Source organism: Desmodus rotundus, chromosome 2, assembly GCF_022682495.2.
Source record: "Desmodus rotundus isolate HL8 chromosome 2, HLdesRot8A.1, whole genome shotgun sequence".
NCBI lineage: Eukaryota > Metazoa > Chordata > Mammalia > Chiroptera > Phyllostomidae > Desmodus > Desmodus rotundus.
This window is the reverse complement of record NC_071388.1, coordinates 19,335,558-19,407,646: the sequence shown is the minus strand read 5'-3', so window position 1 is coordinate 19,407,646 and position 72,089 is coordinate 19,335,558. Positions and strand designations below refer to the sequence as shown.

Genomic DNA, 72,089 nt, shown 5'->3' with positions numbered 1-72,089 from the left:
AATGGTAATAATTTTAATAGGTTCTCATGACTCAGATATCCTTGTAAGTTTGAATAATTATTGAAGTTGCACATCAAGAGGGAAAGATCTGAAAGACAGGAAAGAATGGTCAGAGAGTGGAATATCACAAACTGAGTTTATAAATAAAACACCATTATTGGCAATGATAAAGTCTAGGTCATAGCCTACCACAGGAATGAGAGGCTGAGATTTGGTGTAGAAAACAACATTGTAAGGGAGGAAAACAAAAAACCTGAGCTGAAAGACTATTGCAAGGATCACCTAGATGGATATTGCAATATCCGCTCTGACTGGACTGCATGGATTGAAGCACCAGTAACCCATGAGCTGTAATCTCCGAGGAAAAATGGGTAATGGCTCAGAAATCTATAGGTGACAACGGCAAGGGGGGAAAGTTAGTGGTTGGAGTTTGGAAGCAGGAGCTTCCATGCTGAGGATTTTAAAGAAGAAGGGGGAGAGTGGCCTGAGAGAGACAATGAAGAGATACTAAGAAACCCCTCCAATTATCTCTCCTCACAGGGACTTGGGTGTGAGGAAGCATTGACTGCAAGGACTGAAGGAAAATCAGCCCTTGGCGAGAGGTTCTAGTTTGAGCAAGAAAATGCATTTTTAGGGTAGAGTTTGAGGTTTGTGGTAAAGAGATTTTGCTAGTGATCAGCTATGATTCCTGGAGAAAACAGTAGAAACATTCAGGAAGAAGAAGGTAGGCAACAGGGTAAGATGGGGGAATACTTAGAGCTCCGCGTGGATGACAGTCTGAAGTGCGTGTAGTGTTTGGAGTCCTGAGAGTCCCAAGGTGATTGCACAAGTGGTGATGAATGAGTTGTGTTAACCAGTAAAAGGTGAGTGAGGATTGAAGGGAACTGGGCTTTCTGTCTAGAGAGACCAAAACAGCAGTGAGAATTCATATGTTAAAATCTTAACCTTTAAGATCTCAGCATGTGTCTGTCTTTGATGATAGGCTCTTTAAAGAGGGAATTAAGTTAAATGAGGTTTTTTTAGGGTAGGCCCCAATCCAGTATGACTGTTGCTCTTACAGAAAGAAAAGATTAGAACACACACACACACACACACACACACACACGCATACAAAGGGGAGACGTTCTGAAAACACAAACAATAGACAACCATCCACAAGACAAAAAGAGAAGCTGCAGAAGAAACCACACTTGCCAATACTTTAATCTCAGATGTCTAGACTTTTTAACTGTGAGACAATAAATTGTGCTGTGGAAGCCACGCAGCCTGCAGCACCTCGTGCAGCCCTACCACACGAATATATCTCGCCCTCCAGCCCTTTGTGTTGCTTGCTTCCCTTGTAATTCCTTTCATTCAGATCTGGAAACTTCTGAATCAATCTTCGAGTTACCTTATCTTTTATCTCCTGTTCTCTACTTGTCTTTTTTACTCTATCTACATTTGTGAGATTCATGTGCCTTTATATTTCAATATTTCTACTGAATATTTTATGTGTACTACCATATATTTTTTTTACCATCTTTTCCCTTGTTTTCTGTTCTTTTTAGCCAATTCTTGTTTTATTGATGTTAGTTTTTTTGTAATAATAAATATATTGATAATGGGTTGGAAAACTTTTTCTTGCCTTATGCCTTATCTCTCAATTTTGATTTTCTCCTTTTGTATATTATTCTGTTTTTCTTTTTGAAAAACTTCCTCAATTGTCAAATTACCTTTTTTTTTCTGATTATTTTAATTGTAATGCACTGTAGAACAAATAGATCTGCTTGTCAAGTGATGGGCTTCACTGTTCAGTGTGATCAGGCAGTGGCCAAGTCACCTAGGGGAGATGAGTACCTATTAGCTTCGGCATTATCATTTCATAATACAGTAACGTTAGAACAACTGCACCATATGAAATAACAACAAAGAACATGGGCTCTGGAGTTGGTAAATCTGGGACTGAGTCTTAAATTTGCTGAGATGGGTTTTTCTGTCCTTAGCAGCTGACGATTCTTCATTAGTAAAGTAAGGCAGCTGGGAGGGTCAGATCAGTTGGTGCCTGACGCTTGAAATGCTTTTAGACCACCAGATACTATAACATCATTCTCATTACTGCAGTGTGACTGTATCTAATCAAATAATGCTTTGACTAACATTGAAAACTGGAGCATATTAAAAGAATTATTAAAACTACAAATACAAAGATATTGTGGCAAAAAGTCAGAACAGAGGCTGCTTTCTGTGGCCACAGCCCTGGGATTTACTAGAATAAGATCATGAGAGAGAGAAATTTTTGGGAGTGATGGTAATGTTCTGTGTCCTGATAGGGAAGGGATTTTGGTTGTCCAGGTTTGTGCATTTGTCTGAACTCCATGGACAATATATTTAAGATTTGTGCATTTTATTGTATGCAAATTTTACCTCAAAGGAAGCAAAACCAAAAATAACTACTATGTTCTAGTTAGTGAAATGCATGCTAAAATGGTTAGGGCTAAAATATAGTATCTACAAGTTTGAAATGCATCGAAAAGTAAGTTGGACTGATGAATCAATAGAGAATGTGTAGATGAATAGAGTGCTAATGAAGCAAATATAATGAGATGTTTATTGTCAAGTCTAAGTGGTGTGTATATGAATATTGACTATAAAATATTTCTGTTTGAAATTTGTCATATTTAATGTTGGCAAAGAAACAACAAACAACTGGAAATAAAAACATAACCTTTCTCAGAAGGTATGACTGTCACTTCCTTAAGGGATGACGTATTGACCTAAATGTGTACATTTGGGAAGCAGGCAAAACTCAAATACTGCCATTAAGTCTTCAGCTAAAGAGCATAGTAGGAACTGAGAAAGGGGAAATACTGAAAGAGCAGAAGTATACAAAATCGAAAGCAAATAAAATCAAATTATCTGAATTTCCGAATAGACAAAAATATCAGCCTAATCCATGAAAAACAAGATATGATGTGTTATTAAATAAAATAAAAACTAGAAAAACATTATACACTAAACAGTTGAAATACATGTTTAAATAATGCATATTTTTATTTCCAACTGGAAATCAAATCCAACCAAAAAATACAGAATAGGAAGAATAATGTCAACTGGAGAACATAGCAGGGACAAGAAAAGAGGAATTCATAGGAAAAAGGAAATAACTTTAAAAAGAACTGCATGGAATTTTTCAAAATTTTCTACTGATGGATGATTTTTATGTTACAAATATTTCCCCCACATAGAACAAACAGCTGACTGCCTGCTCTCTTTTACCAAGAGTAAGAGTGGTCTGTCTTCCACTCTTGATCAGAGCAAAATAGGAAGAGAAAGGATCAGACCAAGTGTATTATGAAGATAGAGACACAGAGCTAAAATAAAACTTTAGGAAATAGTTTGAAAAATGTTTAAATAAAGTGTTAAAAATATCTTAGAGAATGGAATTTAGTCCACATTCTGAGTCTATGATCTGCTAAAAATTTTACTTAGAGAGTGACATAGGAAAAAATAGATTGTAAGTCAACATTTTATTTGAAAAAACTATAGGTAATATTAGGTTCTACCTCCGAATATGCAAAGAAGGCTTTGGATAATACTCTTATCTACCTCAGCAAATACAAGCTTTTGGAAAGAAATGTACAGGAGACCTTGCTCGCACTTAAGAGATCCTGTTGGCCCTGAGGCCCTGCTGCGCAAGTAAGGTCCTGCTAGGAATGCTGTTGAGGGGCAGCCACTCCTGGTTGGCAATGGCCTCGTTTGGAAAAGTAAGCCCAACAGTAGGATTCCTCTTTGAAAAATTTGGGTGACTGAGAAAATGAGGCAGCATCAAGAGGAGAAGCTGAAGCATGGGATGGTGTTTTCTATGAAGTGAATGAAGGGTCTTGCCATGTCATTCATTCAGTTTTAAACCAGAGTCCAGAGGAAGGAAGAGGAAGCCTCCTTTGGGAGAAAGAAACCTGGGTTCCCAGGCACGGTAACCTTTGGTATTTCCATGAGCTCTCATGAACTCTCACTCTACACGGTTCCTGCCCTTGGCTTTCTATGAGCCATTCTTGGTATTTTAATCATCCCGCTCCCGCATTCCTTCTCCTCTAATGGCTTTATTATTTAGCTGGATGTAATGTGTTCCTTTTACTTGAAACCAAAATATCCTCAACTAAACAGGATGAACAAAAAAAAAATGTAATCATTATATACTTGAAGTGTCTGACTCACAAGGACAGAGTATTTGCTGAATAAATTATAAACTAGGACATGTGCAATTAATTAAAATTCCAATGTGGAAATAATTCACCACTTCAAACTTTTTAAAACAATAAAAATATGGAGAATGATTAACTTTGATTCATGTCTTAGTAATAAATAATAGCTAGGTAAAAGAATAAATATTTTAAGAGTTTGCTAGTTCTGCTTTAATGAAACTCTAAAGGCTTTAGTCTCTGCATCTGAGTGTAACTGCTTATTAGGTGATGAAGTTATGATAGTTTTAAGTTATAAAAAGATAAATATTTGGTGAAGTAAATTATACATGTGTTGATATACATTCTATTAAATGAAATTAAGATAAAAGTATATTTTTTTCATTCTACTTTGGAAGAGGGAGCTACCTTTGTATACAGAACACTGTCCTGTATACAAAAATTTACACACTGTATTTTAAAATACAAAGTTAACTTCTTAAATATCATATTTTCAAGACTCATTTTCATTAGCAATTGACTATATTTTTTCGCAAGAAATGATATTTTATTTTAAAAAATCAACATATTATTTTTGAAGACTGTAATAGAGACTTGTTTGAATATAATCACTTTCTATTTATTTGTTCCCTAAACTGATTCAGGAAGTACTTATTTAGTTTTTAAGTACAAAACTCTGTGATAAGCATCAGCGAGGGAAAAGAAGTGAAAAATAGGTGAGTTACTACCAATAGAAAAAGGGGACAAAATTAATTGTCATTTACGCATAATTTATTTTGTCATTTTTATCATTTGTTTCTAGACATGGGATTGCAAGTTGCTCAATGGCAGACATTGGAGGCAAACAAAAATAGACTTTAAACAGGTTATGATTGATAACACTGAGGAGAAAGCAAAATAAACACAATTCTGATGTTAGCCTAATATTGGAGGTAAGTAAACTTGGGAACAGAAAATTTCAAATTTCACATCTTTGCCAAATCTTACTGATGGGTTTCATTTATACGCTTAAGTTGTTCTGCCTCTTGTATGACAGCTAGTGTACGTTAACAGCAATTAACTGAGGAAGTGAACTTGGTGAGAGAACCGCACATCGTGAGAGGAATCTTCAGGGCAGATGCGGAGCACCCAGTCTTTGTAGCAGGAAACCTGTTATGCCCCGTGTCCCGAGTACTGAGAGTACCGAACATACTACCTCCCGCCAATTTGGGGAGGCCCAATAGACTAAGTTGAGTCATCTTGGAGCTTGAGAAATATATGAAATTCATATTATTTTTTGTGTAAAATGTCTAGAATGTTAACAGAGTCTGAACCATCATCACTCTTGGCCTTGTTATGCCGGGCTCTCACCTTGCATTTTCCAAGCACAGTCCTCTGACTGATGACCAGACACCAGATGATTCTAGGGGATACTGTGACATCCACTCGTATCCTGGGGAATGTATAAATTAGCTTTTAACTTTTTTGAATACACCAAGAATTTTGACTATCCCATTGATAATCAAGAGTGTTCAGATAGCATTTATTGGCATCCTGTGTATATTACATTTATGGCGTGTGATACTGGTTTCCTATTTATGATATAATGTGAAATCTATTTTTAAGAATAAATATATTTAATTTTAAAATAGTTGCTAAAAAAATAAAATGAATAGTAAGAAGTAGCACACAGATATGGCAAAATCACAAAACTGTTACATAAATTAGTGAAGTGTTGAGACATGGGCCTGAGCTGAGGGAGAATATGCAAGGACATGCTATAGATTTAACAGGACTCGGGCGGATGGAAGTCCCAGCCCAGAAATGATAAGCTTTTCTCTCCATATACCTTCAAATCAGTGCATGAAAAAGCTGTAAGTCAATGTTAGGCAATCGTGTTCGTGATCGATGGCTTCAGGAAGGCAAAGCCAGCTGTTGCTTTAATCCTGTGTACTGTGAGAGCAAAGCAGTGAGAGAAATGTTTGCTTTCTTTTTTGTTTGTGTTAACATCATATTAAAATATGGCCTGTTCTGCTCTTTGTCTTTGAACTCTAGGTCAATTGCATTTTTCCTGCAAAGTTGGTTAAGCTGGTTATTTTCCCATTAGTGGTAACTGAGGAGGAACAGATACAACCTAGATGTGCAGTTTTTGTTTTTATCTGGATTTTTGTTTTTATTTTTATTTTGACTGTGTTTGATCAGGAATGAACATAGAGGGCCGTAAAGTCTTTATTATTTAAAAATTCTTTTTCTAAAGAAATACTGTTTTGTTTTTTTTTTAAGTCCCTTTTTCATTATTAATTAGAAGTACAGCCCTGGCTGGTATAGCTCAGTGGATTGAGTACCAGCCTGTGAACCAAAAGGTTGCTGATTGGATTCCCAGTCAGGCCACGTGCCTGGGTTACAGGCCAGGTCCTCAATAGGGGGCGTGTGAGAGGCAACCACACATTGATGTTTCTCTCCCTCTCTTTCTCTTTCCCTTCCCCTCTCTCTAAAAATAAATAAATAAAAACTTTAAAAACAAAGCAGTACATCTCCTCTGTAGATGCTATGTACAGAAATAAAACATGTAAATTAGAAAGAAATCAACTGTAGAATATCTCTTTTAAAATCAAATGCTTATTCAGTTATGGATTTTTAATTCATTATAATTGTTTAATGAAACATTTTAACCATTATACATTTTGGAAACAGATTCATGATTGTGTTATCTCATCAAATTAAATTAAACTAAAAAAATCAGATCAGGAAAGCAACATTAATATAGCAATTAAATACTCTTGTAGCTAGTTATATTGGCTTAAAAATAATAAATACTGTATTTGACAATCTTTAATACTGCTCTTCTTGGTGATCTTAACAACTTTGTAGATCCATTAACTATTTTTTAATGGAGAAAGAGTTTGGACCTCTTATTTTTATTAGTAGATTATCTTAGTTGAAAACAAACACATGTCACAAGACCAATGGATATCAGTCTTTGCATTTACCTCTTATTTCCTTGTCAGTAGTTACTACACTGATTAGTCCAAATATCTGAGTAATCTTCTCCTTTGGAATATATTCCTTCTAAACCTGTTCAGCTACCAATTGTTTTTTTAATCCTTTGCTCTAATTGCTCAGGCCATCTGTTTATATAACTCATTTTGCATAAGCTTGATTATTTCGAAGTCTTACTGAAAAGACTTTGTGTGCTTGTGGAGTGTATTTTTTTGAATCTCTTAACATTCTTCTCTTCAATACCATTGGTGTTGTAAATATCTTTTATTTTTGGCTTATGTTTTTCTCAGAGTTCGCGACATCCATGCACCCTCTCAAGGAGCCCTCCAGATTACCATCATGATGCTAGGAATTTCAGCAAGCATTTCCTGGAGGGTGTCCGTTTCATTTCACAAATATTATTGCAGCTCTGCTTTAGACATCACATAACTTGCACTCTTCTAAACTGGTTTGCTTTGTTTGAAATGCTTAGAGGAGCTGAGAACACAGAAATAAGAGAGAAAAATTCTTTCTTTTGGGATGGTCTGCCCTCTGCTGGCAGCTTCACCTAAAGCAAGTGAATATTTTTTGTTTGTTTGACTTTTTTTTTTAAAATTTTTATTGTTATTCAATTACAGTTGTATGCCTTTTCTCCCCATCCCTCCACCCCACCCCAGCTGAACCCACCTCCCTCCCCCACCTCAACCCTCCCCCTTGATTTTGTCCATGTGTCCTTCATAGTAGCTCCTGTAATCCCCTCTTCCCACTGTCCCCTCCCCACTCCCCCCTGGCTATTGTTAGATTGTTCTTAACTTCAATGTCTCTGAAGCAAGTGAATATTTTAACATACATATGAAATGCTGACAGGAATTTAAGAAATGTTTCTCAAATTTAAACACTTGTGCACAATCGAGAATACCCTTCAGCACTACAAAGATTTTTGGAAATTTTTTTTACAAATTGAAAGCTTCTGATTTAGGTTTTGGCTTCATGGCCATGCCCAGTTATAAGGTGGTCATCTAGGTTACCACAATTTGAAGGTATGGTCAGATGATCACAATTGTGAAAACAAAACACTTAAAAATTCTCCTGGGGGACTTATGGACACTTAGAAATACATTCATAAATCTCACTTTGAAAAGTACTGTCCAGTTTCTATACTTATTTACAAGTGGGAAGGCTAAATCCCGAAAGGTGAAGGGGCCTTGTCTAGGGTCACCAAGAGTTAGCAGCAGAATCCTTGGTAAAAATTGTGTGTGTGTGCGTGCATGTGAGTGTAACATAGATTGTGTCCGCTTGGTTTTCCTTTGCTTTTAATCGTGAAACAATGTAATGTACTTTACTTAAAGGTTATGGCCATATTGAAACCTGGGACACCACTTGGAAAAATAGCATTGCAATTACAGTGTTTGTGTTTATTCTTTCCCTTTTTCATTTCATTTAAGAATCCACTCACCCATCTAAATATGGAAAGCTAGAAACCAATTGCCCCACTAAAAAGGAAAACAGAACAAAAACAAATCCTTTAACTCATGGGAAAACTGTGTGTCATGTATAAGTTAAAATGAACAGTATAGAATAAGTAATAAAAATGAAATCAATTATAATGTTGATGAATCATATCATAGTTTAAAGATTACCTGTTTAAATACTCAAAATTTAAGATCTTGTAGTACAACCTAAATATCAACCTATTAGTTATAAAAGTATGTCAGGAGTTAGTTATCATTGGACACGTTGTACAACTTACAAACACTAGCATTTAATGTTTAAGCAAACTGAGGAATGACCACAGTATCAGCAATGGAGTCCACGTCTGCTTGCCATATCTCCACCAGCACACTTTCTAAGGACAGCAAGCCAGAGTACTCGTTAGTATGCCTCTTACTCTTACAGTTAATAATAACCCAGTATATATAGTAAGGAAGTGAAAAAGAAATGCTTTCAAAATCTATTCATGGGACATTGAATGAATGCAGAAAACAATTCAGCCAAATTGTTTAATGTAGTAATTTTTCACAATTTCCTCAGAGATCTAACTTCTATAAAGTTCCTAAAAATAGAAATACATGCAGATTCTTTTAAAAAACTTTTAAGAAGCATTTTTATTTATTGATTTATTTTTAGAGAGAAGGGAAGGGAGGGAGAAAGAGAGGGAAATATCAGTGTGTGGTTGTCTCTTACACACCCCCTAATGGGGACCTGGCATGTAACCCAGGCATGTGCCCTGAATGGGAATTGAAACAGTGACCGACCCTCTGATTTGGAGGCTGGTGTTCAATCCACTGTGCCACACTAGCCAGGGCTAAATTCTTAAAATATTTATAGTGTATATAGCATTTTTCATTCTTAAAGAGAATTTGAAGAATTAAGGGAAATATCTTCCTTCAATATGTTCAATGATATAGCTTCTGAGGCATTTATTTCCAGTTTTAAATATTTTTTTTTGCTCAATTGAAGCAGGCTTTTTAAAACCACTTTAAAATAGATACTAAAACTTGATTTTATTGGAAATTTATGATAATATTATTATATAATTTTGTCATTTTAGCTTTTTGGAGACCACAGTGGATTAGACTAAGAACAAACAAAACAAAGTAATTCTCAATCTGTAGCCTCTTTTATTCTGGTAAAAAAAAAAGTTACATTTAAAGAAGGGATGTAATGTAAAAAATACAATAAAAATAAATAAGTAAATACATTAAATAAATAAATAAAATATGGAAAAATAAATGAAATGAATGAATGGTTTTATTTATTTTGTTTTTATTGAATTTTATCTTGTTTTCTCCTGCTTGTGAAAGCAATTTAATTTTCTTTGCACAATATTGGAAAATTGAGCACTGAACATCTAAACTCATTTGACAATCTTACCTTTTATTTTCTTTTAAGAGACAGAATAATTGTTGAAGTCATACATTATTCTGAAGACATAAAATTTCAATTTCTACTTCATTATTTTCCACTAATTACTTCTCCTTTTAATAGTTTGTTTATTTTCAAAAGAAAATTAAAATGATACTGATCATATCTAATGTCTTATTTGTTTTCATACCAATTATATTCATCAGTATTTTAACAGTAAAAAGCTTGAGTGCTCTTTTATTTCTTTTATTCTTATTATGACCTCATAGTTTGATTGAAACTTTTAAACATCTCTATTTACTTGACAATTTGATTAGTGGGGAAAACATTTTCTAACAATAGCTATTTTTCAGGGAAGTATTCTTCTTGTGTGTTCTCATTTATCTAGAAATGATAACTATTGAGTAACAATGTGGGACTAAACCACTGAAAACCATTCTTTGTCAGAGAAGGAAAGAGTCACATTTGCATTAATTCTTAACAGTTAAAGAAATGTTCAAAAAAGATCTTCGTTGAAGATAACTCAAATTTTGGCAATATATTATTAATCTATATTATTTCTAATCTTAACTAGATTTAAAAGTTGAAGTTCTCTAACAGCCTACATACTCAAATATATATAAATCAGGTTTTTTACTGAAATTATTATAGGTAAAGTATGAATCTTCCAATTCACCTACCCCATCTCCAATTTGAAAATATTGATTGATTTCTAACACAGATATAATATCTCCTACACTCCAAGTAGTCACAGTTTAATCTCGCTGCCAATTCTTCTGTTTGAGATGTTTAAAAATACATATATATGGTATTTAATTCATAGAATAAAGCTTAAAAGTTATAAAATTGTAGTTAGATCTCTAAACAAACACTGTGCATCTAAACCTAGGGCTAAAGAAAATGAAAGAGCAGATGTTTACTGAAATTTAAACTGTTCATAGCAGAAAGACCAACTCACATGTCATCTAGCTGAACTGATCCCATGCCTGCCAAGTTAGGGAGAAGGGTTTGAAAAGGAAGAAATACACTCTCTTACCTTCAGGTTTTAAGGGCATAGAATTTTAAAGCTCAAGACAAAAGCTGACAAATAACGATCATTGTGTAGGATGGCCCCTTTGGGGGGAAAAGGAGGAATTTAATTACCAATCATCATAATTCTGCCAGAAACAGAGGAATGTAACTAAGCTTTAGTAGTTTAGAGTTAAAAATAATATTCAGTTTCATTTGGGATGACATGAATTCATACAGTATGCTTGGTTCATCCTGAAGTAGTTGGAACATGCCTCTCCAGGTCTTGGAACTAGGAGAAACCACAGTTTTGCTGGGTCCTCTCATTGACATAAGACTGGGGTGGGGCTCAGGAGAGAGTGAGTCACCTTCTGAGGACTCATGAGAGGGGAAGGCCTTTGGAGAATCTGAGACCCCAGCTTGGAAGAGAAGATATTGAGTCATCAAGAGACAAAAGGGAGTGTATGTTTGTTGATAGAGTCAGTTATTTAGGGCTTTACTTGCAAAAAGGATCAGATACACCCTCCAATGGAGACAGCAGATGTTTACTGAGAGAAAACTGCACTAGAATAAAACAGTTATTCCCCTCATGCAGATACCTCTTCTGCTTCAGGGCCTTAAATGTACACAAACAAAAAACTCCTGTTTTCAGGGAACTGACAAATGAGTGAGAAGCCCACCCTCAGCCTCCTTTCAGAATTCTACTATATTTTTAAAGTATTTGAGTATTAAGGGAACTTAGGCTTTCCAAAAAGGGTTATATTTTTATTTTATAATGATGTTCTAGCCTAGAGTCTAGTGAAAAGAAGAGCTGAGAATTTTAGAAATACCATTAGAAATAACTTCAGTCCTAACCAAAAGAAAGAAGTACATGCCAGTTCTGGGAGGACATCTCTATCCAGAGAATGCTTATCAAGATTAGACTCCACTTTAAATAGTAATATATATTTTAAAAAACTTGAAAAGATATGCCCAAATATGGAAAAATTGAAAGATTCGAAGTTAGTTATAAATCATGTGACCCAATCAACAATACTAGATGATTTCCTGGCATTTGGTAGCAAAGAACTACCGTGACTGAGCTAAAATATTTTAAGTTTGCCAGACACCACTGTGTGGTTTACTTCCCACTATTTCCCCTAGCTTGCTAGGCAGATTCTCCTCGAGTTACAGTTGAAATACTCAGAGCATAAAGGAAATCCAAATCTTTCCTTCTGGCCCCTGGCTCTGGCTCCTGTGCCTTATGCCCCTCTGGAGTCCGGTGAGTTTCGAATACATGAGCACCTACTTCAGACATTGGGTATTTGTGCAGCCTGAACACGCTCTGGTGCTTCCCCCACACGTTCACTCAGGGCAAGAATCTGAGCCTAGTTGGTAGATTAGGAAGAACACATACTATAATCTGTGGTGGTTATTTTGCGGAGTGTTAAATGTTGCTTACACTGTTGAGGTCCATTAGAAGTACGTTCTGGGTGAAGGTGTTAGTTGGTTACATGGTGAACAACTAAGCCTAATTAACTTCTAATGGTCTACACGATGTGCTATCCGCAATGATCTGTGGAGCTTTAGGGCAGGTCCAGGATCCTGAGGTTACTTAGATAATGAACGGTTTTCTACTCATCCCTCCTCTCCCCATCGCCCTCCCTAAGGAAGGAAAGAGTAGCTTCCACTATCATGAAGTCATTGAGAGTACAGACTTTGAAGCTGGCCTTTCTGGGGTTTAATTTCCCACTTAGCCACATTTAGCTATGTGATCTCGGGAACCCACATATCCTATGTCCATGTTTTATTTCTCTGAAAAACATAAATTAATATTACTATATACCTCATAAAGTTGTGAGAAAAACGTATATGCATTCACACACACTTATGTGCACTCATACGTGTTATATATTTACATGCATATATTCACTTAATTCTATGATATGCGTGTGAAAACTCAGATCTATGTCTCCTAAAATAATGTCTGACACATTTTAAGCACTCTGTAAGTGCAACTTAATTATCACTGGGAAATCGAACTCATTTAACTAGTGTTGGAGCTCTGTCTGTTAACAAGGAATATTCTTCACTCTCTAAGGCAGTGTTTCCTAATTCTATTTTTCTCTAACAAAATAGAATAAATTTTCTTGTTCTTTCCAAAATGTTAGAGTGAATAACTGCACTAAGGGAGTAGTATGTGACCTTACATCCCCTACATAAAGCTTTATTATTTAGAAATGCCCATGCTTGCTCTTTTGGAATAGATAAGAGAACTAATGGGCACAGGTTTCCCAGGAATTGAGACCACAATACCAGAGTACACTGAGACCACCAGAGTTCCATTTCCAATATTATCTCAACCTTTGACATTAAAAAAAATCCTTTACCCAGGACACATCCATTGATTTTAAAGAGAGAGGAAGTGGGGCAGGGGGGAAGGAGAGACAGAGCAAAAGAGAAACATTGATGTGGGAGAGAAACATTGGGTGGCTGCCTCCCATAGGTGCCCAGATCAGGTCTGCGGCTCAGGTATGTGCCCTGACTGGGATTCCAACCTGTGACATTTTGGTGCACAGGAAGATGCTCCAACCAACCAAGCCACACCAGCCAGGACAAATTGACATTATTATAGTTACAATTTAGTCACTATTTAAAATTTTCCCATTATTATTGTGGTCCATTTGTGTAAGAAATCTGAAGGAAATTTCTGGCAATGATATCTTTATTGATAATTTTTGTCTGTTTGTTAGTTGAATTATTTGTTGGATGTGCTCAGTTGGAAATGAGAACATTGATGAGAAAAGGTAGAGTAACTAATAGAGCTGGCATTCTATTTTTAGATACAGATTAAAGAAGAATAGATTAAACTATGTGTTAGTTATTCTTTTACAAAGAAATGCCAAAGTGTACAAATAATAAAAACCCGTGACAGTAATCTGAGTGAATGAAGGGACAAGATAATCTCAGAAAGTAATAAATGTCATGAAGCTATCAGACACGTGGGGTTAAGTTTGACCTGTTTGAAGAAAGGAACGGGTCAGACACTGCAGTAGGCACAGGACAGGAAGAATGTAATTTTCAGTAGAGTGATGATGAAAGGCCTTTCTGAGAAAATGATCTTTGAGGAGGTAAATATCTGAGAGAAACAGGAGGGTTCTTGAAGACAAAGAAAGCAAAGTCCCGGAGGCTGGAATTTGAAAAACAGCCAAGAGTTCAGAGCAGTGGGAATGTAGAAAGCAGACGTACTATGAACTGAAGGTAGAGATAAATACTGGCCTGGATAATGTGTGTGACGCAGCGGGCCACTGTAAGAACTAGCGGACAGTCACTGTAAGGATTTCCCTACAATCTGCCTGAGATGACAAGCCTCTGGGTGATTTTGAGCAAAAGAGTGACATGTTCTGTCTTCCATTTTTAAAAAAGATCTTGTTGTTTTGTGTGTTAAACATAGCATCTAAGGGGGCAGGATAAAGCCAGAGAGAACAATTAGGGTGCTATGGGAATAACAAAAGTGAAAAATGATGGTGTATCATACAGGGCACTAACAGTGGAGGTGTTAAAAATGGTTGAATTCTCCAAAACTGTGAAGGTACAACCAAAAGGATTTGACAACGCGTTGACATATAACAGAAAGAAAGCAGTTTGACTTTACTATTCTTTTTGACTTGTGCCAACAGGAGAAATTTTGGAGTTTCCATTTACTAAAATGAGATAACCTATGATTAGTGATTGTTTGATGTAAAAAATTCAGAAGTTTAAATTTCAGATGCCCCTTTACATCCAAATGTTGTCAAGTAGGCCGTTGTATACATATATTCATCTGGAATTGAGACAATGCAGGCCAGAGATGGGAGCTGAGGTTGTCAGCATACAGACCATGGAAAGCCTTAATACTGGGAGCCATACCAGAGGAGTGAGTGCAGACAGAGAGAAGGTCAAGTCCGGAGACTGACAGCACTCCACTGAGGAGAGTTCAAAGGTAGACAAATGCAACCTGTGATTTAGGACAAGCTGCCCAAGAAGTAAATATTTTATGTATAAACCATTCTTAGTTCAGCGTTGTACAAAAACAGGCAAAAAAAGGGAATTGGTCCAGGATTCTTTGATGACCTGGAGCCGAGTTAGGAAATTATTTTAAGGAAGAGAGAATGACTGATTGAATTTAACAATGTAGATATCATTATTAACCTTGACAAGACAATATTGGTAACTGATGACAAATCAGGACTAACTGGAGTAAATATAAAGGAAAATGGAATGAAAGGAAATAGAGACAGAAGCACTGAACACTCTAGTGAGTGAGCTGAAAGAAATGTGATGCCAAGAAAGTTTTATTGCCTTTTGTTTGCTATTTGTTTTTTAACGTGTATGAAAAGAAATGTATTTGTATGTTCATGGGAATGATCCAGTAGAGAAGGAGAAGTTGATGATGCAGGACTGAAAGGTGAGAACTCCTGGAGTCAAGGCCTTGAGAATCCAGAACAAGATGGAACCAAGTGCATAGAGAGAGGGAAACAGTATTTGCAAAGGAGTGAAGTCCTTAGTTCATCTATTGTAACAAGAAGAGAGAAAGACTGTATGGGTGAGGATACCATACTTGACTCAACACGGGCCGAGAACTTGTGGAAATTTGCTAGACTTGCTTATGTTTTCTCAGTGAAATAAAAAGCAAAGTCAGGAGGTAGGGAAGAGCTGGGCAGGTAAGGACATAAAAAGGCCCAATTGATGGCAAAACTATAGTATGATTACTGAAAACTGTTAAGGGGACTTGAGGAGTGTGTAGTCTTGATTAAAGTGGGAAATTTTAGCATGCTTCTTTGCTTTCATCAACCATGTTTATCTGCAGAGGTAGGTGTGCAGAGCAGGTAGTAGGATGGGTGTATTCAGGTTGGGGTTATGACAGACAAGTAGAGAGTCAAGGGAATGGATGATGTACACAAGAGAGGGATCACTCTGAGTAACCATAGAACATATGTCAGGTGAGGAGGAGAAGAAATTATATGAGAGAAGTGAGGAAAAGTGAAATGTTGCTATAATCAAGGAAAATTTTAAGTCTCATATATTTCAAATGAAATTTCAAATTTTATTGCAGTTGGGAACAAAGCAGGAATGAGTTGGAGGGCTTGGTACTGAGACTATGGAGGGACTCCCGCTGTTGGTCATGGCCCATTCTAGGGCATGGCCCTGAGCATGTTTACTGAAAGAGAGAACCAGACCATTGGATAGATGGGAATCCAAGGTGCTTAAAGGGTCATCTAAATAAATGCTGAGATTACTAATGCAGTCATTAACAATGAACTCGAAGATAAAATCTTTTGAGGCATGAGATGGAGCTCAGCAGAAGGCTGCAGGGAGGAAGAAGGGTTGTGGTGGTGTGGTCTGTGGCAAGCTTTTTCTGTAAAGAGTCAGATGATAAATATTTTACGCTTTTCCAGTCACATATGTCCTTCTCCAAATTCAGTCCTTTTTTCTTCTTTTTTTTTTTTAAACCAGGTACAATGCTTTATTATGTATAAACCATTCTTAGTTCAGCATTGTACAAAAACAGGCAAAAAAAAGGAATTGGCCCATAGGCTGTAGTTCACTGACCTGTGAGCAAGGCTGGTGTTGGAGGGAATGATCTGCAAGGAGTGATAAGAAAGCCCTACCTCACACACAGCTCTTGAGGGGTCAGGAAAATTAAGGGAAACAGTGTCTTCCAGCGCTACATTTCAGTTGTTGGCCATTTAAGACAAGGGAAGGACACAAAGTTTAGGAGTCCTGTCTCACCTGTCCCATAACTCCTTTGCTGATTTGAATAAAGTTCAAATGAACACACCTGTACCAGTTTTTTTTTGTTTTTTTGTTTTTTTTTTAATGAACCTAAGTTTTGTTTTGAGAAAATACCTTAAAAAAGAATTGCTGGATCACTGGAATTTTCCAGGATTCTTTTTTTGTTGTTTTTTGTTTATTTTCCCTAAAGGAATTGCCTGTTTTGAAATTGCATTACTGCCGTTAACTCTTGCTAAAAAATTAAACTGATCTGAAAATGTTACCATTCTTCACAAGATTTAATGAAATCTCAGAATGTTAGTTTCCCGACTCTCAATGAATTAACTCCCTGCCCCCTCTTCTCATTTGTTTGGACCCCATGACTTTAATGTGACGATGTCATGGTTGATATTCGAGCAGTCAGCTCTCTGGTCAGTAAGATATTTGTTTGTAAGCATTCACATTAGCTTCATTGCTCCCCACCCTTGAAGAAGAAGCAGGCGAAACAACACCAAGTATCAGTAATGTACGAACTTGAGTTTATTTCAAAGACATCAACACAGACTTTTGTTTGTGCACGTTACAGAGATGTTCAGCTTGCGACCCCAGATCGAGCATGCACGTTCATTACATTTAATATAGACCCTCAACTCCTCTTAGACAAACCGTTCCGAGAAAGGCAAAATTTCTGACATCTAGATTTTCTGATGTCTTGAGATTTACTTCATTTATAAAATATATCATTGATATATATTTTACTATATATTTTCACTTAGCCAACTTATATACTGATTTCTCATCCTGTGACTAATTTTTAATTCTGGAAGGTGAAATGATCCATGGAATCCATCCTCAATGTGGTTACAGGTCACTGGAATGCCAGCCTTTCTAAGTCAGGTGGCATACATGATTCCATCATCTCTTAAGACATCACCCAGGCAGGTCATGGTGTGAGCCTGAGATAAACCATGCAGCATGTTGTCATCATCCAACGAGGGGGTGCTCTTGAAGCAGAGTGCAGCCAAGAGGAGGGCCCCAAGAAGGGATTTGTAATGGGGTCCAGAACTCAAGGTGTCTGGGAATTATTAGAGAAATATACATAGGATGTTCTCACCCCCACAAATCTGAGCTGGGGAAGGGACACATGGAGCAGGGCCATTCAGAGCTGTTTTGTACAGCAACAGCTGTGCAGCTTGCCCCTGGTGTGGTCATTTAACATATCTATAACCTTTAACTGGTTTCATAGATATGTTAAATAGCTGTGCCCAAGCTTTGAGCCAGGGGGATGGGAGTGACTTCCACCCAAGATGTAACTGGGAAGCAACTCCCCCTGGTTATAGCACCTGCATGAGAGCTTGGAGAAGATTGGCTCCATGCCATGGGGCCACACCTGCCCAGACTTACTATGGCAGCCCAGAAAAGCTGGAAGAATAGGGAATGCTGGCAGGTGTAACTGATTGTAGGAGGAGTCAGAAATGGGGCTGCAAATGAAGATGGGTGCTGGGATTTAAACCTAGGTGTGGCAGCCACAGGGAGGGAGGACCATGTGGTTCTGAAGTGAACAGAGAGGACCACGAGGTTTTGGAGAAGAAGGGAGAGGATCATGCAGCTTTGGCGGAGTGAATAGGAGAGGACCGTGTGGTTTTGGAGTGCTTCTTTTTGCCACGTGGCTTAGGCAGCAGGAGAGACTTTGCTGGGAAGAAAAGGGGAGAAAGGACTCTTGCTCATGGGCCATGAGAAGGTGCCACATGGCTTTGGATTAACTGGAGATTGCGGCAGCCACCAGCTGATGGTGCTGGGAGCCTGAATCACGGACTTCTACTTCTTTTCCTGAGATACGGTACCCCTGACTGGGCAGAGGGAGAAGGAAGAACTGTGCATCTGTGAGTATTCTAGAGGACTTTAGTATCTTAATGAAGACATTAAGTCATTACTCTAAGTCTGTGTAACTTTTAAATAAATAATTTCTTTTCTTTTGACCAGTCTCTGGCACTGAGAGACGTCTTTCCTCTGGTGGCAGGCATTTCGAACCCAGTAGGTGTGTGTGTGTGTGTGGGGGGAACCTCCAGAGACAGAAAGGGGGGAATCCTTTCTGTAATAATTTATCGTGAACCACCCCCCTGCCTGTTCTGTAACACTCTCACATCCAGGAAACCTAGATTTTTTTTTTTGATAGCTAGGAACTACCATACATTGGATTATTATAAACATGTCCTTTTATAAATCTCCCAGGGAACAAGGTACTCCAATTAATAAACGAGTAGATGACTTGATTCCACAGGTATATGTTGGTGGGAAAGCATGGCCCCCTCACGTGATCCACCCACTGTAAAATACTCACTCCAGTGAGTGACAATGCCTGATCTGAACAGACCTGGAAAAGGTGGATATCCCTGATTTGTTGGTACATCTACATTAAGGAGCTTAAAGACCGGGTCTTGAGTTTGGTTTTGACCTCTGGATCATCTATGATCTGAGAAATAATTGAGAGTACTTGCACAAAATATTGCCATTTTAAAACAACAAAATAACTAATAAAATAAGCTGTATGTTAATGTATAATCTCAGAAAGACTTCAGTAATAATTGAAATGTGCCATCTCCACAAACTTTCAAATATTCAGAATGGCTTCTTCAACTAGATATTCTTTAATTGGAGGATATTTTTAAAAATTAATGTATAGTTCACATACTTTATTATATGACTTTCAGGTGTACAGCATAGTTCTTCGACATTTATATACAAAATGATCACCATAATAAATCTAATAATGATCTGTCACCGTACAAAGTTATTATGGTCCTACCAACTAGATTCCCTATACTGCACATTGCATCCCTGTGACTATGTATTTTATAACTGTAAGTTTGTACCATTTACTCCCTCACCCATTCACCTGTATCCCTTTCCTCTGGCAACTATCAGTTTTGTCTCTGTATCTGTGAGTATATTTTTGTTTTGTTTTTAAAATTCCACATGTAAGCAAATTATGAGAGGGGCACAAAACCCATAATTTATTTATAAAAAGCTGTGTACTTATTCTTACATGTTTAAACTTCAATGACCTTCAAAGAATTCTCCATTTGATGTAATACACCCATCCAGAGGTTTTCTCCACTGCTCAAAACAGTTTTTGAACTCGTCGATTTTGATGCCTTTTAGTGCTTGTGTCATTTTTTTGTTTCACCTCTTCCACAATGGCAAAACATTTCCCTTTGAAAACATTTTTCATCCCGGGAAACAAACAAAAAATCAGTTTCCTTCTCTAGAAACTTGTTGGAAGATATAGTGGTTTGACTCAGTTTTATATGACGGGTATTTAAAAATGAAAAGGCAAGTCACAATGCCTTGAGTGGTGGGGCTCGTTGGTGGGCATCATCCCACAAAGCAAAAGGCTACCAGTCTGACTCCTGGACAAAGTACATGCCTGGGTTGCAGGTTCAGTCCTTGATCTGGGCGGGTACAAGAGGCAACTAATTGATGTTTCTCTCATACCCTGATATTTCTCTCCCTTCCCTTCTCTCTAAAAAATAAATAAAATCTTTTAAAAAGTCACTAATTTGACCGTAGTGTTGTCAGGTGTTTAAGCCAAAGAGATATAAACACATGAAGCTGCAACTCCCTCATTTCCTGCTTTCACCTGCACTGCTCTCCTCAAAGTGTATGCAGCTAAACCCTGACTTTGCCTCTTTTTCTCTCGTCTGGGAGGAAGCCCCCATGCTCTTCTTATCCATCTCTGATCCTCCTACCTATACCCAGTTCTTTCACCAATGGTCTGAATCATCTTCCCTCTTCCCTTCATCGGTGTGTTCCTTCATTGGAAAACACTTTCAGTCTATCTCTTACAGAGAAAAAAGGTGGGGGGGCCGGTGTTCAGCTGCCTGCTACCAAACACAGACATAAGACAAAGATTGGTGGGGAGGGAAAAAGGTATTTATTTAAAATGTTGTACCACTTGGAGGAACAGGAAACTCCCCAGCTCCAGGCCCCTCTCTTCTACAAAACACAGAAAAACCCATTTGTTCCCCAAAAGACTGAAACCCAAAACCATGCCCAGAAGCCCCACTCCACCCTCTCTCCCTCTGGCATCCATGCACAGACACACGGCCAGAGCACTTGCCAGCCCTGTGTGCTGTGCAGCCTTAAGTGCTGGGGCTGCATGGACTGAGCCCCTGCCAGACCAGCTGCAGAGGTTGGTAGCGGCCCTGGGCCCTGGAGTGGGAAGCTGTGGTGTGGTGACGGATGTGTCAGCCCCACACGTGTGAACTCCAGGGAGGGCACCTGAAGTCAGAGCACAGTCCGCCTACCAGCCTGGGGCTCCAGGAGGGCAGATAAGGATAGAGTAGAACTTCTGGGCGTGGCTTGGGGTTTCAGTCTTTTGGGGATTTGTGTGTTTTGTGGAAGAGAGGAGCCTGGAGCCAGGGAGTTCCCCATTCCCCTAAACTGTGTGACATTTTAGTAAAGAACTTGTTCTTTCTCACCAACCTTGTGTTATATCTGTGTTCGGTGGCAGGCAGCTGAACCCACTTCTGTTTGGTAACACATCTATTTGTCTAACATATTTATACTAGTTACCTTCATTTTCTTTAGTTCTATGAACTTGGTGATGTATTTCTCACATAAAAAGAAAAACCAAAATTAACTCTTCTTTCATTCTCTCATTCACTTGCTTCTTCCTGTCACAACTAAGTCCCATTAAGGCCGGCAATCATTTCCTCACCTCAGTATTTGCTGTCTCCCCACCACACCATTTGGTACTTTTTATTAATCTTTTCTTGAGAATCTTACCTCCTTTGGCTTTTTTTTTTTTTTACCACTTTAACCATTTCTAGTGCTTTGCTGGTTGCTTATTCTTTACCCAGCACTATGTCTCTCTTCCCCAGGGACCTGTCCTCACCTATTCAGTCATTCTGCCAGAAGCGAAACAATCATGGATTCTCTCTCTCTCTCTCTCTCTCTCTCTCTCTCAACTACCCACATCAAATAAATTTCTAGACTGTAACCTATGTTTCTTAGACTAATTTATTCTATTTCTCTGCAGTTCAGAGTTCTTACATTAGACTCTAGTTCAATATCCATTCCTTTAGCTGACTTGTATATCCAATTCATCTCAACTAAACATGTAAATATTAAGCATCTTAGACTCAGGACAGTTAGGTGATTTTCTCAAATTCACACAATTGGGACACTTATCCCATTAGTCTACTTCTAAATATATTTCTCTTTCCGCTGTGATTTTGTATGTTGAGAAATTTGCAATGTACATGCTCAATCTGGATTACCTGGGTTATTTTTTTTTTACATTTATCACTGTATGTTTATATGTTCATATGTTTATCAACTCATTAGAGATTGTTTCTTTTAGAATGTAAGCTCCTAGGATATTCCCAGGAACATAGTAAATATGTGAGTAAATTAGTTGACACATTAGATAGTTCTCTAATATCAAAGGGAAAAATAAATAGCAAAGTACACACTCTTAGAGCATTGGCAATAAACATGAAAACTTTTGTCTTCTCAGTTCCAGTTGATGAGAAAAGCATATGTAGAAGAGAATAACTTAAAGCTTTGCCAGAACAAAACAAGAGAAGACAAAAGAGACGGACATGACCAAACTCAAGTGCATTGAATACCTATTGAAGACATTATTTTCTAAGGAAAGTTTTGCACACTATCCCAGTGAGAGAAATTCTTTGACAGTGTCCACTTACCAGCACTTCCACGACACCAGCCATGGGTGTGAAACACACGTCTTTTTAGTGCTTCTGAGTTCCTCTTTCACACATACACACAGACAGGAATGTGCTTGGAAGCTGTCTCAGTCACAGTGATATTTTCATCTCAGGTTGGTGGAATATCTTTTAAACTCCAAAAAAATTGTCAATGAATTTAGAAAATGGTTAATTCTCAGGAGTTTGACAAATTCAGCCTGAAAATAAAATTCACTCACATCTTAGAATTCAAATTGCCAATGTCAGAGATCTGTGGTCACATAAGTACCCCGCGGGAGCTAGAAGTTAATATTTTTTCTCCTACCTTCTAAGTACTTCTAGGCTGGGCTAATAACCAAATTAACAGAGACAGATTAACAACAGAAAATGAAACTTAATACGTGTGCATGGGGAATTCACATAGGCATGGACATTCCAGAGAGTGAGGCAGCACTGGGTATAGAAGCTTCTTTGGACAGAGCAGAAAGGAAGGCTCAGGGCATCGGATCTCATAAGTGAGAATCAGTGATTAACAGGCAGTTGAGGAAGACCAGAACACAGTGGCAGGAAAGTCCCTGCTGGCAAGTGAGAGACAATGGGACACAGTGAGTATGAAGCTAACCACACTTCATTCAAATTAGACTAAAGAGAACATCTTAAAAGTTCCATTCTTAAGCAGGTTTTTCTGAATCTCTTGGGCATAAAAGGGGGTCAAAAGTTCTTCCTGACTCTTTTGTTTCTTAATAAATGGCTTAAAATCACTATCCCAACAAGAAGCTTCTGAGTGGCAAGAATTTTTGTCCCTTCAACACATTACCCTTCCATAAGCTCAAGTACAATAAAATAAATCCTCTTTCATCCTTTTAGAAGAAGCAGAAGTGCAAAGATTGTGTGTACATTTAATTCTTATTCAGCAAAAGTGTTTAGTTCTCTACTAAACTTTGAGATTACACAGACTATAACATTAGAAATGTCCTTTTTAGGAACCTCAGTGTTAAGCGGGAAAAACAGATACGTAAACTACCCCCACATTTAAATGCTGCCATAGAACTTGGCACATGGTACTTAGGGAGCAGGCAGCAGGTGTAGCTGTCGGCATAGCAAATGGAAACGAGTTTCAAGCAGGAAATTTTACCTCATCTGAGTTTTGGAAGTAAGCCATTTCCTTAAGAATCTGGTTGAACAAGTAAAGTAAAGAAAATCCCTTCCAGGAAAAGCAACTAGTTTAGCTTTTGTTGATCCAGGGATGTGTGGTTGTAAATCTGGATGCATGTGAGGGTGGGAGGTAGGGTTAGTGGTGAAGCAATGGGAGGAGGAAAAGGGAAGGCCGGCCTGCTGCCTGCAAACTGTCCTACTGAAGCAGGGTAGTAAGAAGCTAAGAAAATGTCTTGGCAGGTGGAATGAGGAAACTGGCGCAGATAGCTGATTTGAACTGGTCCCACCCAGCACCCTGACCCAGCTGCTTCCTTTTCGCTTGCACGACCACTCACTCCCTCATGCATTAAGCCATCAGGACGATGGGATTCTGATGAGAACAAAGCCTTGCATCTGTTGACCACAGAAATAGAGTTTTTGACAATCTGGGAGTTATAGCATCCATAAAGTTTAAGTTCTAGAAAGAGATTTATTTTTAATGAAGGAAATAATTTAAAAAATAGGGAAACATTCCCACAAAAGAAATAATCACATTTTTTTTTTTTTCTGGCCAGCACCAGAGCCATAGGCAGGCTAACATTTGCCACATCACTCCGTGGTCTCTCCTCTTCCATATCCGTCCATCATGCCTCTCATCATTAACCCTGAACAGCTGCCCACCGGCAAGCTTACACAGTATTTCCTTAAGAACTTACTTCCACGTCCTCAGTCTACACTCTGGATCCCCACATGATGGCATGAAAGTCTATGACACAGTGCTGCAGGCAGATGATCTCTGATTTGCTGGTGAATTACATACTAAACTACATCTAAGACAGCAAACAAGATCTAACTTCAAACAAACATCACTCACACGACAGTCGTGCTGCCTAAACAGAGCATTTTTGAGTAAAAGCTATTCAAATACCTCCTCGTTATTTTTTCTAAACTTTTAAACATAATGCTGATACAGAAACTAGAATTCAAAAAAACAAGGCAGCAGTGTTTCTACATAGTAAGTAGACAAAGATGTGGCACTTGTTTGTAAAGGGTGAATTAATCAATCAAACAATCAATCAATCAATCAATTAAAAAACAGAAAAGCAAAATCCCGGAAACGTTACTTTTCCAGATCAAATGGTTGCATGTGCACACCTGGTTTCATAAAACTCCATACTTCCCAAATGTACTAAAGTTTTCAAATATGTGTTCAATCATATTATTATCCACTGCTCCTCAAAATCATCTGGCAGACGTAAACAAACATACTATGGTTAAAGGACCCCCACAATCAGAAGGTACAGGGATTTTCTTCCCATCATGCAGTTCCTATGCTCCTCTGTCTTCAGAAACTCAGAAACTAAACTCAACTAGTATGTCAACATAGTGTATTTAGCCAGTGTGCTTCATTAGTAGCTTTACTTAATTTTTGAACATAGAGTTGCTCACTTAGTTCTAGGATTGTCATAATAAGGTTTAAATTTCACTGCCTATCCAGAAATAATCATGTAAATACAAGATTAAATACATCATAGAAAACTAATGCAAGTTCTGTCTTATTTGCATTCTAGCAACCTCACTTAATGATGTTTTTCCTTGCGCACATTCTGGGTTACATGTGCCTGTTCAAATATCTTGTAATTTTTGTTTGTTTGTTTTTTGTTCCACTCTCCTGTGATGATGTTTTCCCCCCCTAAAATGGGTTGAATCTGTTTCACTTGTCATTGAGCCTCACTTATCGTTCCTTAGGGATTATTCACTGTTCGAAGGTTTACTGAGGTCTTTTCTTTATGGAACACTCCAGCAATCTGAGTTTCTTCATGTAAGGAAACCGATCACTGGAAAAAAATAATTAAAGCCAACGTTAATGATATTATTTGGCTTTGTCATTTAATTCTTCTCACAAGCATTGGTTAAAGTGGCACCATCTAAATATTAAGAATAAGGAAACTGCAGCACAGAAAGATAAATTAACCCACCAAAGGCACACAGTTAATTACCTTGTTCTACCATAATAGTTTCTTATTACCAAGGCAGAAATCCATTTCTAAAACATGGAAATATGCTTTTGCTCACCCTATAATCTTTTTGGAGCAAGACAGCTTGGACTTGCATTTACTTCACCACCTATTAAGTGTATATCTTTATTGTCATGGTATTTATGCTAATATTTTTTCATATATGTTTTACACATGAAATATAAGAAATTATGTAAAAATTTCAATAATAACAGTTCTATCATTATTCAAGTCACCCGAGGATAAGTAAAATTTGTTTATAATATTTTTAGCTTAAAGTCTTCCACTTGAGTCATGTATTCAATAAAGTTCTTAGAAATTCACTCTTTGTGTGATGTTACCAATGTGATGTATGGTTAGGTTCCTTTGTTTCAATTCATATTCAGTTTGATTGAAATGAATACATGATTATCTATGATGAAAATTATAAATTATACACTAAAAGCTATTAACTAATAAGTAAATCAATAAAGTCCACAGGATATGATCAATACATAAAAATCAACTATGTTTCTATATTTTAGAGATGAACAATTAGATATGGAAATTACAAAAAATTACATTTTGCAACAGCCTCAAACATGAATATACTAGCATAAATTTAACAAAATATACACAAGTACAGTTACATGAATTGTGTCTCTGGACTTCTGTTCTTGTTCAATCCATATCTATTCATTCATTTGGCAATGATTTTACCTGTTTTATGTAAAGATATCTCGTGTAATAGTATAACGATTCAGTTAAGCAAATATTTTCACTATGCTTAACTCTAATTCACACTGGCATGGCCTTAAATGCTGTTTTTCTTTCAGTTGTAGCATCATATCCTCCTTAAGGTGGGCAGAGGATGAATAACTGGAGATGGATTCAACAAAAGACTTTTTAAAGACCTTGTCTTCAAATTATTGGGTCCATTATATTTCAGAAAGGCTCCATATATAGGTATATATAGAATTTAAAAAAAAATCAACCTATTTCACATAACACATCCTCAAATTTACTTATTTCTTTACTCATTTTCCTAGAATTATTTAAAAATATATATTGCTATGATTCAATGTGTATATGAACACGTATAGGTGTTCATACATATATGCATACACACATATATATTTTTGTGTCATCAAATTTAGCCACTCAAAGCTATTTTTCTCATATTGGCTCTTTGACAACCTCAAGAATCCAATCAACCAACCTTAATTTAATTTAATATTGATTTATAACTGACATATAACATATTAATTTCAGTGTACAACATAATGATTCAATATTTCTTTAATTGTTAAATGATTGCAGACTAATGAAGTTCAGTTGTTATTTTTGTCTGGCTAAAATAAGCTGTCACTATCCTCTGATGAAAACATCACGAGGTTCATAGATATCTTTAATGTATAATCGTGTTACAGAACCCGACCAGTGGAGGGATCCTATCACTGAGCGCCTACCAGGCAAAACTCCAAAGACAGAGTTCAGTGGAAAGGAATAAAATCTTTTAACAATCAAAAAAGTCATTTAAGTATTTGTCATTACAACTACTACATAGATTCAAGGTGAAAATAATGCAAGAACAGAAATCTGTACTACTGAAAAAGGCACACAAACTTTGGTCTAAGACCCCCAAAGAAAAATCACCCTGTCATCCTCTGTCACTGCTAGCTCCAGTCATCTTTCAGAGTCTGTGCCTCTAGGCCTCCTACTTGCCACATGCTGTCCTCTTCCAGCGCTGTGCACAGGCCCACACTTACAGCCATGGGCGGGAGCATGCTGGTGACACTTGACATGCACAGGCTGTGGGCCATTGACAGGTTCACTTTGGGGAGGGGCTCTGCACCTACCACTGACAGGTGGGAGCTTTCTCCCCCTCTTCCTTACCTTCCTTTATGTCCAGGCCCAGAACCGCCGGTCCTCAGGCAGAAGAAGGGGAGGTCCAAAAAAGGAAGTGGTGTTTCTCTGTGCTCCTTTCAAATGATCCCCCCCTGAATCCTTTGCAGCTCAGCACACATGGTTCTGTTGGCCAGGGTGATGCATGCATGCTGCAGCTTAACCCCTCCCCCATTTCCAGGGATGGGGCCCCTCCTTATAGTACTATGATACAATTTATCCCTTATATTAGAAAAACAAAATCCAGGAAACTAACAACATACTTTATTGGGGTGCTTATGCGACAGATATTATCATGCCATGTTGATAAGAGTGGAAATTGTTATAGTGCAATTTTTGCAATAATTAGCAGAATTTCAAAAAATTTGACTTCATGGCTTCATTATAGACAAAATACAGACTCTAAATGTTATACATGTATTATCATTTCATTTTTTTAAAAAAAGTTTCCACCTAGATAGCCTTGATTAAACTATGGCTTACACACAAAATCAATCTTATGCCGGTCAGAGAAAGATAAATACCACATGATCTCACTCATACATGGATGCTAATGAACAAAATAAACTGATGAACAAAGAGGCATAGATACATGTAAAAGAATGAAGAAGATTGACATGTGATATGGAAACATCTATAGGATATGCAATTAAAAGAAAAATGTAAAGACTGCAGCATAACAAGCATTTATTTTTCTTATACAAGCCAATCTAATATTAATGCTAAACATGGTCAAACATGACTTTTGAATTTTGCATAAAATTTTGAAATCACAATTAGTAGAGAAAGTAAAACAACAAACAAAAAATACTTTAACTCTACTGCTACTGGAATGAATCATCTTAGAAATATAACCCAAATGACACCTTGGTCATCTTTCAGTGGTCTGCTCTGAGATCATTCAGAAATATATTTTAAAAAATCAAAATTCGATAAGGAGCCAAAAGCCTTTAGAACTTAAAAAAAAACTAGAATTCTAGAAAACATGTTTCTCTTAGTTAATAAGTACTTTCACTTACCAAATATGATGCAGGTTTTATAACAGCATTAAACAGCATTATTTTCCATTGTTCCTCTACATTATCTAGAAATGGTTTATAAATATAATATGTTTTGAGGACTCCTAATATCAAAAGTAGAAGGATTTTTTCCCCACATGTAACTCTACTGTTTCTTCAGCAAGACAGCATTACTCTTTCCTTCAGTGCTGCAACTAAATAGACAATGGGCAAGCCCATCTATTTCCTAACTTCCCAGCAGCAGCGTCCCTCATTAGCACAGCAGATTGTCCTGTAGCAAGTATCAACAGGTAGCGTGGCTGGTAAAAGCTCAAGTTTCAGTGTGCACTTTGTAGCAGACAGCACTCTACTCTGGCAGGTTCTGTTTAATCTGCCCACATGATTGTATCTTCAGATAGTCATTGGACAAATATAAGTGCAACACCAACTTGCAGAAGAGTATATTAATTCTCAAAGAATCTGGAAAATAGTAGAAGGACATTAACCATAGAAGCAGGAAAGCAAAGGGATTCAAACATTGATTTGAAATATTTTTAATGATACATGTATATCTTTTTTCTTATATCTTTAATAAAAGCCAAATAGGTATATACAAATTGAGTATCTTAAGTGCAACACAGTGATTGGAGTAGTTTGGAGGGATTAATGGAAAACTTTGTTGCAAAGGTAACTTTGAGTCAAGTCTTAGAAATATCCATTATTTGGTAGACTGGAGAAAGATAAAGGAACTTGTAAAATAAAAGGCATTGAAGAAAACTTTGTAAGTCCAATTTTTAAACTACATTTATCAGATTAATATATAACTTCTTACTATTTAAAAAATCAATCTTGGTTAATAAGTATATAACCTGTATTTACACAGCGTTAAGTAACTCACCAAATCATATCAGAAATCAAAACACTCTAGGTGTTTCCTTAAGCTAATTCTGCTGACTCTAATGTAAGCTTTCTTTTTTTATCACTATTTTACTTTCTAGAAAATCAGGGGAAAAATCTGGGTATCCACCTCTTTCTATGTTGTCAAGGGAATTCCTGCTTGGAGGGTAGGTAGTACAAAAGTAACAATTTCCACTTACAGCAGTACTTGCCCCAAAGACAACCAAAACTGAATGCTGCATTTTACTAGAACTCGCTTGACATTAATGCTCGTGAACAACCACAAACTTTAAATAACTCTGACCTGAATCCAACTGAAGGTTCTTCACTTACTCATCATCAATGGGACTTGTGTTAACCTACTGTGTACAGAGAGATGGACTCATTCATACTACATGGAGAGTGGGTTTTCAATTCTTAATTACCACAGCCAATTTGGACTATACCCCTTCACTTTTTTTATGGTTTTCATTTATTCATTTAATAGATATTTATTATAGGATAGATATAGGGGTAAGTGCTGAGTATACAGCAATGAATGAGAAGGAATTATATTATTGCCGTGGACCTTGGTTTTCCACTCTCTGAAATAAATATATTCATTTCTTTTTAACAACCCGAGTGTTCATCAGTGGAGTGGATAAAAGAGACATGGCACATTTACACAATGGAATACTCTGTGGCTATAAAAAAGAAGGAACTCTTCCCCTTGGTGACAGCATGGATGGACCTGGAGACTATTATGCTAAGTGAAATAAGCCAGTCAGAGAAAGATAAATACTAAATAACCTCACTCATATGTGAAGGCTAACGAACAAAAGTAACTGATGAACAAAGAGATATAGCTACACAGAACAGACATGAGGGGGACTGAAAGAGATTAGCCAAAGATCATATATGCATGTGTGCATGGTCCATGGACACAGACAAGAGTGTGGGGAAGTCCGGGAGGGGTGGGCGGGAGTTGGGTGCAAAAGAGGAAAATATGGGGAACATCTGTAGTAGTGTCAACAACAGTACAAAACACTTTACTGTTTAATACTTAAAAATGTTTTCTTTTTCTACTCAGGAAACCACTCAGTGAATTCTTTATTTTTAAAGATTTTATTTACTTTATTTTTAGAGAGAGAGGAAGGGAGGGAGAAAACAGGGAGAGAAACATCAATGTGTGGTTGCCTCTCACGCTCCCAGCTGAGGACTTGGCGTGCAACCCAGGCATGTGCCCTGACTGAGAATTGAACCGGTGACCCTTTGGTTCTCAGGCTAGGACTCAATCGACTGAGCTACATCAGCCAAGGCTGAATTTCTTGTCTACCCAGCAATTAACACAGCATTAGCTGGATAATAGATTATATAGATATAGATGATATAGATATAGATATAGATATAGATAATATAGAGTCTTTGTTTTATTATTTGACAGTAAGGAGAAGATATTGGATAGAAATAAATGACAACTTGAGGCCCAGGGGAAAATGTTTGAGATCTCCTACCACATTTCCCTCTATTCTTTCTTTCATTTATTTTGCCTTGTTCAACACATTTAAAAACATATATATTATAATTTAAAGAACACTAGAGATTAGTAATGTTACAGTAATAAATATAGTAGATAACTATTTCATAAACTTTAACTTTCGTTTAAAATGCTGCTTCTCTAACCTAAGTGCCCATCAGTAAATGAATGGATCAAAAAACTATGGTACATTTACACAATGGAACACTACTCAGCAGAAAGAAAGAAGGAGCTCCTACCCTTTTTGACAGCATGGATGGAACTGGAGAGCATTATACTAAGTGAAATAAGCCAGGTGGTGAAAGACAAATACCATATGATCTCACCTATAAGTGGAAACTAATCAACAAAACAAACAAGCAAGCAAAATATAACAAGAGACTTTGAAATTAAGAATAAACAGTAACCAGAGGAGAGGGAAGAGGGGATAATGGGGGGAAAAGGTGAAAGGTTTTCAGGAAAAACTATAAAGGATACATGGACAAAACCAAGGGTGGGTGGGATCAGGGGAGGGAGGTGGGGATGGCTGGGGTGGGGGGAAGTGGTAGGGAGAAAATGCAGACAACTGTAATTGGAAAACAATAAAAAATATAAATAAATAAATAATAAATAAATAAATAAATAAATAAATAAATGGCTGCTTCTCCTCACAGTGTAAAGTTTTCGTGGTTGCTGCTGCTGCTTTTTATTCACATATGACAGCTGCAGTATGTTTTCATCAGTGCCCAAAGGACAACCATTTTTGGTGCCCTCCTGCTCACTAAGGTTTTATTTTATAAGAGAAATAGAGGATAAAGTTCTGATCTACTTCCATCATTCTTTGTCAGCAGCTGCTTATTCTCCTCCTGAGATTGTACTGTAACAGATTCTCCCAGTCATGCGTATGTGTGAGCATTTTCAAACATTACAATTTTGAGCAGGTTGTCCGCTTGATGAGTTTCACGGTCTGAGTGGGAAGCCCCAGTGAATTCTATCTAACCAGTCTCTCAGTTTCATTTACACAACCCCAGGAAAGAAGAAAGGAATTCAAAAGCCATATGAAGAAGGAAAGCTAAGACCAGTGGATCTCAGCTGGAAACTGAGCAGGGTGCACCCTGGCATTCATCGCTTGGAGGCCAGTTCAATTCCAAAATTTTGCAATGTGCTAGAAATTGAGAAGCTGGAGTTCTGAGTAAGATCAACACACAGAAAGCTAAATAAGCCCTCTCTGTTCAATAGCTTATGTAATAAAGGCACTTATTGTTTAAAAAGTAAGATAAGTCTATATTACGCTTATCATTTAAAAGATGTTGTAATTGAAAATAACCTAATGACTAGCTGCATGATCAAAGGTGAATTTCTTAGATTATTCTTGATGTAATTATTTCATCGTAATAAAGGCATGTTAATTCATATCTACTAGCGTTGTTTGAATTAAGCTACTAATAAAGAACGAAGTACAGCTCTTGGCATCCAGGAGGTCCTCAATAAATCCTGATGTGGTAACTACTATTATTATTGCTGTACAAAATACTGTTGTTAACATTACAGTGAGAAAGGATCACATTATAAATTGAAGCCCAGATCGTTCCGACTTAACCTACCCCATTTAAAAAAATTTACTCCCAGCTGTTGCCCAAACTGCTGGATTGAAATATGAAGGGCAGCAATTTAATGCATGAACCCTAGGAACTGCTCCAGCAAACTGGGTGGTAACATAGAAAAGGTCGTCTGTACAGTGCGGAAAGTATAGTTGAGTAAAGAGGCATAGTGACCAATAAGAATCAAAACCTCCTGCACCTTGACTAATAGTGGATTATTAGTCCTTTAAAGAGTAGAGAAATACACAATGCATTCTAAGTGAAACTCTATGAATTAAAGGAATGCAGCTTTTGCACGAATCTAAAAACTTTTTTGTTGATTATTTTTCCCATTGTCCACATGGATCACCCTGTCCCTTTTAGAAAATACACATTATGTAAGATTCTAGCAAGGTATGCTTCAAGAGAAAATTGATGGGAAAAGTCTTCCTCCTTACCTGGGAGCAAATGTTGAGCATAGAGAAGCATGGTGCATAGTGCAAGCATGTTAGGAAAGAATGTTGCTGACTAGGAAAAGGACATTTTCCCCTTAAAAATAATGGCACACCGGAGCCACCTTCCACTGCACTGTAAAAATCATGACATAAAAGCTTATTGGTAAACTAAATTCTTGACTTATTTCTGATATCCGATTTCATTCATATTCAAAGAAACTATCACCCAGCCAGGAAATATGTATCTTGTCTAATCTTGCAGGTATGGATAATTACCTGCAAAATTACCTACCAGGTAAAACTACCAGGATAATTACCTGTAAGAATTCCAAAATTCTTTCCCAATGCTTTCAGAATTTAAGTAATATCCAAAATCTAGGATCCTATTCACTGTGACCCAATTAGGTGCTAATATTTAAATATCTCTTCAACTTTTCTCACATGCCCAGAAATGGTTGTGAAATAAGTGTATATGATGCTCACTGAATTCATCTCAGCATTTCAATTGCTATATATCTTTCTTTGCAAGGATTCAAAATCTGCTCAGAAACATGAAATACTGTGGCTACTGTAAAAGGTCTCATAGACAGAGACCATTATAAAGGTGGTTGCACTTATTCCCCTCAATCTTCTCACCCCATCTAGGAAACATAGCTTGACTCTCAGCAATCTGTTATCAAATGGGCTCTCATTAGTTGTTGATGGACCAAGGGAATTTGACTAAGGTGATATTTACTGCTGCAGAAAGACACAAGGCCAACATTGACATCAGTCATGATGCGTGCCCATAAACCATCGGAAATATGGCAATTGTTAATACTGCAATGCAGTGCCTCAGCCTGGCAGGAACACCAGCCGTGTGATGGGAAGCAGGGGAGAACTGTGGACTTTGGAGTGAAGAATTGGCTACGTCCTTTGTGGACTGGCCCACAGGGCTGTAGATCAGGCAGCACAAACAATCTTGGGGAGCTTCTTGCCCACAGTCAGGATTTTCAGCTGTGGCGCGCAGCCTCTGAGGGCCAAGACTTTGCATGCTTATGCAAGACTAAAGAAATAGCTGATGTCATCAGCCTTCTTTGTAATTTCCTGCGTATGGCAAGCTCTGTGGTTTACAAAACGTTGTCAGGTCAGAGGGGTTTAGAATGTAAATTAACATCTCTGTTTCACCGAAGAGAGCATCTAAACAGGCTGAAGTCTGAGCCGTGCACCCATACACGGACAGATATATTTCTGTTAAAGCACATGTCATGTTTTAATTGATCTTGCTGTTCTTCTCTATCAACAGAGATTTTACACTGAGAACTTGTCTCATGGCTGTATGCCCAATCCCACACTCGGGGTTGCTGCACAATAGCTTTGCAGCACATGTTTGTGCAGTAAACAACTTTTTCTCTAACTGTAAGGGAATTATAACACCTCTCTAGCGGACAAAGAAATTAAACCTCTTTTTAAGTGTTTTCTTTGTTTTTAGTATCTCTAATACCTCTTCTAATAATTTGCAACTATTCATAAAACATTCAAATATAAAAAGTACAGTAAAATATGTATCAAGATATTTCTAAATATATGTTAACATGTAAAATGCACCCCCAAGCGTCTTCTCCTAGCCAAAGATAACTAAATTATTTGAAACTCCCACAAATCTTCCAACAAAATGAACTCATATTATTTATAACTAGTTTAAAGAAAAAATGTGTTAAACTTTCTACTAAAGTCCACACATAATAAAAACAAATTAAAAATAATCTAATCACTGCTTTTCATTAGAAATACGTGAGCTACAAATGCAAGGCACATATGTAATTTTTAATTTTCTAGAATAAATATTAATAAAAGCTAAAAATAAAAGGTAAATTAACTTTAGTAATAAATGATAACCAATATAAAAATTGTGATATTTTTCTACAATGTCTTTATGAAATTATGATTGAAACCATAGAATCACATACCCAAAGTTTTATATGCAAACTGAAAAATTTTCCAATAACCAAATTGAACATCAAAAAATCATTTCCCTTTAATATTCCTGTCCATCCATGTTGACAATTTGTCTTAGCCTTTAAAAAATAATTGATCCAAGTTTTAAGCAAAAATATAACTATTTCAAATAATATCTCTCTGATGTAAATAAATTCAAAACCATGCATGTCAATATAATTAACAATAAAATAAGAGTAATGGCTACACTGTAAAGCAGATCTATATCAATATCTTCTACATGTTCACTATTTCTTTTTCTTTTTGTAACCAATTATATAATGCTGTTAATTAATTGTACATTAGCATCTTCTGCATATTGATTCCTGTTAGAAATGTGTGAAAATCACTATCACTGATTCTTATTACAAAAAGAGTGAATTTCAATACAAAATTTTGTACCTGTCTAGCTAGGTCACAGATAAGCTTTACTTTACTTGGAGCTTCAGAATTAGCTCATTCCTATGAGAAAATAAGTCACATTGCCATTCTTTGCACGTGATAATTGCATATTTAGCAAACATTGCTTTTCTTTCAAGAAAGTCTTGAAGCGAATAGTATAATAAGTCTTTGTAAACCTCTTTAATGACTCATCAATGATTTTTAAAGAACACAAGAGGATTAAAACCATTATATTCTTTAAAAAAAAATTTTATTCTTGTTCAATTACAATTGTCCCCATTTCCCCATTACTCATCAAATTCTATTCATTTCAATACAGTCATAAATTGGCAATGAGTTATAACATTTCCACATACATACTGAACAACTCAAAAGCATCAACCACCGTACCTTTCAGAATCATCTTTGGAAAGCCTGTCCAAAGGGTGTCAGTGTGTATCACACAGGACAGGGAAGCAACAGGGAAACATCTCTTGTTTTAAATTTCCATGAAGTCTGGGATCTTGACCTACTGTACATAACTAGGCCACTTTCTGCCATTACAATTCTTTTCATAACTAGTTAAAATTACTATTTGGTGGATGTAAAATATTCAAATATATCCATGTTTTGAGTTCACATTTTTTGAATTTTTTAGTTGTAAGTTGACAACTTATTTTTTTTTGTTTTGTGAACTTGGAGTGTTTTTGTTGTTGTTGTTGTTGTTCTTGAGACAGAATATACCTAAGTATTGGGCAATGTTTCTTATACTGCAAAAGTCATCTATAACTAAAAGTACTTGTATTTCTAAAAGTTTTTAGTTAACTGATGTTTGGTATTATTACAAACATTTTGTATTATACATGTAATTGTTTGGAGACTTAATTAAAATACTTTACTTTTCTAAACTATTTTTTAATCTTCATAATTTTCAAACACAAAACCATAATTATAATAAATAATGTATATACCATACATAACATATAAGTGTATATATAGTTTTATCACTTCTCCATCTAAAAATGATATGCTTTTCTGCATAAGAATCCAAACTGTTTTCTAGTATCCAAAGTTATGAGCTCAGATAATGTTAAAGATCACTTATAAAAATTTTCTTGAACATTTAATTCTGTCTTCAGGTAAATAAATGTGTTGATTTTTTTAACCATTGAAAAAGAACTTATGAAAATTATGAATTTGCTAATATGTCTATAAATACTGTCAACTTTATTATTTTTAAAATTTGTTTTCTAATCTGCTATAGAAAATTGAAATTGCCTCTTCTTATAAAGTTTTCAATACACATTCTTCTGGTCTCTTGTTTTTGTAGCTGTTCCAGGAATTGTACCAGCTTATGCATCTCCATTTGTCTCTGCATTTGTAGTATGTGTTCCTTTTAGGTTAAAATGTGTCCAACTTATTTTTTCAAAGAGGAAAAATGACTGAATTGAAAATAACTGCTTGAATGTAATTTCCAATTAAGATTTACAAAAATATCAAGTGTCCTGCTTTCCTCATGAAATATTCAAATACACACATTACAATGCTGTCAGTGTTTTAAAAAAATCATTTGTACTAAACAGTCTGAAGACACTGTTAGATTTTCTTTTTGTATAATACTAGAAATTACCCATACACTTGGACTTATAATACAACAACAGCTTATGTGATGCAACAGTTAAAGGAAAATGCAATCCAATCTAAAAATTTCTTCTAGAAGTTTTAAAATTTAGGCTTTTATGTTCAGATCAATGATTGTTTTGAGCTTATTTTTGTCTGTGAAGTGAAGTAAGTAAAGGTCAGGGTTAAGGAATTTTTTATATGAATATTCAAATGTTCCACTACCATTTAAAATATCTTATACTTTCAGAATTAAATTACTTTGGTGACTTCATATCAAAAATTGCCTCTCCACATATATGAGTTGCTTCCTGGACTCTGTTGTATTATCTATGTTCCTGTTCTTATTAAAATATCATACTATCTTGATTACGGTGGCTTTATATTGCCTTGAAATCTGTAAGTTGTCCAAACTTGTTTTTTTCAAAACAAAATATTTTTAATATTCATTTTATTTCCATGTGGTGGACTGCTCTGTGTGGTTTCCGAGACTGTAGCCCAGTGAGAACAAACCCTGAAAGGGGCTGGCAAGTCTCCCTGGAAAACCAGGTAAAAACACAAGTAACAAGCATGACTGGACTCTAATACCAAGGGTTCCCGTGGGAACCAGGCCTGATAAATACAATGTATCCTTTGAAGCTTGCTCTGCTTTATTTTGTATAGCCCTGGTGATATAAACTGGATATTTAAGTTCAAGGCATAAGGAGTAAACTCCTTATCTCATGAAATACTTCTTAAAGACCCTCTGGCGTCAGCATGACAGGTCTCTGTGTTCCTTCAACTGTTGTCTATAGATAATACCTGTTTTTGTAAGACTGTAGCCTTTTTGACATTGATTGATGAGCTATGCATGTATGCTGTATACACCTACACATACCATTCCCAATAAAAGCCATGTGGAGAAGGGCTTGGGGTACTCTCCACTAGAGGGAATCACCACCCCCCTTCCCACCAGAACAGCAAGAGTGTGTCCAGGCAATTTATTTACCATCCATGGTGGATGGGAGAAGTCTGTGGGCTGGAGTTCCTCCCACATTTGCATACATGTTTTAGAATAAACATGACATTGTGTTTTACAAAAATAAACAGTTACTCATTTCTTGTAGCTCTAATTAACCACCTTAGTTTTTTTATTGTGTAAAAATATTACTGTTGAGAAAAACGTTTTAAGCAAATACATCTGGCTTGTGAACTGCCAGAGCTGTCACTGGCATGGATTAAGAGCCTTGAAAAATCCTTGTAGGCAGTAATGTGACCTATGTGCCAACTGTTTTTCAAAGCATTTGCCTCAATAGAATGCCATTTGTTTATTATTACAAAATTCACTTAATGTAAGGAAGCCTATTACTGTGCTAGGATATCAAAATTAATACCAATGACTCTTAGACACTTTAGTAGCAAAAAAAATAGGAAAGTAATATTTTCAAAGATGCAGAAGTGAGTGAACAACATTTAGAATAAAGAGTAGAAGAGATTCTACTAAGTTATCAAAAAACAGCAACATGATGGCTCTGAGGACCTTTGAAAGTTCACAGATGATTAACATCATCAATTTAAACAAAACCTTTTGATTCTCACTAACTTGTTTCTTATTTTGAGGCTTATGTAGTTTGATGACTCTATATTTTTACTATAGATTTTCATTTAGCCAACTCAGATAATGATTTTGGATCCTATATCCAATTTTAAATCCGCCATAGGAAATTGCTCCGTGGAATCCATCCTCAATGTGCTGATGGGTCACCCTAACTCCAGCCTTCTGAAGTCGAGTGACATACATGATTCCATCATCTCTTAAGACATCATATTGGCAGGTGATGACATAGGTCACAGGTAAGCCCTGTAACTTGTTGTCATCAGCCAACAAGGGAGCTGCCCTCACATCTAGAAACCCTGGATACTTTTTAAACAGCTCAGAAGTACCATTAGTTGGACTGCTATAAAAGTGCCCTTTCTTAAAGATCTCTGGGAGCAAAGAACTCCAATTAACAAATTGGAAGAGATGGACTGATTCCACTGGTACATGTTGATTGAAGAGCATGGCTTTTTCAAGTGATCTGTCTGTGGTAAAGTATTCACTCCAAAACCTGACCATGAGTGATCTGGGCAGAGTTGGAAGGAGCGAGTTTTCCCGATAGGATGGTAAGTCCATATCAAGAGTCTGAAGGGCGGGATAAATTAAAGACTGGGTCTTGAGTTTGATCTTGACATCTGGGTCATCTATGAGCTGAGAGATAATTTAAAGTAAGTTGTTGAAATAATTTTCATTAATAGTATGTACTTTCATTTGTGATGTTGATATGAGATAAATTCAAAGTTTCAAAAAGATAATCAGAAACAATAAAAGATATACCTCAAAGAACTTTCCAATTTTCAATATTATACGTAAGACTCAGTGTATACACTTAAATACTGTAAAGGTAAACAAAATGATTTGCATTACTTTCCCCATGGGTATGGAACCAGACCATGTGATTAAAGAGCAAAATATCTACAGTTACAGCCCAAAATGGCAATCTTAGCAAAGTGATTTTTAAGTAAATAATTTATGTACATATGTTATTATGTCAACAGGCATTAACATTTAAGGGAAATGTCATGTAACTAGGAATTCTAACTTGGCTCTGACACTGAACAGATAAAACATTGGCAAAAGTCTAATTTGTTTTAATATTTATATGTTTTCAATATTCAAATTATACTAGTACATTAAGGGACATTAATTTATAAATCAATGCCCATATACTTGAGTTGTATTAAAAATTCCCTGTTCATAGGACAGACGACCACAAATATTGGAGGCCAGGAATATCGAGCATTACGTTTAGCCATGGGAGTTAGAATGGCCCATTGTGTCTCGTGGATAAGCTCTCAAACTACGATCCCTGGAACAGCAGACACTACATCTGTTAGAAATAGAAATTGTTAGTCCCTAGCCCAGACTCACTGAATCGGGAGAAGAGGAACCAGAAATGTTTGCCTTAACAAATCTTTCAGGTGATTCTGATGCATGCAAAAATTTGAGATCCACTGACATAGGTCATAAGTAATAATGATTAAAACTATAGATATGCTGATGCTTGTTAAAGTACAGTGACTACACTGAACTCCATGTCTGAAAACTTTCTATAAAGCTGAAGAAAGCAGAGCACTCTGATATTTTCTATTCAGCATAACTATGACATTGCACCCCCCCCCGAACAAAAGCAAATGACAGCAATGCTAATTTTATTGCATTTGAAGCATAGTTAATAAGTAGAGCTGGTTCATAAGATAAAATAAATCCAGAACTAGATTGTGTACATAAAGTGATTTCTGAAATTAAATAACCAGTTCAGTGTTTTATCTCAGTTAAGAATACCATATTCCTGTTAGCTCAATACCTACTATGAAGATTGCTACTTACATTAGTAGAGGTCTGGTAATAATTCAATAGGTAGCTAACATGGCTGATTTTGGATTGAATTAAGAAACATAGAAAAATATTTTATATTTAACCAATAAATTCAACCTTATAGCTATCTAAAATATTTGAACCTGCTGATTTTTTATTCATTAGTCTAATATTTATTAAACACAAAATTGTCAATCCTAAGGAATACTGGTGAACAGATGTCATTGTGTACGTATAAGGAGCCTATAGTCAAGCAGGAACAGAGTGAAGCAAGTAATTCCAGCTAGTGAGACAATCTACCAGGTAGAGGTTTATTCAGTATGCTACTAGCACACCTTACACAGGTGTATTTTCCAGGGAAGGTAATGAAGCTCAAGTGATGTCCAAGTAAGAGTTAACTTGGCAGAAGCTCTTGGAAGAAAGAGAGTGTTCCAGTAAGAAGGACCCACAATTGAGGATAGATCCAATGTTTATCTTTATTTTTTATATAACCATTATTTTTCAATTACAACTGACATGAAATATTATATTAGTTTCAAGTGTACAACACAGTGATTAGACATTTGTATAATTTATGAAGTAATCAGCCCAGTAAGTCTAGTACCCATCTGACACTGTACATAGTTATTACAATATTACTGACTCATATTCCCCATGCTGTACCTTCCTTACATCCCCATGACTGTTCTTATAAGTGGCAAGTTGCACATCTTAATCCCTTTCCTTTTTTCATTCATTTTCTGAGCCACCTCCCATGTGGAAACCATCAAAATGTTCTCTGCATCTATGGATTCGTTTTGGTTTTGTTTGTTAATTTTTTTTTTTGTTTTTTGGTGTTTCACATATAAATGAAATCATATGACATTTGTATTTCTCTGTCCGACATTCACTTAGCACAAGATTTTATTTTTTTATGTGGCTGAGTAATATTCCATTGTATATATGTACCACATCCTCTTTATTCTTTGTCTATTGATGGACGCTTAGGTTGCTTGCAGATCTTGGCCGTTGTAAACAATGCTTCAATGAACATAGAAATGCATATGTCTTTCCAAATTAGTGTTTTTGGGTTTCTTCATATAAATACCCAGGAGTGGAATTTCTGGGTCCTTTTTTGTTCTTTGTTATAGCCTTTGTTTTAAAGTTTATTTTGTCTGACATTAGTATTGCTACCCCAGCTTTTTGTTGTTGCTGCTATTTGCATTAAATATCTTTTAACCATCCTTTTACTTTCTGTCTTTGTGTGTCTTTCGATTTGAAGTGGGTGTTTTGTGGCAGCACACGTATAGGTTTTATTTTCTTATCCATTCTGCCACCCTATGTCTTTTGATTAGAGTATTGAATCTATTTACATTAAAGTGATTATTAATAGGTATATAGTGATCGCCATTTTATTATTCTTATTTTTTTCTTCTTCTTTTTAAAAAAGTATCTTTAACATTTCCTGTAATACTGTAATACTGGCTTGGTGGTAATGAACTTCTTCAGCATTTTCTTGTCTGAGAAGCTCTTTATTTGTCCTCTGATCCTTTTTTTTTTTTTTAAGATCTTATTTAGTTTTGTTTTGTTTTTTTGAGAGAGAGGGCAAGGGAAGGACAAAAAGAGGGAGAGAAGAATCAATGTGTTTTTGCCTCTCATATATCCCCTACTGGGGACCTGGCCTACAACCTAGGCATGTGTCCTGACTGGGAATCGAACTAGCGACACTTTGATTCACAGGCCCATGCTCAATCCACTGAGCCACACCAGCTGGGGCTTGTTCTTTAATTCTAAATGACAGCCTTGCTGGGTAATCTTGGTTTTAAGTCCTTGCTTTTCATCACTTTGAATATTTTGTTCCAATCCCTTCTGGCCTGCGAAGCTCTGTTGAGAAATCAGCTGACAGCCTCATTAGAGCTCCCTTTTAGGTAACTAACAGATTTTCTCTTGCTGTTTTTAAAATTCTTTCATTGTCCTTAATCTTTTCCATTTTAATTATAATATGTCTTGGTGTGGACCTTTTGGGTTTATCTTAATTGGGTCTTTGTACTTCCTGGACTTGTCTATTTGCTTTACCAAATTAGGGAAGTTTTCTGTCATTATTTCTTCAGATAGGTTCTCAATGCTGATACACTTGATATTGTCCCAGAGATCCTTTAAACTATCCTTATTTAATTGTTGTTGTTGTTGTCCTGATTGGGTGTTTTCCACAACCTTGTCTTCCAAATCACTGATTTGATCCTCTGCTTCATCGAACTAACTCTGTGTTGATTCTCTGTAATGTAGCTTTCATTTCAGTTATTGTATTACTCATTTCTGACTGGTTCTTTTCTATGTTTTCTATCTCCATTGTTATGTTTCCTGTATCTTTTTTAAAGTCCTGACTTCATTTACTTTTCCCTTAAGGTTATTGAGAACCCCTATAAGCAGTGTTTTGAACTCTGCATCTGATAGATTGCTTGTCTCCATTTTGTTTAGTTCATTTTCTGGAGTTTTGTTCTGTTCTTTCATTTGGGACATGTTTCTTTTTCTCCTCATTTGGCTGCCTCTCTGGGCTTGTTTCTGTGTATTAGATAGAGCTGCTACGTCCCCCTTGGTAGGGTGGACTTATGTAGTAAGTGCCCGTTGTGGCCAGTGGCGCAGTCTCCCTAGTCACCTGAGCTAGGTGCTCCAAGTGTGTCCTTGTATGGGTTGTGTGTGCCCTGCTATTGTAGTTAAGTCTTGGTTGCTGCTGGCATATCATTGGCAAGGATTGAAATTTAGGTTGATCTCCTATGAGGACTACCTATGACTACATCAGAGGAGCTATTTTGCAAGGGTTGACCCCATGGAGCAGGATTCACTTTAGCAGCTGTGGCGCCTGCTGAGTCTGCCTTTAATTGTGTCACTTGTGGAGGTGATTCAGTGGTGTGTGGTGTGATATGAAGCTGTCCACCTGCTATGTTGGTTCTGGGGCCTCTCAGGAAGGTTCTCAAGGTCAACCATTGTCTGTACCTGCCCAGGGCCACCAGTATGAGCTACAAAGTGATCTGAAGATGGTTACTGATTATGCTAGGCTTAGAGGGGCCTAGTAGGGGCTAAGATGCCACTAGTGATGGGCTTGGAGCACCTAGTAGGAGTTATGAGGTATGGTGATGCCAGACACTCTTTGGGGGTCATGAACCTTTGAAAGATTTTTGAAAGTCTGTAGCATGAGCCAACACGGGCCATTTTTTTTTTTTTTTATGGGAAAGCCACTGGAAATGTCTTGGTTGGGCTCAAAAGTTGAGTGAGGCAGGGTCTCAGGGAGTCACCAGGGAATGACGAACAGTGTTAACCAGGTTGATGAAGTTGGTGCCTGCCTGTGCCTGCTGCTGGGTGATGGAAGGCTTAGGCCTTCTGACAAAGGTACAATGGCTTCTTCTAGTGTTTGTCTGGAAGAAAGCTGCCCCTGTAGCTCTTACCTTGAAGCCACACAATTTAGTTCCTCCCTGTATGTACTTGCCCCTTTTCTAGCTGATGTCCCAGAACTGAAGCTTGGAGTGAATGAGTCCTTCAGTGCGTAAGCCCACTTGTGTGTGTTTTAAGAGGAATGCCATGGGTCTCCAGGAGCCCTCTATCTCACTCAGCCACAATCTCCACTGGGTTTTATAGCCAGAAGTTACGGGGAATTCCCTTTCAGAATCTGGAACCCTGGGTGAGAGAGACTGGTGTGGTACTGGGACCCCTCAGTTCTCTCATGGGACACCTCAGGAGCCAAGATATTCCTGCTGATTTTTAATCACATGTGAGTGTAGGACAAACCCCTTCTGCATCTCTTTTTCTCCTTCCAGTCTTGATGTGTCTTCTTTATATTTTCAGTTGTAAGACTTCTGTTCAGCTAGATTTCAGGTGGTTCTCAATAATGGTTGTTCTGTAGTTTAGTTGTAATTCTGAAGTGGTTTGGGCAGAATAGGAGTATTGTATTTACCTATTCTGCCATCTTGACCAGAAGTCTTGCAGATATTTTTTAAACTATATTTTATAGTTAAGTATAAAACACATAAAATCGAGTATATAACCTTACAAGATAAAAGTATAAAATATAATAAATATGTTTAAGAATCAGGAAATTCACTACATGCCCTAAATTGATTGTACAGCCTTTTTGCTTCCTCATAAACACTACTCCTCATTATGGAATTCACTACTGTGTGAATTTATTTCTTTAAATTACACTCCTTTTACACATACTTAACCCATGTGGTTTATTTGGTTAAGTAAGTTCTATCTATTCTAGTTAACCAATAACCATTATTGTAGATTTTACTAAATTACTTTTCTGCATCTATGATTTATGAATTTACTTCCTTAATCTATTAATGTGAAATTTACTTATTTTAATAAAATATGTTTTCTTAGCATGATAAGCAACTTGGCCAAAGTATATATATAGAATGTATATTTTTCAAATATTTTATTCATGATAACAATCTCTTAGATCTCTGAGCATGATTGGCCCATTGTCTTTTTTCCTGAAACTGATCTTTGATTGGCCACAAAGATCATGCTTCTCTGAAGAAAACTGGAGCGTGTACATTTTTTCTCTATTCTCTGACATGTGTTTTGGATTTATTTCTTCTTAAATGTTTGATGCAAATTGCCAGTGAAGTTTCTTACTGGAACTATTTTTATTAATTTAATTTTTTATGGTTATAAAGTGACAGATTTTCATTTCGTGTGTCTGCTTTGCAAGTTATGTTATTGTTATTTCTTTATTAAATCAAAATGTTTTTAAATGTTTTAATTTCAAAGTTGTTTAAAATATTGCTTTCAAGAATTACAATGTGCATTCTTAATTCATCAAAGACTAATTCATTTTCATGTCAAAGGGTCTGCAGAATTGTCCCTTTCTCAATGCTGACATTTGCAGCTAAATTTTGTTTTTTCTCATTTGTCACTTCAGAGGATTAAAATTTTATTAGTCCTTTGAAAGAATTAACTTTTTGTTTTTGTTCATATCTGTTCTAAGCTTGTTTTGAATATAAGCATTTCTGTTCTTGTCATTACTATCTTCCCTGTATTTTTTTTTTATTTTGAGTCAGATGCTTATTTCAGTCTTTCTTTTCTCCCCTATGCTTTGGAGAACATACAATTTATTTTAATTCTAAAGAACATATAAAAGATACACATTCTTTTTAAATAGTGACTGATAGGTGCTTAGTGTATTTTTTAAATTTTCTATACAAAGAAGAACATATTATTTGTCTTTTTCTTATTGATTTCCCACATTATTGCATTTAGTAAGCATCCAAATGTAATACAATTTAAATTCTAAATGTTTGGCCCAGTACTTGGTCGATTTTTAAAAATGATCATGTGTATTTGATATTTCCCTGTTCCACTGAGTGAAATATATTGATTGTTATTCCAGTCTATTTACTTATTATTTTTGCCTTCTGGTTCTCTTACTAAAAGAAGTATTCTTAAAACTCTTGATGTGGTCATAAACTTGTATTTTCTCCTGTAGTTCTGTTAATACTTTCTTGTAATTAAATACATACAGATTTAGAGTCATTGTACTTTCTTAGTCATTTAAACCTTTTCTGTAATGATGTGATCTTCTTAATTTATCAATTCTTTCAGATAATATTACAAGGTACATATATTTTCCATCCAGTACTTTCAAATAATCTGCTTACTTATTTTTTTAATCTGATAATCTGGGCCCTACAGTGAGATCATTTAGACCCCAAATATTTACTGTAATTGTTAAAATAATTGGTGATCTACTGCCTAATTTTCTGTATCCTTTTTCTATAATTTTTTTTCTATTTTTGCCTTCTTTCAAATTGGTTTACCTTTCAATTATTCTATTTTCTCCTTTAGTAATTTATGTTACACTCTGTTTTTATTCTTTAATGGATTACCATAAAATGTATATTCTTAACTTCTCAAAGTCTAATGAACTTATTGAAACATAATTGTAAATCTTTATTTCTTGTTAGATGAAAAAAAGACCTTGTAAAACTTGAAATTTATCCTCATCTCTCTCCTTATACTTTGTCTTTCTCATATTTTAATGCTATGTATCTCATTATTTTAAACTATTCAAATTTATTAGACTTACCAGCATCTTACCACATTCTTGCTATTAGCTTCTTCTTTTATCTGCATTTTCATTGCATCTAAAACACTTCGCTTAAAGTATCCTTAGTGTGTTCCATTAATAGGAAGTTCTTTTATTTTTAACCAAATAAGTCTATTTCTCCTTTATTCTTAAGTAAAAATTTTGTGGGTCACAGAATTAGATGAATAGTCACTTGGTGCTGCACTTTTATGCTATTACTCCACTGACTTCAGATTTACATTTCTGACATCGAGAGGTAAGCTGCCGTTATGGCTTGTACTTCTGTGAAGTTACTTTTTTCCTCTGTTTTTCTCTTTTTTCTTTCTGTCTTTTTTCTTCTTCTTCTTCTTTTTTTTTTTTTTTGCTGGCTTCTACATTTTTTCTTGTGTTTACATGTAGATTCCTTTCTAGTTATTGATTTAGTTTTAAGCTTTTCAAAAATGATTCTTAGGGTTCAGGTAACTTCTGTTATCTGTAGCTTGATATTGTTTATCAGCTTTACAAAATGCTGTACTATTGTGTTTTTTAAAAAAAAATTTATTGTTATTCAATTACAGTTGTCTGCCTTTTCTCCCCATCCCTCCACCCCACCCCAGCTGAACCCACCTCCCTCCCCCACCTCAACCCTCCCCCTTGATTTTGTCCATGTGTCCTTTATAGTAGTTCCTGTAATCCCCTCTCCTCACTGTCCCCTCCCCACTCCCCCCTGGCTATTGTTAGATTGTTCTTAATTTTAAACATTCTTTTATCTCATTCTCTTCCCTCTACTTCTGGTATGACAACAAGAATTTTGTTGGATTTTCAGACTGTATCTGCTATATTTCTTCTCTTCTCTTTCGTATTTGTTAACTTCTTGGCTCCCTCTGCATCATTTTGCATAGTTATAAATGAGTTGATATGACTCATCTTTCAGTTTATAAATTATCTGCAGCTGTGTAAAAGTCAGTTAACCAATTGATAAAGGTTTTGATATTGATAATTTTATTTTTGAGTTTTAAAACCTTTGTTTTTTTCAAAACTCTACTTTTCTGAAATTTGCAATCTTGGTTGTGAACGGGTGGAAGAAAGTAGGGTAGTTATTTAATATTCTGTGGCTGGTAACTGTAGCGTCTGAATACGGCCACGTGGCTTTCTATTGTCTGTTCATTCTGTTTGCTTTCCTTTGTTGCTTTTTGCTTACTTGTTTACCTGGATGTGTTCTATTCTGCGTTGGATACTGAATTTCCCAAAATATTTGTAGGAGCAATTAAAGTCTATGATGATACTATATTTCTCCAGGGAGGCTTTTTTCATACATCTCCGTGAAGCACACCTGAGTATCAACCACTCACACCGTTCTCATTGAAAGTGAAGGCCCGAGATTTCCCCCACCATCCAGGTGATGTGAAGCAGGACTCTAAATGCACATGGTTGTGTAACAATGGGGATGTATTTTATATCATGAAATTATACACTTAATGGTCATGACAGAAAATTTTATGTTATGTGTATCTTAGCACAAAATTTTAGAAGTACTGTAAGAGCCACAATAAACCTTTATATGCATTACCTTCCTATTCAAAAATGCGTGTGAGGTTTGTATTACATCAGGTTCACCTTGGCCCCAAGAGCACCTCTATTAAGGGTCTCAGTTAACCGGAAGAGTGGTTCGGGAGCGTCCTCATATTTTACTTTAACTCTAGCTCTGAAAGACTTCCAAAACTTATCGTAGTTGTAAACTTTTTCTTTTTTTTTTTTCTTTTGAGTGCCATAAGCCTTTAGGGTAAAGAGGACATTGAGTACTGGGTTTATTTTGTGGATTTTTTTTCTTTATCTTTGAAAAAACTTTTGGCTTAGAAATTTCTTACATATTATGAGCTTTGTGATATATTTCAGATTATTATATCTTATCCCAGTTTTTAATAATTATGGGTCAGAATTAATTTGTGCACCATGACAGAAACCTGAACTGCATACAACAAAGGGCCAATTATGCAACGCAGTCAAAGAAATTGAAGTCGAAGTGGTTAGGTGGCTTGTCCAAGGTCACAGCTGGCCCTTACTTAAGCTTCAAAAATCCATGGCTCCTGATTATTCTTTGCAATGCATCAAAGTGTCTCTCAGAGAGACAATGTGTAGCAATATCAACTTCTGGGAAATAACAACTATATGTTCTGTAGTATACTAAGAAAAATCACAAGAGTTTTATCTTTCCTTTACCTGGAAATAATGAGAAGGTTATCCTAAAAATACCAATAGCCAAACTTTATATACTTTAAAGTGTGTATGAAAATGAATAATATAAACAACATGGTTTATTCTATTGCACAATAAATTTATGTGTAATATTTATGATTATGAGTAGTTATTAAATTATGATCATTTATTTGCAAATATATTAGAATTTTTTCTTATGGGAATATTGTTTCTAAGCCATCAGTGCCAAGGTTATTTCTTAGGTTAGATAAACCAGTATCAAAAATAATTTTATTCATAATCTATAGGTGATAGATTAATATTAATCTAATTAATAGGTGTCCAGTTTTAGCAAAATACCATAGAAATAGTGTAATAATTGATATTTTAAAATAATAGTTTCTCCTTTAAGTAAATAATATTTATGAACCTGCTAACATTTTTGTCAATAGGTAATTTTATTATTCTGAAAACAAGTTTTAATGCAAGTTTTAGCATACTGAAGATTGATTCATCAGATTCATCATCTGATTCTTTAGTTGCTGTGTTGGTGTCATTGCTTCCACAAATTGTTTACAGAAATATATCTCCTCGTATAACAAAACACTATGTTACTTACCTGACCATATCCATTATATTGAAGCCAACAATATAGAAAGAGGATTTAATCATTTTATTAAAAAAGAAATCCAGCAAGAGATAGAAATAGAAGCACGAGGTATATTAATTTTCTCTGATATCATCTCTATGTAACTTAATATAGTAATATATTTACACTGATATTTTAATGTTTGAAGTAAATACATTTAAGTGTAGGATATTTTATAAAATGAGACACGTTTCAGCAGCATACCTTTTGAGTGACCGCTGCAGCCAAATTCCCTCCAGCACTGTCTCCAGAAATTCCAATTCTTTTAGGATTTACACCATATTTTTCAAGAACATCTTGGCGTAAGAACCACTTTAGTGAATTATATACATCTTCAAATTGATTGGGAAAATGATAGTTAGGTGCTAATCTGTAACTGTGGGCAGGAAAACATGTTCTTTAAGTCAATATTTTTCATAAAAATGTGCATGCATACTCTAACACTAAAATCAAAAGTAAATTTTTTTCTTTAACAAACACATTTTGAATCCTAATGAATACAAAGACGGACTTATTTTTAAAGACAATGTTTGATATAAAAACTTTCATAAATATTATTTTTATACTAATAAAGGCTTGAATGAAAAACTTGGAGTAGACTTTGGGAAAAAAAAATCCCAAGTGATAATTAAGTAAACTTTTCCCAGAATGTTATTTTCTTTGTAGTCATTACTCTTTCTTTATATTTATTTTTATTTATCTATAATCAATAAATATCAAGTAAATCTTAAGAATTACTGAATTCCAACATAATTTATTGATCTAATTGGCAAGCAAACACTCCCATGTTTTTTCATTTTCTATTATTGATTATTGATCTAGAATGATTTTTAGAATAGATTTTACCTGCATTTCCATGTTATTTAGTGACTAATTGCTTTCAAAGAAGGATCATACTATGAAATATGCCACACCAATTGCTTTAAATGTATTTTAACACCTAATTCTTGAAACAACTCTGTGATATAGAAAATATTATATGACTCACAGGTTACATATGAGGAAAATGGAGCTAGAAAGAGATTTAACTGTCACATAGTTAATTTAAACACCAAACTTTGGGCCTGATTCTCTGACTCAGAAGCCCTCCTTATTCACTCTGTTAATTAACAATAGGCTAGAAATCCAGCAAAGATCCTTTGTAGGTGCAATTCAATAGTTTAATTGCATTCTAACAATTTCTTGACTGCCTGTTTTTGATCCCCACTTTACCCAACTCTACGACTCTTTTCTCTCTGTCTCTTTTCTGGCCACGATCAAGCTCAGTTTCTCTTTTCTCACCACCTCACTTCCATTTGAAACACAGCTGGCATAACCAAGAAATGACCGGGACAGCTCACTACGTAAAGGGCCTGGCCAAACCCAAACCAGCAGTGCACTTACTTGGTCGAAATGACAACAGCATCCAGTCTATTAACTGTTTGTCTTGAGAGCAAATCATAACTAAGCAAAGCTGAAATAAAGAAAATAAAATCAGAGACTGACAAGTAAACCGATGGATATTTCTTTCCACAAAAGAGCGGCATTTCTCTCCTCCTCTTTCTCCCTCCCTTACTCTCTTTCTAAAAATAAATAAATAAAGTCTTTAAAAATTGTTCTGGGAAAATATTTCTAATATTTTATCATAGCTATAGAAAATGAATTCTTTTGCTCAGCAATCCTTTTACATGCACATGGTCAACTTTCTTGTCCTTCCCCACATTTCACACTGTATAATTTAAGCCAATCTCTCTCTTCAAGATTAGTCCGTGCTCCCTTTAATCAGCAGATGTTAGGTATTGAAAGAATAAACATAAATATACCTCCCTGACTTTGAGGGAGTCACATTCTACTGAAGACAGGAGCAGGGAGGGGCAAGCCCATAGAAATGAAAAGCGATAATGCAATATAGTTCTCGCTTTAATGGAGAGGTACAGAAAGTACTCTATGAAATAGTATTAGACTTCACAAAAACTGCCAGAGGAAGTTAAGGAAGAGTAAAAAGGAAATAGGGAGAGCTGACACCTGATTTATGTATTCATATTTCCTTGTCTGCCTATTCTATGTTTTCTGGGGTGTTTTTGGCCATGTGTATGGGGTGGGTATAGGTCACACATGTTTGCTATTGTGCTTGGAAAAGTACTCCCTTTTGCACATATGAACATTTTAAGAAAATAAAATAGAATTCACCAACAACAAGAGGAGGGAGAGATCATAAAGTACCACCAGTGGGCTACCAGGATGAGCAGTTGTCACAAAGGGCACAGCACGTAGGCTGTAGAAAGAGGAGTAGATATTTTATTGTGATGTTTCCAAAGTTGGGTGTTGAATATTCTTAAAATGTACATACACACTAAATTTTAAGCTTTTATTTAACATTTACTACACGAAATCATGCTTACATTTTGGATTAAAGCACATATTTTTATGTTTTTTATTTAATGTTAAAAGAGAAAACATCAGGTAAATAGTATTTTGTTTCAGAGTTTATTCTTATTTAGTTCCTTTTCCTTGGTGAACATACTCCCTCTCTTCAGGTACACCTTGATGGAAAGATTTTAAGTGAAGTGCTTTGGGAAGTAGGAATGCAAGGAAAATAATTGAGAGATGGCATAGTCAGATTTTGTCTTAAAAATATCACTTCATTGCCAGCTGATGATTTTACAGCTTGAATTTATAAAAAATGTTTGGATTACACACTTTACTGTTCCAATTTACATTTTCAATCTACATCAATACTCATTAATACCCCTTTGCCTTGACAATTTGGAAAGAAAACATAACACAGAAAGTTATGTTCCTCCTGGTGTGTGTTAATACTTCTCCATTGTGCGGAGTCCAATTTCCTCCCACAGCCTGTAGGTCGGGCAAACTTCTTCCCATTCTCCAGCTCCCCCGCCCCCAATTTCTTCAACATACTTCTATTAACTGCCTTACCTTCAGCTTATAAACATGTTCATGGACCTTCCATACATAAATATAAAATATGTAATTATACATAAATAAAATATACATTTTATATTATATGTAATAAAATGATATATATTAGATACATTTATAGAAATACAGAAAATAAATTAAAATGTACATATATTTTATTAAAAATAAAAAGACAGTGTACTTAATCAACTCTGTGCTTCTTTTTTAACCCAAACCTTGTCTTTCCTTTATATCTAAGTGTATTTATATCTAAGACTGGAGTCACCATCTCCATTACCTAATTTTTCATCCATTATTCAACTCACTTCTTTTTGGTCTTCATTACAACATTCCATCACCTTTGCAATTCACAATTTCAATAATAAAATTCTATGTTCATGAAATGGTTTTTCCTCTTGTCTGAGATTTGCTACAGCTTTCAGTATTACTTCTCAAAAAGAAATTTAAAATAATTTTTTAAACTAACATAGTTCCAGAGAAATAAATTTCAGATAGCTGAAGTGTTCCATTATCCGTGATAATGTTTACCAGATACGTCATAGTAAATATCCTAATAGAAATGAATGCTTCATGATAAGCCAAAATCTGTAACAAGGGCCACATACCAGCACTCCCTAAACACCAACCGCCACCATGAATATAAAACACGCCCCTTCTCAGTGCCTGTGACTTTCGATGTGGAATATAGACACGGACAGGAACATTGTTGAAAGTTGTCTCCGTCACAGTGACATTCTCATCAGATGTGGGTGGGACTTCTTGAAAACTCATATAGAACATTAAAGTGTCCATCAAATGATTGATTCCCAATAGTTCAGCAAACAGAGCCTAAAAGTAGAGAAAGAAAAACAAATACCAGCTTAGAGACAGCAAGTGCCAATGTTGTTTATGAGCATAGAAGTCTGCACATCTGCTCCCCACGGTCCTGAGTCATTTATCACAGGCAAATCAGAATGACACAGACACATCGAGATTCAGAATCTTTACCATAATAGTTGCCTCAGGCTAAAAAAAGATATTTAAAGAATTCTTGAGGTATTACAACTTGTCAGAATCTATGCCTCTTGCCTTGAGTACACAGATACAAGATGTACTCTTTATACTCTAAATAAGCTCAGCGTCGTGGGAGAAATGGATATGTAAGCAATTACGAAACAACATAACTGCCTGTCTCATAAACACAGTCAAAGAACTTTGGCAAATGTCACTAGGGAGGTGAACTATTTTCCTGGACAGGACACCTGGAGGAAGAGGTTTCAGGTAGGTGAACTTTGTTATGAATACAGAGAGGGAAGTTCTCAGAGAAGTGCAGGTAGTGTAGTAAAGCTATAAAAGTCAGGTCTACGGAGGGATGCATGAAATAAAAAGATCCCCAACGTGAGTGTGAGGAAATCGTAAAGTACCTTTGACGCAGATCCCGGCCAGCAGGATCTGTTGTGGTTGTAATATTCAAATACACACGGACTACAGAAATCCTGTGGAGGAAAAGGGACAGCGTGGCCACTCTCTGAAGAGGAGACGCCTCTGAGCGCCTCAGCTACTCCCTCTAGAGGAGAGCGGGCCAACCCTTGCCTTGACAGGCTTTTATTGTTTTTCTAGGCCCTTTACATCAAAGAAGGTCCTCTTTTACTATGCAAAGGTTTGTTTTGGGTGGTTATCTTTTGCAGACAAAGGAGAGGGTGTCGCTGAATACATCAAAGGAGGATATTTGCAATGTAAAAGAAAAATGGTCGAAAAGGCTATGTTCCATACCTGGAAGGTCTAGCCCAGATTTTGGGAAGATAAAGATACTCCATAAACCTTTGCTTGCCTCAGGGTGAGAGAGTTTTAGCAAGAGCAAGTTTCATAGCAGTCAAGATACAATGGAGGCCTGATTTCCCACTGGAGAACTTATCCATGGACGTGGGTCCTGCCCGCCAACCTCGCTTCCCACTGGCTTTTCCAAGTGGGGGCTGAGCCACATTTCTCACGCTTGAAACAGTTCCCCACAGACCTTATAATGTTGGGCTGACAAAAATTAAAAAGACATGTTTTCCAATCTTAATTTCAAAACATGTGGACTATGGTCCTAGGCCCAGTGGAATGGTATTGTTTCCCCGGGTTACCTGTGCTTGCCAACCTATTCATGCTACACCTGGATAGGTGTTCAAGTTGCAAACAAATACCTCTCCTTACTGTTGCCCCGCAGCTATCCCAAAGGCACTTCAGAAGTTAGACAAGCACACACCTTAAAGAAATGACAGCGCTCACATTACAATTGTCAGCAGAAGCATAGAACTCATGCAAATGAGAGCATGCCAATGCGTAGTCTGCCTGACAGGCTTTGGGAAACTGGCTATTCCAGCTGTAAAGATGTTCACGATCTTCTCAACCTGTGGGCATCTCCCACCTTGAACACAGGTGGCCCGTTCCACATGCTGGCCATGTTTCAGCATGCTGGATGTCCCCTACATGCTCCTCTGCAATTACAAAGGGGTGGAGACTCCTACTCACAGCAGACCATCTTCTGTCCTCTCTTTTACTACAGTGTCAACTTATGTTTCCCCATGGTTCTGCTGGGTGTGATTTTTGCACAAGCACTCCCACCAATGAACAATGTGACTTTGAAGAAATCACATGAATATCAAGCCTGCTGATTTTAAACGTTAACATAAGAAAGTGGTATTAAGGTCAGAACATTTACTTACTTAATTTTAATAAATAAATTTAAAATTTCTACAACCTTTGACATAGAGTAGCTGTCAAAACTTTTCCCACAAAAGTGATTTATGCCAATTTAGTTGGCCTTCTGGCTTTAAATTAAAGTTAAGAACAAGTACAAGTCCTTTTTTCAAAATGTCAATCACTGGACTCCAGTATTTTGTCTTCAAAGAATTAAAGAGTGTTTAGTTTCAAATATTTTTTAAATGATAGAGAATGGTACTATGTTATAAAAATTAAAGACAGGGATTTAGTTATGAAAACAGAAATTGTAATATGTAAGAAAATACTAAGTATGAATGTTTTAACATGAGTTTATAACTTCACAAGTCTTTAAATTCTGAGGAAGTGTAATAAACATAAAACAAAAGACTAAAAACTCACCAGTGTGCTAACACCATTGCCTAGTGTCCCTGCATTCTGAATTGAGTAACCAGGGTTTTAAAATTTCTCTGACCATGTTCCCTTTGGTAAAGTGTGGTGGAGTAGACCAGTAGTTTAATGGACATATCATCTCAGATCAGCTTACTGTCTTTATACTGACTTTAAAGCCTAAATGCAATTTTTGATGTAAGTTTGAAGGATCAAGTGATAAAGAAGGAAAATTTCACCGACTCTGAAATTTATATCCTTCAGTGTATGGACAAAATTGTCTCTTGTATCTTAGTCCTACAAGGATCTATCAGTTAAGGGGAAAAAAAATTGAATTTCTGTTCATACAAAAGTGAGAAACCATGCCATTGGCTGCACCCAAGTTAGAGTTTTGCATATAAAGTGTGGTTATTTGGCAATTCGGAGTCTTGAGTGATCATTGAACTTCAAAATATTCATCCTATGGAGACCAACCAGTGTACCATTGAGAAGGCCATAGCAGCAAAAAGGACTAAGCAGGGCTGGGAGAATCAATGGTAAAAATGAAGCAAAAGGAGAAGAGAAGATGACAAAAGTAATATTTAAGAAAATAATGTCAAGCGTGGAAGCATCAAACTGTCTCAATGCGACTAAGGGAAACCTTACAATCTTGTTTAAGGGTAGAAGACACTTTTCACAAGCGCATATAATCCCGAACACAGGTAAGTCTGATAGTGTTATTTGACTGTGGTGTTATTTCTTCCCAAGCCTATACTGCTGAGCAATCCAACTCTCAGAGTCGGCACCTGCATTTGATATTCCTGTTTTCAGAGATAGTCTGCATTGCAGACCAGCTGAAAATTAATTCCATTCAATGCCTTCCATTTATCTTCATCACTGAATTATTAAAAGTTTAAATTACCATTCTTTATTTTTATGTTCAAATTGATTGATAAAGCACAAAGTAGTACAAGATGGCATTAAATTCAAGCAAAAAGGTGTTAAGGTTTTTTTCTTTGGTAGGGAAGGAGAATTAGAAAAGATTCAACTGCTTAATGGATAATAAATTTTATAGAGGTTTGGGAAAGATACCATTATATGGTAGTCTGATGTACTTAGCAAATAAATTATTATTTTTCTTTAAAAATGGGATCGAAGGTTTTAGGATAAATCTACATTTTTTTTTTATCTGTAGGAGACCACATAGAGAAAGATAATAAACCCAAACAAATCAATAATCAAACAGATAAGTTATTTCTCCCAAGAACTAAGAGTCGCGGGAAACCTGTGAACTACAAATTATGTGCAGTATTAAATTAAGGCAGGTGAAACCAGCAGAATTACAGAGAAAACCATGGTGCTAGGGCAAGAGAAAAGGTAAGAAAGGAAACGATCATAAACATTCATTCCAAGAATGATAGAGCCTCTCTATGACCAAAGTCTCCAAGAGCAGGAAACATGGGAAAGCCTGATTACAGAGAGAAGGAGCTAAAGAAACTCACAGACCACCCAGGAAGGTCGGGGAAAGTGCGTTGGGAACTTCTGAAGTGGAGTAGAGCACTGGCAGAGCACGGCTGTACCCTGTGCTAACAACAGGCAGGGATGAACCGGGGGATTCAGGACTCAGGAGGGCTGGAGAGAATTTAGTAGATGCGCATTTACAAAGGTATGTTTGTGTGTGTGTGTGTGTGTGTGTGTGTGTGTGTTTGCGCGCGCGCGCGCATTAGCGATAGGGGTCCTTAAGCACAAGAACTGACTGACAAAAAAGTCTTGACCCTACCTCTGTTGCCCAGGACATTCTTAAAATAGTTTGTCCGAGAAAATTCGTCTCATTCAAATGGAAATAAGACAATAGTTGTATATTTAACATTCATTCAAGGTGCTGTTCCCTGCAAATACTGCAGGGTACTATTGCAGTATACTGGGTACCATACTTGGATATTGAAAGTATATCCAGTACTTGGGTATTGCAGTATATACTGGGCACTGTAAGAAAAATAGTAAGTTTCTAACAGATGAAGGAAACAAACTAGGAAAAAAGTCACTGCAAAGTGAATAAAATATATTACACAATATTGTAAGATAAATTTTTAAAATAACATAAGAAGAAATATCACAAAACAAAAATGCACATATTCAAGGAAGATATAGGCAGATAATTGGAGGTGATTGCTAGTCACAAATATGAGAGAATTAACATGTTGATAGAACTCAGAAAAAAATTTTAAAAAGACAAAATAATTTCAGAAATGAATACCAAATTAAAAGAAACTCAAAGCATTATATATAATACAAATTACAAAAACAAACAAAAGGAAAGAAAAATGTAGAGAAACATTAAAAAGTACCGAGAGAAAATGATGTAAAGATGTCTGTGTGTGTATAAATGTGTGTATGTAGGTATAACTAATCAAAATAATAAGAGAAATCAAAACAATAAAACCAAATTAATATTTTAGAGAAAATTCAAGAACAACCTAAATAAATAAAACCTGAAACTACATTCCAGTAAAATTGACCCCAATCCAACAAAATATGTGCTAATGAAGTTACTAAAAATGATCAAATGTAAGACATGCAGGGTCTGGCAGAAGTAACCCCTGCTTAAGTGTGGTTGGTAGGATAATAATACGGGTGCAATAATTTATAGCTTTAATTTGAACATTTCACCTAAAATGTCATATGGTGTGCTTGAGTGTGATATTGTTATGTTACAGAGTTACATGCTTATGATTTTGTAATAAAACAGTGGCATTATTTGTGCCAGACCCTGTATATCGCACTTGTTCAGAGCCACATTAAATGACAAAAAAGAGTTACACCTTAAAAAAAAAAAAAAAAGGCCAGGAAAGAGGCAAAAAGCCAAGTGTTTTATTACTCAGGCTAATTGACCTTGAATTATCTTTTCTTTTTTTACAGGCAATTTGCTACAGAGGAGGTTAAAGAAGATAACAAATGGTTTGATTTCTAAGCAATTAGCATTACTAGAAAAGAACCACAGGTCTTTGCTGGCCAGCCATGGTCTCCATGTGGGCAGTTGCCGGGCTACCTCAGCAGTTCATCTGTCTACTGGACACCATGCACGTCCCATTTCCAGGACCTTTGCCAGTGACCTGTTTCCAAATATCTCCGTAAACATTCATTTTCATGTCTGAATACAAGACTATTGCACAGAACTCTGTAATTAATCACAGTGTGGTCAATCCTGCCATTTCTGGCGTTCATACTTTAACACACTTTATCCTGGCCGTGTTTATGCAGAATAAAGACTGTTTTTCTCAGCCAGCACATTTTGTTCCTTAATATTTAAAATCAAAACTCCTTGACTACTCCCTCCATAGTCATTCTGTTAGTGGTCTGCATTAAGGAATAATTAAAATAAGACAAAGGCTTTAAAATCAGGAAACTGAAAGAGCAAAACTACCAAGAGGGTAGAAATTGTGAAAAATATGACAGGTATTCTCTCCTGATTAAACTTAAATATTGAGTCAATAAGATTCTACACTTACCAAGTTTTGTGTGGTTTTCAACAGTGTGTTCATCCAGATCAGTTTCCATGGTTCCTCAATATTGTCAGGGAGAGGTGTATAAACGTAATAAGCTCCAAGGACACCCAGCATCAGCAGCAGAAGAGTCTTCCTTCCCATGACGTTTCCCTTCTGCTCCGGCTGCTTAGCAGCACAGCAAATACATTGAAATTTTCAGAGACTGAAATTTTATACCCAGTTTTTGGCCCTATCATAAAGTGTTACCTAACTTCCCGGACACAAATTCTACCGTTCAGTGTGGCATTTCATTGGCTGTTCAGAAATAAACAGCACGAGGGCAAAGATCTCTGTGAAGATATGTGGCAAGTTTCCTCATGTCCTCAGCTTCCTTACGATGTTGCTAGGCAGTCAGTTCATTGCATAATCATAGGTGCAGAATACTTTATTAAAAAAAAACCCACAATAGTTTCTAAAATAAAAAACAAGAAACCTTGTATATGCTTCGAATAACAGATCTCAGAGAGGAGAAAACAAGTATCTTTAAAGTATTAAGAACTTTTACAAAGTAAAAATGAATATGCTCACATGCATTTTAATAACATTTTATGGTCTCACTACAGTTACATCAGTAAGCAATACTAATTACGTTACAATTATACAATGATCATGCAGGTAGCTAACAGTTTTTGAACTTACTCTGTACCCCAGGTGGTGTACTCAAACAATGAAATCTCATTTAATCCTCAATAGTATTATTGTCATGTGAGGGAGAAATAAATAGACCGAGGGAAGTTTAGAAAGTTGTACAAGCTCATTCAGTAGTACGGAGTGAGGCCAGTACTGTCCTCCATTTGTACACACTGAGACCTCACTGGTCCCAGTTCTTTAATTAGTCTCAGATTATAGATAAGCAATTGAGATTAAGACTCAGTGTAACTAGCCAACATCATACAAAACCAAGTACCTGTGTTGGAGACATCACGGTCCACTGAATACACATGTGCCCCTGTGATTTTGATGTTCCTTCTCTAGCACTTAAGTAGAGTTATACAGGACTAGTGTTAGCCAAAGAGACCTGATAGGAATTAACAGGCCATTTCCAGGCAGAAGTACTTAAAGTCCACAAGGCCTGGAAACTATATTTTGCAATGGTAGAATCACAAAATGTATGTAGCTTGGATTAGGGGGCCCAAGGGTTCAGTTGTTCAAACTCCATAGAATTTTCTTGAGAAGTAAGTAAATATTATGCCAAATTTGAAGCATTGTGTGATTTAATCCTTACATTACGTTAAGTATATTGTATCAGTTAGTCCTCATATGAACGGTGCAATGTAAGAATTAATATTATGAGAGGCTGTCTTATTCCAAAGCCATATCATCACTTATTTCTATAGTTTTCATTTAGAATCCTCTGGCTCTGAGGAAAAGTTAAGTTTGTTCTAACTAATGCGGGAAGTGAAACTCAAATTACTTTATTTTTTTTAAATGAGCATGCATTAGAGTTGACTTTTTGTTGAATAGTTTTATGGAGGTTAAGAAATGGGTACATTCATTAAACTATACTATGCAATTTGGATACAGAACACAACCACTAGCTCCAAAACCCCTATTTTCTATACCTTTGTGGTCTCGTCTTTTCTCCATTCTTAAACCTTGGCAACCAGTGATCTATTCTCCATCATGATAGTTTTTTCATGTAACATAAGTGAAATCATACAATATATAACATTTCAAGACTAGCTTATTATACTAAGCATAACCTCTTTGAGATTTCTCCGAGTGTTGGGTATATTTAACTGGCTTTTTTAGAAAAAAATCTGAACAAAATAAAATGCAGATTTGTACTAACATCAGTTTGATGTCTTCCTCAAAGTAAATGACAAAGTTGTTTTTGTAGTAAATACTATGTACAAATATTTAAACAGTAAAGGCATATGAGAATTCTCATTTGTTCAGCAACTTCTAGCAAACAAGTTATTTTGACTTTACATAACTATTGGATGGTAGTATGAACACAATATGATATTTTTGTCTGTGAAATATAACACAGAAGGTATCTTTTGTCAAGGTGCTGATTAAACATGCAATTCCATTGTTCTGTCTCATTTGAATTATTGTGTGAGTTTTTGTTAAGGCCATTTCCACTATTTGTACATAATGTGGTTTGTTCTTGACTCAAGACGGATAATCCTTCTTTCTTTCTGCTGAAAGTCAGTAGAATTGCTACTTTTCACTATGCTAAATTATTTTTTGTACACAAAATGGAAGATGTAACAATATCATGTTCTTGTAATTATTAAATCACTCATATACTCATCATAAGATGTAGAAATCACTTGACAAGGAAATAAGTATAATATCATGAAAGCATTCCCCATTAATCCACATTGCTGCCAAACTTTAAAATGTTGAAAAATTGTTCAGTTCCTCCTGTGTCTCTAAATGACTGATACATGTTTTTGAGAGCTTGTGTGGACGTTCTAGCAGGGGAGCACAGCTACTTGTGTACACCCTTGACCAAAGACAGGTCCTCTCCTCCGTTGGGAAGGTCATCCTCTTCAACCAAGTGTGCAGCTTCAGGAAGGACACACGTGGGTCGGTGAGGAAGGAAGGGACACCGGCCTAGCCAGCTGGATCAGCCGAGTCAACCTTGGTGATCACTGGGGTGACAGATGCTGCAGCCAGATGGCCCTCACATCCATATGATACATACTTTTAAAGTGTGTATTTGATACTATTACTCAAGATGAAAATCAATAATCCAAACATCCACCTCAAAAAGTTGCAAATGGTAAATAAAGCTTAAAAGTCTGTAGAAGGGAATAAAAAAAAATTGAGCATTAATTAATGAAATAAAAATAAACATGAGATAAAGAGGATCAAGTAGAAACCCTAACACTTTTAAAAAGGTAAGTAAATTGATAAATCCTTAAGTGATTCATCAAGAAAAAAAATAACAAATAAGCAATAAGATATCACTACAGAATTTAATGTCAGTTTTAAAAATAAAATATTATACACAACATTATGTCAATAAATTAAAAAACTTGAACGAAATGGATAAATCTCTTAAAAAACTATGAAGTCATCCAAGAACAAGTTTTAAACAAACTGGATGCTAATGTAACTATTAAAGGGTTATAGCTGCAATTTAAAAAACTTCCTACAATAAAAAACACTGGTAAGATGTTCACTGTTGAATTCTTCAAAATATTGAAAGAAGAAAGAATACCAGTTTTATACACACTTTCCAGAGAAGGGAAAAAATATTGACGGAGTACTTCACAAATTATTTTATGATACCAGCAGACTTGAACCCAAAGTTTGACAAGGCCAGTAAATAACAAGGCAGTTACAGATGAAAATCTCTCACAAAAGTGAACACTAATTCTAAACACTTGCAGACTGGGGACCACTAGTAGGCGCCCTGACTAGGAACCAAACCCACAACCTATGCATGTGTTCTGACTGGGAATTGAACCTGCAACCTTTCAGTTTACAGGATGACACTCCAACAAAGTGAGCTACACTGACCAGGGCAAGGTACATAACTCTTTAAAGCAAAAATATTTTAAACATTATGTTGGGCTCATAACACTTATAAAATAGAAATATATGGCAATAATAATCTAATAGAAGACATGGAAGAAATGGCACTATACTGTTGGAAATTTCTTACTGCTGACATGCCATATCATTTGAAGTTATAATGATAACATAAAGATGCATACTGTAAACTCTTAAAGCAACCACGAAAAATAATGAAACCAATATCCCAATAATGGAGAAACAATTAAATCATTAAAATACCAAATTAATCTATTTCAAAAACAAGGAAATGTTGAAACAATGAACAAATGAATGACTTAAACCCACCCATATATTTCTCCAGACACGTCTCTCTGAAATTACACAATTCAAAACGTTTTTCAGGTCTGAAGATTACCTGGTGGGTTTCTATAATGGAAGCTGTTTGCACCAAGGCCCAGTAATAGACTAGCAATCGACATTCAGCAAAGCAGTACTTTGTGAGAGGAGGGAAAAAAGGGCATGCGAGTGGTAAATAGGGATGTGAGGAAGCTTGACTCGGGGTGGTGAACACACCATACAGTATACAGATGGTACATTATAAAGTTGTACACCCAAACCCCATATAATCTTATTAACCACTGTCACCCCAGTAAATTCAATAAAAATGATTTTTAAAAAAGAAAAGAAAGGCAATACTTTGCTCCTTATCGATTTTGAATCCCAAATCCCAAAACGCACCACTGGGTGGCAGTGCTTGACTTTATCTGCAAGTGCCTGAGTAGGGCCTGCCACAAAAGTCGTCTGCACAGCCCTGCTTTTGTTCTCAACTGCACTCAAACTCAGAATTATTTCTGTCAACCCAAAGTGTAGGAGTTGACCAGGACCAAAGTTCATGTATCTATCTATCTATCAATGTAGCCCACGGACATTGCGTTTCTTATTGTTCACCCAGCAGTGTTTTATCTCGTACGTCTACAAAATTTATCTGGAGGTCCTGGACCAAGTTATTCTTAGAAAACGTGTATGGATCACGCTGGTTCATGTATTTCAGGTAGTTTGATTAACCAGCGTCTGCTAATCATGCACATAGACATAATCTTCGGGTTTCTCCGCAGAGAGACATTATCCTAGTGTTAATTAGTATAAAAAACTGCTCTCCTCAGTACTCATCAGGACGACACTGCCAGTAGTGACAGTATCAGAGGAGGCCCCAGATCCCTGAGGGAGCATGACACATATTGGAGTCCTGTCCAAATGAGGTAAATGGTGTCTGAGTTGCTTCTGAAGTTGCAATTAAAAAGAAAGCCAAATATATAAAACAAAGTATATATTTATGAACTTAGGTACTAAATAATTATTTAAATGGGGGACACATAATACTAACCATAAAAATAATTGATCAGCTTTCCTACTTTAATATTATTAAGTTCTACTCATGAAAAACCCTATTTAGAAGAAAAGGAACAAAAGTACCAAACAAAGAGAAGACAAAGATTCAGAATACTACATACGCATATGTATCTGTATATGTAAATATGTTTGTGTTGTGCACAAATTAATGAGAAAAGAACAAGTAATAACAAACCAAGCAGAAGACTTGAAGAAGTAATTTGTGAAAAAGAAACCAGTAAATATAGGAAGATAACCAAACTCCTCAGTATTTAGAAAACCACAATTAAAACCACAAAAGATACTGTATTGCCCAAATTTGATTGCAAAAAGAAAGAGGTCTAACACGCAATTATCGGAAAAGATACAGATTAATGGGAATGCTTTTGAGAATGTAAATTGTTACAGCTATTTAGAAAATCATGTAGCACTACATTTTCCATGAGTCAGCAATTCTACTGATATATATATACACATATGTGTATATATATGTGTGTGTATATATATATGTGTATATATATGAAACATAGAGTCCATTCATAGCCTTCCACATTTTCATAGGCTTTCTCCCACCCCCCAAACTCTGTGCTGCTCATCCAAACTATTCCTCTAGCTCCCAAGGGCAGGGGATTTAAAAATATATAACTATTTAAATGAGATTCATATTTTTTACACAAATAATTAAAATGCTACAGCCACTGATAGAAGTCTATACAGCAAGAATGGAGTCCAAATGGAAGTAACGGTCAGTTTATACAGGGTACCAGTAAATCATGTACTGAGATTAGATTTCAAAATAGGGATTTGATTTCTGGTGTAAAAAATAAGGTAAAAAGACAGTCTTCTAGGTAGAGGGGTATGTATGAACACAAGTCTAGAAGCATGCTAGTTTGGTGTGATTGGGAGGGTTTAAGGTATTTTGATGACTAGACCTTGGACTGCAGAAGAGGATTCTGTAAAATACAAGCTGAAGACTCAGTCAGATGGGCCATTTAGGTCACTAATAACTGTCCCTGTTTCTTTTCTGGTGTGTGTGCTTTAGTCGTAAACCCCCTTTTAAGGCCAGGTTTAGCTGTATCCCACAAGTTTTGCTATGCATGTGGTATTTTCATTATCATTTTCAAATAAAAATATATTTTAAAGTGAATCATTTTTATCATAAATTATTTAGTAATATGTTTATTTTTTTCAAACAGACGGGGGTTTTCTTTTTACTTCTTTAAATTTTTTTTATTGTTGTTCAATTACAGTTGTCCCCATTTCCCCCATCACTCTCCCCTGTCCTACCCACCCGTACCTCCCATATTCAATCCTCCCCACTCTGTTGTCTTTGTCCGTGGGTCCTTTATGCATGTTCCTTGACTTGTCCCTTCCCCTTCTTTTCCCTTTAATCCCCCTACTCCCTCCCCTCTGGTCACTGTCAGTTTGTTCTTTATTTCCATGTCTCTGGTACTATTTTGCTTGCCTGTTTGTTTTGTTGATTAAGTTCACTTATAGGTGACATCATATGGTATTTGTTGGGGATTTTCTAATTATCATGTTGTTATTAATTTCTAGCTTAGAACCACTATACCCAATGAATATACTTTACCTGGCTTCAATCATTTTAAATTTGAAAATAATTACCTATGACCAAGAATATTTTTTAAAACTTCCATGTGTACTTAAAAAGGTGTACTATGACATTATTTGCTACTGTGTTCAATATGTATAATTTAAATCAATTTTATTAATCGTATTTTCCAAATATCCTCTATTTATTAATTTTTATGTTTATTCTATTAGTTACTGAAAAATGAGCCCTTAGCTTTTAAAAATCCTTCAATCTCCCTATGAGAACCCACAGAGAAACTTGGACACTAAAGCTCAAAAAGGATGGGCAATGTAACATGAAGCAAATATAAGCCAAAATGTAAAGAACTTGCATGAATCTCCAAGGATGAGACACCGACAGCTCCAAGACCCTTGCAGTCTCCGCATCCTGGAGGAAGCAAAGGGGAGCAGCAGAGATCTTACTGACATGTATTCAAAAGTCTTAGTAACAAATTGAAGACCAGTTGAAACTAGCAAGAATTTGAGTATCCTATTAGTGAGTGAGTGCAAGCTCTCTGCAATTAGATCTGAAGGGGATGAAACAGTCTGGGCCCTGCTACCCCTCAACATTAACCAATCAAAACCTCTGCCAGGACAGAGCTCCAGACTAAGAAGAAATGGCTGAAAATAGAATTCAATCGAGCAGGAGAGGGTAAAAGCTGATACAGATTACATGGTGAATACAAAATGTAATATTTCACAAGAACAGAAGAGGGAACTCGAGAGGCAAAAGTTAAAAAATACACAAAAACTTATAAAAGTTAAAATAATGAATTTCATGAAAATGAGCATCAGAAAATGAGTAAAGTGTGTCACTCAAATGACTGAAGTATATCACTCAGAATTAATGTAAGAGCGAGCACAATAAGAAACAGAATGACCTATCTATAGGCAATGGAAAAATAATAGGGAATCTTGTCCACAACACAGATGAAAACTATAAACAAGTGTTTTAAAGTCACATAAGAGAGCCCTTAAGTTATTAAGACAATGATCTACAATGTGAAAAGGCAACATAAACCTGAATCACAAAGCTAAAAAATAAATTAGTAATAGCCAAGAAAGAATTCAGAAAACACAAAAAACCAAAACAGCTTTGCAGAGTGAGCACACAGGAGACCAAGGAGTAGAGATAACATCATAAGGGAGATACAGTTTGAAAACTAGGAAAAAGTTTAAAATAAAGAAAGAATTTAATGGCTATATACTATATGACCCTATTGACATGATAATCTAGAAAAGGTAAATTCACAGAGGTAGAAAACAGGTCAGTAATTGCCAGGGGGCAGGGGAAAGAAGACATTATGATTTCAGTAGATGGAGCTGTTTGATTTTTTCATTGTAGAAGAATTTATGTGATAGTGAGCATTTTTCAAAATACATAGGATTGTATGCCAAATATAATTAATTTTAAAGAATATATGTGTAAAAAAGTGAATGTGAAGAAGAGATTAGAAACAAGATTAAAATGATTTTAAAAGTTTTAAATTTTTTAATATGTTTAAATTTATTTTATTTTTAGACACAGGGGAAAGGAGGAGGAAAGAGAGGGAGAGAAACATCAATGTGTGATTGTCTCTCATGTGCTCCCCACTAGGGACCCAGCCTGCAACCCAGGCATGTGCCCTGACTGAGAATAAAACCAGTGACCCTTTGGTTCACCAGCCATTGCTCAGTCCACTGAGCCACACTAGCCAGGGCTAAAGTGATTTTTTAAAATGAACAAATAATGAACACATAGAAAGAACATCAAAGATAGATATGGTGAATTTTGCCATAGAAGAAAAACTAGAGCAAGGGAATGGATCAAGTACATAAAAATTATATAATTCAAGAACATGTCCCTGAAATTAAAAATAAAAATTTGAAACTAGATATTGATAAGGTACATGAGAATACTAAAAAAAAAAATCAAGCCAGAATAACCAACACTGAAACATTATTAGACTCCAAATTATAAAATAAGAGTCTCTTGCATAAGAAGGAGAAAGAGCAAATAACTTATAAGAGAAAGAAAAATCAAATTGTCTTCAGATATTTTATAGCAATTTTTAGGCCAAAATGAAATTGTATATACATATATTGGTGATTTTATAGCCTGTTTAAATTAATTTCAAGTATAAAGGCTGAAGAAAAACTACCACCAATATCAACAAACTCAAGAAATATCATCCCCCTGAGTTCTTCCTTTGGAATGTTAATGTGAACACATCAAACAGCACTGAGAATGCATCAAACAGCCAAATACTGAAGAGACATCAAAATAAAAACTGGTGGTGAACATTAAGTATATAGTATTTATGCAAGAAACTAAGGACAAACAAGGGCTATGAGGAAGTATAGCAAATAATGTTTTCGTGCTTGGAAATAGCTATAATACAACTATTTAAAAAGAAAGTGCTAATGAGCACACCAATCCCCAGATGTTAGTTTCTAAATAGCATTAACTGAAGAAAGAAATCAGGGCCCCCTGAATAAATGGCTTATTAAGGGTCTGGTGAAGGATAAATACAAGATGAGCCTGGAGCTTCTTGTAGTGTCAGGACTAAGGAGCTGCTCAAACACCAAAAGGCTAAAGAGGTACGTTTAAGGGGGAGACAACCTGAAAGAGCTGCCAATGAACAATGCTAAGATAATTCGAGTGCCAAAATAAATAACATAGTCTATCTCAACAAAATATTAGCAAACCAGATCCTGCGTTACATTAAAAAGATCATACAGCATAATCAAATGAGATTTATTCCATGGATGCAAGGTTGGTACAATATCTACAAATGTGATAAACAAAACAAACAAAATAAACATAAACAAAATGAAGGATAAAAATCACCTGATCATACCAATAGATGCTGAAAAAGCATTTGATAAAATCCAGCACCCACTTATGATAAAAACTCTTTGCAAAGTGGGAATACAGGGAACAAACCTCAATGTTATACAGGTTATATATGACAAACCCACAGGTAACATCATACTCAATGGGCAAAAACTGTAAGTGCTTCCCTTAAGATCAGGAGCGACACAGTGTGTCCACTTTTGCCGTGCCTATTCAACATGGTACTACAAGTCCTAGCCACAGCAATTAGACAAGAAGAAGAAACAAAAGGCATCCAAATTGGAAAGGAAGAAGTAAAACTGTTATTTGCAGACACCATGATACTGAACATAGAGAACCCTAAAGGTTCCACCAAAAAAAAAAACCCTACTAGAATTGATAAATGAATTCAGTAAAATAGCTGGATACAAAATAAATATCCAGAAATCAATTGCATTTTTATACAGCAATAATGAACTATTAGATTAGGAAACTAAGAAAGCAGTTAGGAAAGCAATCCCATTCACAATTGCTTCAAGAAGAATAAAATGTCTAGGAATAAATTTTATCAAGCATGTGAAAAACCTATTTTTAGAAAATTATAAGACACTGAAGAAAGAAACTGAAGAAGATACAAATAACTGGAAACATATACTACGTTCATGGATAGGGAGAACTAACATAATTAAAATGTTTGTACTACCAAGAGGAATCTATAGATTCAACATAATTCCTATAAAGATACCAATGGCATATTTCACAGAACTAGAACAGATATTCAAAAAAAATTATATGGAACAACAGAAGACTCTAAAGATTCACAGCAATCTTGAGGAAGAAGAATGAAGTTGGAGAAATCATGCTACTTGATATCAAACTATACCACAAGGCCATGGTTATCAAAATGACATGGTTCTGGCATAAAGCAGACATGGATCAATGGAACAGAATAGAGAGAACAGAAATAAACCCACACCCTTATAGTCAGTTAATATTTGACAAAGGGGACAAAGACATACAATGGGATAAAGATAGTCCATTTGATAAAATGGTGTTGAAAAACTTGGACGTGTATGTGTAAAAGAATGAAACTAGACCACCTTCTTATACTATACAAAAGAATAAACTCAAAATGGATTAAACTTAAATGTTAGGCTCAAGGCCATAAAAATCCTAGAAGAAAATATAGGCAGTCAAATCTCTGACATTTCTCATAACAATATTTGTTCTGATATATATTTCCTTGGGTATATGGTACTATATCAAACTTAAATTTTTTTGCACAGCAAAGGAAGCCATCAACAAAATTAAAAGACAACCCACTGAATGGGAGAATATATTTGCCAATAATACATCTAATAAGGGGGAAACATCCAAAATTTATAAAAACTTATACAATTGAACACCAAAAAAAGCTAATTAAAACATGGGCAAAAGACTTGAATAGACACTTCGCCAAAGAGGACATATAGATGGCCAATAGACATATGAAAAGATGCTCAATTTCACTAATAATCAGAGAAATGCAAATTAAAACCACAATGAGATATCACCTCATACCTCTCAGACTGCCTATCATCAATAAATCAACACAGTGAGTGTTGGTGAGGATGTGGAGAAAAGGGAACCCCCGTGCACTGTTGGTGGGAATGCAGACTGGTATGGCCATACTGAAAAGCAGTAGAGTTATTTCAAAAATTAAATATAAAACTGTCTTATGACCAGTGATTCCTCTTCTGGAAATTTATCCAAAGAAACTTGAAACACTAAATCAAAAGAACACATGTGCCCCTATGTTCATTGCAGCGTTATTTATACTAGCTGAGATTTGGAAGCAGCCCGAGTCCATCAGTGGATGAGTGGGTAAAAGAGCTATGGGGCATTTACACAATGGAATACTACTCAGCTGTAAAAAAGAGGGAAACCTTACACTTTCTGACTGTATGGATGGACCTGGAGAATATTATGCTAAATGGCATAACCCAGTCAGAGAAAAATAAGTACCATATGATTTCACTTATACGTGGAATTTAATGAACAAAATGAACAAATAAGCAAAATAAATAGAGTCAGACTCTTAGAAAGCAGGCAGACAGCGGTTGTGGAGATGGCCGAAGGGCTAGGTCGGGGGTGGAGGGATTGAGCAAAAAAGAAAAGAGAAAAATCTCACAGACATGGACAAGGGTGTGGTGATTGCCCAGGAGAGGGTGTGTTGGGGGAAGTAGAAGGGGTATGGGGGGAAAATGGTGATGGAAGGAGATTGACTTGGGGTGGTGAACACACAATACAATGTATAGATGATGTGTTGTGGAATTGTGCACCTGAATCTGTATAATTTTAGCCAGTGTCATCTGAATGAATTCAATAAAAAAATAACTAAATAATATATATAAACAAACATAATCTAGCTTATAATCCCAAATATAAAACAAATATATACATATACATGTTCTTAATGATACACAAAAATAATCAAATAAATAAACAAATGGGAAAGAAAAGACAAATCTTCCTTCTAGAAGAATTCCAAATAATTTATGTAATAGATCTTGCTCTGCAGGATGTAGAATTTAATTCTCCCTGTGCCTTGAATTTGGATGCACTTAATGACTTCTTTCCAAAGAACAGAGTATGGAAAGATGGAGGAAAAGTAACTTTACAGTGGAGACTTTTGACCAAAACTACCTCGGCCAAAGGTTAACATCATCAGTTATGAGTTATATTGACAGCATTGTAACCCTTAATATAATGACATGATAAGGGCATTTCACTTCTGAGCTCTTTCTTCCGAAAGCCCATGATCCAGACTGATTATGAGAAAACATAAGACAGATCCAAACTGAGGGGCATTCTACAAAATACTTAACTAGTGCTCCTCGAAATTGTCAAGATCACAAACAACAAAGACTGCAAAACCAGGAGACTGACTAGACGTGAAACAAATGCAAATGTGGTGTCCTGAATTAGACCCTGAAATAGAAAAAACTCACATGAAGAAACTGAAATCTGAAAAAAAGCTGGAGTTTAGTTAATAGTAATATACTAGTGTTGGTTTCTTAGTTTTGTAAGTATATTGTGGTTATGTAAGATATTAGCAGTAGGGAAAAATTAAAGACAGAGGGTTATACAGGATTTTCTGTACTATCTTTGCAATTTTTTTTCTAAAAACATGCAACTGTTTCAAAGAACAAAAGTTTTATATTTTAAAATGGGAAACAAATAGGAGAAGTACATAGAATATTTCAAACATTTTTAATAACTACATTACTGGTAGTATATTACTCCAAAAATGATTTCTGCGTAATGTGGGATAAAGCAGATGAACAAGTACATGATATTATAATTCTGTCATCTCCAGTATACATGAGAATCAGGAATTCAGTGTCAAGAAAAGAAGTTATAGATGTAAGATAGAAATGTTGATAAACACTATAGTGCTCTCTTTGAACTAAAGATATCAGTATTAATTCATGAGTTATTTTAATCAAGGAATAAACATTATTAATGGCAATAGGTATCACTTCCTTTCCTATTTATAATTTCAATTAAAAATGTTTTAGTCATTCATTACTTGTAATAATCTTTTCTGTTGTGTTTGCTAATTTAGCCTTTACTGGGTTAACAAGTTTTCATCTATTACTTTCCATATATACATGGCCAGCAATTAATTATTTTATTGTGCCTTTTTCAAATTTCTCCTTTTTTTTTATTGTTGTTCAAGTACAGTGGTCTCCATTTCTCCCCACTGATCTTCCTAGCCCCACTGACCCCCACCTCACACCTTCAATTTTGTTTTATTTCTTCCACATCAGTAAAATGTTTCCCTTTGAGGACTTTTTCATCCTTGGAAACAAAAGAAAGTTGCTTGCGGCAAGACCGGGTAAACAGGGAGAGTGGGGCATGGGAGTCATGTCGCTGTTGGTCAAAAACTGCTGAACTCTCAGTGTGGTGTGCATAGGTGCACTCGTAAATCACGCATCCTGAATGGGCAAACATGTTGAGAGACTAAAAAAAATTCACTGAAGCTGAACACAGCCTCTCACAACAATGCCAGCTGGTACACTGGTATGGATGGGTTTCTAGAACACTCACCTAGCAGGGATAAACCTGTACTACAAGGGCCCCA

At 35.9% G+C, this 72,089-nt stretch overlaps 1 protein-coding gene across 1 annotated transcript; it reads right to left on the bottom strand.

Moving 5' to 3' along the window:
* Window positions 1-35,530: 35,530 nt before the first annotated feature.
* On the bottom strand, window positions 35,531-58,931 carry AADAC (arylacetamide deacetylase). The gene is made up of 5 exons (XM_024560215.4): window positions 58,657-58,931; window positions 52,702-52,924; window positions 50,561-50,630; window positions 49,382-49,553; window positions 35,531-39,119 (listed from the first exon to the last, which is right to left on the bottom strand). Exons 1-5 carry the CDS (start codon window positions 58,792-58,794, stop codon window positions 38,523-38,525), a joined length of 1,200 nt encoding a protein of 399 aa, XP_024415983.2. The 5' UTR covers window positions 58,795-58,931; the 3' UTR covers window positions 35,531-38,522.
* Between the last annotated feature and the right edge of the window lie 13,158 nt (window positions 58,932-72,089).

Excerpts from the sequence above, each read along its gene's own strand:
- AADAC (XM_024560215.4), bottom strand. The coding sequence starts at position 58,794 with ATGGGAAGGAAGACTCTTCTGCTGCTGATGCTGGGTGTCCTTGGAGCT. Across the intron at positions 50,631-52,701 it reads TTGGTGTTTAGGGAGTGCTG|CTTTGCTTAGTTATGATTTG; the intron begins GTATGTGGCCCT and ends TCTTTATTTCAG. Across the intron at positions 49,554-50,560 it reads GCTGTTGTCATTTCGACCAA|TTACAGATTAGCACCTAACT; the intron begins GTAAGTGCACTG and ends TCCTGCCCACAG.